At 38.2% G+C, this 72,089-nt stretch overlaps 1 pseudogene and 1 gene segment (V, D, J or C); one reads left to right on the top strand and one right to left on the bottom strand.

The window, feature by feature from the left end:
- Positions 1–58,295: 58,295 nt before the first annotated feature.
- Positions 58,296–58,909, bottom strand: LOC101838864. The segment is given in 2 exon segments: positions 58,296–58,621; positions 58,778–58,909. Coding segments are annotated over 2 exon segments (351 nt in total).
- A 9,920-nt stretch (positions 58,910–68,829) lies between these two features.
- LOC101833940 lies at positions 68,830–71,573 on the top strand (annotated as a pseudogene).
- Positions 71,574–72,089: the final 516 nt, after the last annotated feature.

Here is a 72,089-nt window from a genome sequence, read left to right as displayed (position 1 = left end):
TGGCAGGAGTAGATTTGCACTCTCAGGAGGCTCCTGGTTGCTTGGTCCTCTTGGGGTAAGTCAACCTGGCTGAAGTCCCCAGGCCAGGAAGTCCCTATTCTTTCATAATTTTTTTTTACCAGATTTCAAGTAATAGCCTACTTGATTTCTCTAACCCTTGTTTAATTTCCTGTTATCATCACCTGTTGCTGTACATAGGCTTTTGTGTTATGCAGCTTCAACAACAGAGTCAAGCTTAACAGACAATTCCATCTAGATAAATAAAATTAGATCCACTCCTTTAACATCCCTCATAAGTTGTCCAAGGGGCCTTCATTCCCCTGGGTCTTATTTGGAAAATGTCACTGAGGACTATGATAGTGGGTCAGCTGCTGCCATATCTCATCAGTTGGCTAGAAAAATTATAATTCCATTGTAATCAAAACCATGTTGTTCACTTTGAATTGCGTCATACTTAACAATTCTGTTTAATTCACTTGTCTTACAAGAATACTGAATAACCACCATTTTACCAGATGATACAAGAAACGGTATTTAACTGTGTAAGAATTACATAATTTAATCACAAGTTACAATACCTGAAACAAAGATAAGATAGAATATGTAATTTGAAGTGTTACTATTTGATACTATTTACATATCCATATGTTATTAAATAAATTTATAGTATACATCATGAGTTTCAAGCAGAGGATATAGATAAAAAGGAGAGTGAAAAGGTTTAAAATGGAGAATATCCTTTGTTCCCAGTAGTAGTATCTTGCCTTCTCAGTGAATTTGTGTTAGTGGCTGTAAGTAAGAGAACAGGTGGGCACACTCCCTCTTGTTTCCTGGAGTGCATCAAAAGGGCATTCCTAATCCAGAAAATGCTGGCTCTGCCCTTCTTATCCTCTCACAATTTGTCACATGTGAGGGTGCCCACCCATGTACTTCTCTACCTTCTGGCAGTCACATCCTAAGCTGAAGTCATGTCTAAAGGAGTTTGGCTAATAACACAAATTCACTGGTAAAACAAGATGCTAGCAGAGGGAAGGCATGGACGTAAGTTACTGGAACAGTTTGGGAAAGGGTAGTTTTCAAAGGCAGTAGATCAATGAGGGTGCTCTTTGTGGTTTCAAAAGCTCAATCTAATATCAGATAACTTTTGGCCTGCCAGTCACTACTACTTTCAGAAAAAAAGATTTAAACTCTAAGCTGCTGCTCTAGCAAGATGAATATCTGCATATTTCTAAGTTTCTCCAGAGTTTCATTGGTCCCCAAATAACTCATTGTAACTATAACCATCAAATTATATCCTTTCTTTTGAAAATTGCCTTGGTAATAATGTCTTATCAGAAAAATAGAAAATTTGGCCACTAAATAAATTATAAACACTTTATAATCTGTTTTACCAGAGAGGTCAGGCATACAGGAAGTGACTAGGGGAGTACTTGGGAGAGTAGAACAAAAGATTTTATGGGTGGACAGAACCTGTTAGTCAAGAATATAAGGATAGGGTTGAAAGGGGTTAAGAGTTGCTATGGATGGAAAGAATGAGGGGAGAAACCGCTGGAATTGGAGAGAATTTTGGGGGCTGTGTGGAACTCTTGTGCAGTGGAAACTTCCTATAACATACAATGGTGATCCTATTTAATTCTCAGTATAAGGAGGGAGACAGAATTCCTGCTGGCTATTAGTTGTCACCAACGAAGTACTGGGAATGGGTGTCAACTTGTGTTGCTGAGCAAATGGCTTACATTAAAATCCACAAACAATCTAGGCTGCTGACAAGACAAAAGGTTGCTGTCTAAAAATTAAGAGTAAGACCTCACTGAGGAAGACAACACTCACACAAGTAATTTAATATCAAGCTGATACCTACATAGAAAATTCAACTAAGTATTATAATGGCTATGACTTGGAAAGAATTTATGCAGGCCACCAAGTGAACACCAACCCAACCCTAAAGCATTTGATCTATACCATGTCCTGTCTGCAAAATATGCTAGGGTAATCGTGGCACACACTTTGTAGAGTAACCAACTGACTTAAGGCCCAGTCCATGACATGGAACCATCCCTGACACTATGTTGGTAACAAAGAACTAGAGTCTAGACAGCTGCGAGACCTAAGGTAAATCCAAATACTACTGCTTATTAGTCATATATTTTGCTAATAATGATAGTCTGCTCTTCTTATAGCTTGGTGTCTTAGTCAGTCCTTATCTGAGAAGCCACCTCCTGCAGCAGATAAGAATAAGTAGTAAGACTAATAGCTAGATTTTATTGAGAAAGAGCTAGAGAACTAAGAATACATAGCTCTATATGATTTTTCTACATCAAATATCTACATCCCATAGTGCAGGAAACACCATGCAAGACTAGCCAGAATGTGTAGGGGGAGACAGAATGGAAGGAGTACACCAGGAGAACAAGATCCTCTATAGCAAGTAAGAAAAATTGATATGAACCTATAGAGACTGAAGGAGGATGCATAGGACCTATGTGTGTTTGCATCAGGTTCTCTGTATATGTACTATAATTATCACTTTAATTCTTTTATGTGAATCCTGAAAGTGTAAACAAGGGGGACTCTGATTCTAGTTGGTTCTCTTGGAAATCTCTTGTTTTTCTGTTGGATAGTCTTTTCCAACTTGAATATTCCAGTTTTCATTTTATTTTATCATATTTTATTTTGCTGTTTTATTCTAGAAGTGTGTTCTTTTTAACAAAGATATTGAAATGAAGTAGATATATATGGGAGAGGGGGTGGAATGAGACAGATAGGAACAGAAGGAAGAGAAATTGCATTCAAATAAACAAAAAAGAAATCAAACTGAACAAACCACGATGAATACATCACCATTTCATGGTAACCACCTCAGCTCCTGCCTCTATGTTCCAGCCCTGCATAAATTCCTTCTGTGATGTACTATGATGTAAAAGTATAAGTCAAGAAAATATTCCTATATCAAAGAAGGAATGAAAGGAAGAAAAGAGAGAGAGAAGAAAGTAAATTAGCTAAAATATATGCCCTTTAAGCAAAGAGACAAATGAGCAATTAATGGCTTCTTCCCCTCTGTGCCTATGATACATGAAATGACACCCTGTCTGAGGACCATGTGGTCAGAAAGATTTAATTAGATTGTGAAAATAATGTCTTCCCAGTATCGGTTTTCTGCATACTACTCCCTTAGGACTTTTCAAAACTTTGATGCTTATTTTATGTGTCCTGGTATTTTGACTGCACCATATGAGTGCAATATCTCAGAGTCTAGAAAAAGAGAAGATCTCTGATACCCTGGGACTGGAGTTATAAAACATTGCGAGGGGTCATACATGTGCTGGGAATCAAAAATATCCTGTGTTAGAGCTGCCGGTGTTCTTAATAACTGAGCTACTTGCCAATGTGCTTGCTCAGCATTTCAATGCTATAATTGATAAAATGTTACTTTCCAAGTTAACTCCAACTTGGTGTGTATATGGTGACAGGTACTGACAAACCAGTCGTATGAATGTTGCCATAACTCTATTGCTCTGAAATGCTTATTTTTTATGTAAGTCATGATATGTATTTTTTAATGATAGGAATAGGGTAGAAGTCACGTTAAAAAAAGGATTCCCTAATCCCTATTTAAAATCTTCTAATTGGCCTTTAACTCCAGGCAAAGGGAAACACTGTCCGCAGATGGAGATAGCAGAACAAGCAATCATGGAAGCCTGGACTGTCACTTCTGTTCCCTAGGTGGTTTACGTTATGGGTTGAATCACTATGGGTGGAGTACTTGCAGCCTGTTGAAAGTAGTAAATTGCCACATCTTCAGACTGCAGGTCACTGTTCTTGAGAGAAAACTGTGTTCCAGATCTGCTGCCACTTAACCTTGATGGGATCCCGTCTGCCAAGACGTTTGCATAGATTGGGAGTTTAGGAGATTCCCCTGGTTTCTGATGATACCATGCTAAATTATTACCAATGTTCTGAATTGACAGGTATGTGATGGTGACATGTTCTCCCACAGATGAATATAACAAGGAAGGAGACAATTAATTCTGTTAAATGTGGAGGTTCACAGAGACAACACAACACTGACAAAGTTCAGATGAATAAATTTCCAATGCTGTCTTTCTTACATGTAAGCCAGCATAGCAGCAGCCCCAAGAGCTGAGTGGTGGTCCTCATGTCTGTGAGGGACCTCTGTGATGCTGACTGCGGCACAGGTTATGTTCTGACTATGAAGAATTCTTCAGTGTGGTGAGCTTGGCTCTGGGCACATACAAATTTGGAATGACTCATTGGTTTATCATTGATTTAAGAAGTCCCTGGTTCAGTATGGCCTGTATTTCACTTATGTGTCGGTTCTCAGACAGTGCAGACTTTTTTCTTTGTAGAGGATGTGCTCCTCTATCGAAAACAGAGGACAGAACCAATCTGTGATTTGTATCTTACTTTTATTTCTGTCATAAGCAATGTAGAATTTCCTTGTTATTTTTCCTCCTTTACAGAGAATGTCACATATAGTATATTCTACTGAGTACATAAAAGTTTTCAGGTGCTTTCATAGGTAGCTGTAGATATTATGGATGCCATGAAGTGTATTGAGTTTTACTATCTGTTTATTTGTGAGACTAACTTTTAATAAAACTTTCTACACTTTCTTTTCCTATCTCCTATACTCCTATATATCCCTCCCAATCTCTTTCACTTTCATGGTCACTTCTTTTATATTTATTTTGTGCATATATTTATAAGCACATTGGGTGGACCCAACTGAAGCACCACAGAGAAAAGTTACTACAAATAGCCCCCAGATTGGCACCCCAACGTGGGGCTACTAAATTTGGCACTATACCAGATAGCGCTACTTAAATTAATAAAAATTGTTAGTAATTTAGAGAAAGATAGCCAATAAGAAGCTCAAGAAACCGGCCAATATATATATATATATATAATTAATGTAGTGTCTGTGTGTTTATTTGGGGCTCTAGAGTGTTGGACCTAGGCCATGTCAGAAAACTTACATCAACAGACATGTGTGTATTAATTTCTTGAAGCAGCATTAATTTAGCATCAGTTTTAGCCGTTTCATCAAGGCATCCATGCTGCTAATAGTTGCATATAGTTTACCACATAGTACCTACTATACTAATCACAGAAGTGTCTTCAGGCCTCATTGCAATTACACCCAAAGTCATGGAAATGAGAGGGATATTCCTCCATTTTATGGACACCTGATAACTTTTTAGACATCTTTGATTTATTCTCTAATTGAAACCACTATAAATGGGCTTTTCTTTCAATAATCTTTTCCCTTTCATTGACATCTAATGTGGTGGGAAATCAGGAAACATGGATGATATTTTCATCTTTTTCAAGTTGATGGCATTTTGTTGTGGAAGGAGTGTCTCCACATCTCCATATCACTTAGGAAATTTTCATTGTATGAATATAAAGTACTTAGCAGTCCATTGATTTACCTACATAACAATAATTTTAATGTTTTTATTTGCTCTTCTGCATTACAATATTTTACAGCTTCTTTTCAGATTTCTTCTGCTGTTCTTTTAAAAATAAATGTGTACATCTTTCTGTCATATTACTGAGCTTTTTAGGGCTCCTTCTCTTTTGAGATGTAATTTAATCCCATTTTTATCAAAGATGAAAGATTGAGAAATTCATATCATACATTACTGGCTGTTCAACATGAAGAAGTGGATTGATCCTAAGACACATGTAAGAACTTTCCAGTCACAGTGGCAAATGATTATAATTCCAGCACTCAGAGAAGCAGAGACTGGCCAATCCAGGAGCTTCACTAGCTAGTCCATCTAGCTTACTCAGCAAGCTTCAGACAAAAGAAGTCCCTGTCTCAAAAAATGAAGACAAAAAAAGTAAATTGCTTCTGAGGAGCATCACAAAATGTTCATCTGTGACTTCTACATTTGCCATAGCAGCCACACATGTTCACAAGATCCCTCCAAACAAGATGCACATGAAAAGAAGACAATTTTAGTGTTTTCAGCATTCTAAATATTTGGATACCCTCTTTTTGTGAGTAATACACATCATATCTTAGTATCCCATGTGCTCTTGAGAAAAAGAGCTCTTGGAAGTGAAGCATTTGGTGACATTCATGTGAAGGAGAACCAATTTTCTTGTGGCAGGCATTAGACCCAAATGATAAGCACTGTTTAACAGCTATGGATGCACAACTTTTCATTACCTGAGATCAATCCTGTTTTCCTGGTCAGAGCCCTGCCTGGCATTTGCCAAGACTATGATTTAGGACATTGTCAGCAGCACTGCACTTGTGGAGAGGTTAGAAAATGCTAACCCTAAATATAATTATGGATGTCAAGTCACTATTCAATCTGAACAATAAAAGCAGTTAATAAAACTATATCGCTGTGAAGAAAAATGAATTTCCAGATGAGACAAAAAGGCTGGAAAAGACAGGGAAGTATCTGGGGAAGGACTTTTGTCCTTTGATCCTAAGGAACTCTGGATACACAGATAACAGCCACTTCTGAATGCTAGAAGTGCTCCAAATCTGGGCAGGCAGAGAGATATGGAGGCTGAAAAAAACCGTTATCCCCGTGTTTATGATTGCCAGATTGAGACTCGAGAAACATCAGCATTTATTGCTGGTGCCAAGATGAATTTACCAGAAGGAATTCAAAGAGACGTATACACAGAATGACTTCCCCCATCAGGGGAACACATTTTATCTGACAATAAAGACATCTAGTGAAATGGAGATCTAACTCTGTGATACTCACAAAAGTCTAAAGAATAAATATCAGGTAAGAGATAACCAAAATTGAGGAGTCCCTATCAAAGTTAGTCCTTAACACAATTAATCCTTCATTGACCTGTAACTATCATTTCCTTTGCAAAGTAGGCTGCTAACTTTTCCTAACTATGTCAAATCCTCCCCTTTGCTTGGCACTGGGGAACAAATCTTTATCCTCCCCTACCATGGTCTTCCCAGGGAAGGTCCAACTCCTTGGGATCCATTATTAAAGAGTGTGATTACACTAATGTCTTCCTTTTAAAGACTTTCCCTGCCAAAGATACTACACAAATCTTCTGAATATCCAGTAATTGACTTTGTAAAGGTTGCTTTAACCAGTTATGAAACCTCAAATTTGTTTACCCTCTGATTTCTTTCTTGCAGGTATTGAATCAATAATCTCCAAGTTGAAATTTTCTTTCAACATGATTCCTTCCTTATCATATAACGTTTCAAATTCAAATTCTCATTATTTACATACAACAAGTTAGTCTTTATTATTTTTTACTTAGATGCTCTTGATATTGTTTAATTATCACTTCTATTTCTTATTGTCACACATATTTCCATATTTTATTATCTCATCTATCTGTCTCCTCATAGGTGTGAAAAGTGTTTAGTTTTTTCATCTTGCTTTTTGAACTCCATTCTCTTGTTCATGGTAATTTGACCCTTTTATGTTGCCTGGGCAACTACAACTGTCCCATCTATCTATCTATCTATCTATCTATCTATCTATCTATCTATCTATCTATCTTTCTATCTATCTAGCTATCTAGTTACATCTGTTTACATATATTAATGCTATTTGGGAATGTGGTAAGAATCAGAGCTGGCTTCACTACACATTTCACATAAAATCAGACATAAAAGCTTCACTTTACATATCAGCTACAGAAGATCCAGACACACTCAGCATTTCTCACCTTTACATGGCTTATTTTTGGGATATCAATTTGCTCATTCTTTAAAGACTTATTTTTTAAACTATTTATTTTTATCTATGACTGTCTATAACCTTTTTTCTGTGTATCTTCAGAAATTTTCTCGATCTTAACTTGGTAAGAATACATTCTCTGTGAGTCAAAGACTAAAGGCCTAGACAGTTTCTAGCCTACCTACAGCATGAATCTGCTTAGCACATGTTGCTGGCAATTGGTGCAACCCCTTCAGGTTGGTAAGAGGTGGTTCTCAAGCACACAGTCAGTGGCCAGAAGGTGCTGTGCTTCTGAAAACTGTGAGCACAAGTCTGCCCGAGTAACTGCAAGACTGGGAAGCTATGTCGGACTCTGTTTGTCTGGTTGGAACTTTTTCTCAAGTTTCTCCATTCCTATATGGCTACATGTGCCTCCAAATTCCATGCTATATGTAACAGGACTTTCTTGTTAGAGTTTCTTTTGGGACCAACAGTTCCTTTAAAATGACATGCGGTCTTATTATTAATTATGAAAGTGTTGTCTTAGATTAAGCTTATTTCTAATTAGCTCTTATAACTTAAAATTACTCACTTATATTAATCTACATTCTTCCAAATTGCTTGCACCTCTCTTTCATTCTGTTTCTCAAACTCCCTCCACATCTGGCTGATAACTTCACCATACTTCTTAATGTTCCCTCTCCCTACAAATCCTGCTTATGTCCCCCTACCCTGCTTGTGGCCATCCAGCTCTTTAATAAACAAACAGGAATGCTAGGTAGGTCAGGCAAATTATAGACTCACTTTCAACATGTACAAAATATTATACATCAGCATTGCTTTTTCTCTTTCATCTCTAAAGTACAGGTTTGGATATAGTATTTTTTATTTACTTAATGCTTCCTTCAATAAAAATGTTATATGTTGATGTGTGTAGTCTGTGCTGACACGTGAAGCCATGCTAATGTCTATGGGCTGGAGAGATACCACTGTGGACCATATTGGTGTCTGATGTCTGTTTCCCAGAAGGCATGATGGTGTACATATCCTTTGCTGTGGCAATGCAACATGATGATGTTTGTGGTCTGTCCTTTCTCCAGAAACCAAGTTTTTGGCATATACTGAAGACTGACGCCATGTGAAGTTCCATGATCAATGCTGTTCCCAGAAAACTTTAGGAAGTCCATGATAAATGGTCACAATGACTGAAAAGAGCAAGGATGCTGCTTTTTCAGTGTAATTGAAGATTGAAGAATCACAGCTGGAAAAGAGAGCAGTAAAATATCCTGGGGAAAGTCCTAATCTACCCCAAAACACATGCCTCCCACACAGAAAATAAGAACGTAGACAGGAAACAAAAACTTTTCAATAGGGTGCTGAATTGGTGGTTTCTTGTGGCAGTGTGGTTGGGAAAATATTGTGTTTTCTTTAAGGGACAGGCCACTGGGTGTTTGACTGTTGTACTCCAGTGAATACACAGGCAGTAAAATTTGTGCTTGTGATTTATCATTGTTGTTTTTGCTTTGTTTTTTCTTTTATTTTTCTTCTTTTCTGAAGGAAGGGGACCAAAAACATTAGTAGAGGACTTGGGGGCCTGGGAAGTAATTGTGACCTGGGCACACTACATGAATTTCCAAAATAATAAAGGTATTATGTTCAAAAAGAGTTGCATAACTACTTTGTAGCTTGTAGTATTTGCTGAAAATGTACAGGGAGGCAAACTGAGGCACTCTTAAGGCTGCCTCAGTGATCTTCATCTTTATTTACATGAGGTTGATGACAGAAAATCTTGGGGCACACTTGGTCCATGTGAATACTGATGTGACCTCTTAATTTTTCCATATCTGTATATATTAATCAGTATCTATTTTGTAAAGCATGCTATGCCACTATCAAGTCTCCTCCCCTCCTCTAAGAGAAATCCATTATCACTGTCTTTAATTAGGGCCAGAACAAGGTAAAGAGTTCAGAATGTTACATGAAAATTGGGTGCTTTCCACAAGGAAACACAGCTACAGTGGGGTTCAGAGTATTTTCTCACATAGAAATATAAGCACTTTCAGGAGATTATGGTTAAGAGAGTAGGGCAAGAAGACTATTATGAGGTTAGGTGTCAGTTGTACAATAATCCTGATGAAAGTTTGTACAGTAATACATATATTTTGGTGTCCAGAAGAAATATCTAATATCATGTATAAGAGGTTTATATGTTTGAAATTTTTGCAAGTGAGATGTAGGGAATATTGACGACAGAATCTTAGTTTTCGTGGAGGGGTTAGTAAAACAAGCAACATCATGAATGAAAATAAAAGTCGTGATTTTCGCTGGTAGAAAACTGGAATACAGCTGAGTAGTAGTGGCACGTGCCTTCAGTCAAAACACTTGGGAGGCAGAGGGAATTGGATCTCTGCCTTGGAGAGTCGCCTAGATTACATAATGAGTTAAAAGACACTAAGAATGAACATAGAATCCCTGCCTTGAAAAACACCAAAAAAAAAAAAGGAAAAAAAGGATGATGTGATATTTTAATTAAATGGGGCACAGTAGGTTAATCTTATAACTTTTTAGTAGGTATAAAAATATAGGCTTCTTTGCATGAAGAGAGATATAATCAGTTTCTCTGGGTTCAAAAGGATTCTTCATACGACATTAAGTAATTTACAAGAAAAATATTTTGGAAATAGTATATATACAATAGGATAACTTTAAACTTGCATTCCATGTTCAGCTAAAATTTTCACTATTAGAAATGCAAAGAACTAATTGTACATTTATTCTCATTTGTGTATTTCTCCTAGGGTAGGGATATTTTATTCTTAATGATCAGTGTATTATGCTTCCTTAGTGAAGAGACTTTTTAAAATACTAATTGTTCAATGAATGTACATTTTCATTTTTAGTGAACAATTTGCTAACTGATTTCATTTTGTTGCTTCACATTCTTTACCAATTTTACAGCTAAAAATCATATTGTTGAACATAAAAACCAATAAGCAGTAATAGTATCATGGTTGCTCCCTCATATAAAATACAAAAGTTACATATTAAGGGGTGAGACACCAAATGTGATGGTTGGAGTCAAATTTGGGTCCTCTGGATGAGCTGGCTGAAGACCAAAGAAATTAATTAGTTAAGTACATGTGTTTATTCTGGATACTTACTTAGTGGATGAGACTTATGATACTATAATTTGCAGAAATATCTCACATTCTTATTACCAGAGTTCAATTATACAAAGTTGTGAGCTTATAAGTCACACAAATATTTTTGAAACAACAGAAACAGCAACAGGCTTAGATAGGCTTAGGGACAGAGCAATTAATGGAAACTAGTATGTTTTCACTGAATCAATCCTTTCTCTTTTGTGGAAATCTTAAATGTCCATAACATGATAACCCACTGCATGAAAGATTGCTTTGGTTTTCTGCTGTCAGTCATGAAGATTATTCACATGTTGGCTTGCCATGTGATGGGGTATTTCTGGCTAGAATTTAGAAAACTAATCACACTCCAGAACATCTATCTAGTCAGGAGAGATATATTATAAACCAGGATTTACTTATATCTCCTGTTATATATAAACTATGTTTATATTAAGCTTTTAAGGAGGATACTTGGTTCCTAAAAGTGGTTATTTTTTTCTGATGACAATATTTCCATCCTCAGTATAGAAAGCCAAGTAGCTGGGAACTAGATCAAGGCTTTATACGCTTTATATCTGTAATGTCATAATGATTCTATTTAACACATATGAATACATACATTTTATAATTTTCAAAAGAAGAGGTTTTAGTATAATATCTGTTTTCCTTGGATAAATAGTCTCTTGGAAAATTGATAATAGGATTTAAGTGTATGGGATTCTTCGGGCATCATCTATGAGTGGGAGCATGGAGAAGTCATTTATCACACTTTTATTCTCATGTAATGTGAAGATAAACAGAGAACACAGAGCTGAGATGGAGCTCTTCTGTTGCTTGTAAAGTTCTACTTCACTACAGGCAATCTGTAGGCTCTCTGGGGAGCCAACAGTAGTTAACTGTGAGATGTGTGGAATTCCCAGGAGGGCCCTATGCAAATCAGAATAAGTCAGAGGTGAAAGTATAGGGTTATTCAGAAGACAAGTTAATTTCCATTCTTCTTAATTTGCAACATTATTAGGTATGCTGAAATTCATTTTCCCTAGATCCCACGACGTAATTGTATATGAACTAAACCAGAAAGGCTGGTAGGGTTATTGCATCCTTACTCACCCTAGCTATTGAGAATAAAATGGGCCAATGGAATGTAGGATAATCATAGTGGAAAATAATTAGAGACACAAGAACAGAGTAATGACTAACATGTAAGAGGATATCAAATAAATAGAAAATATAAACAGAAACATTCTGAAATTATCCTGTAGAATAAATGAAGCAGAGAACAATGTGTGATTTTGTGTTTAATAGGCTTATTTGAGCACAAATACATCCATAATTTAAGTTCTGTGAGTTGTGTAGTGAAAGCTTGGAAGAGTTGTTGTATAATGCAAGGCATACAAAGCTTCCTTTAGAAATGTTTGCCGGCCCAAATAAGTTATGTATCAAAATGTATTTAAAGCCAGTTACAGTTATCTTTGAAATCCTGGTATTTTAAAAGTAGGATTAGGAGGATATCTTTGAGTCTGTGACATTCTTAGATTATTTCAGACCAGACTGAAATATACTGTGGGATACTTTGTCAACATTCCATCCCCTAAAACTTTACTCCCAACATGTCTTTTCCTTTTAGTTAAGTACTCAAGTGAAGTTTCTTTCTAAATCTATTTTATGGAAATCTTGCTCTTTCTTGATTTTCACAACACATTATATGTTCTCCACATTAGAAATGGGGTTTCTGATAAATATTATATACAAATAAATAAAGACTCATTCATACAGGCCTTTGAATCTCTAGACTCAACACTGTAATTTGATCATAGACTGTTGTGTACTTGTGTCTATAAGAAAGCCATTGTCAAAGTGTTTTTTACGTCAGAAACATCTGTCTCTTTTATTCAAAATAAAAACAAACTTATTTCACAAAGCAATCTCAGTCCCTCTCTCCCTCCCACACTCCCATTTCCCCCACTATCTCCCCTTCCCAGCCACATTTACTCTTTTCCTTTGGGAGATCACCAAAGTCTATCACATCATTTGGGGCAGAACATGGCCTCCCTATATTGGCTGAGAGAGTATCTCTCCAGATGGGCTCCAAAAAATCCATTCATGCCTTAGGGATACATGCTAGTTCTGCTGACAGTGACCCCATGAATGCCAATCTCCCAGTGACACCCACATTCATAGCTTCAGGTTCAGTCTTATGCAGATTCTCCAGCCTCTCCACTATTGTTTAGATTCTTAGTTGGTGTCACCCTTGTGGATTCTTGAGAAATTCCCTAGTGCCAGATTTCTCATCAAACCTATAAATTATTCCTCTGTCAAAGTATCTCTTTCCTTGCTCTCTTTCTCTGTTTCTCCCCAACTTGACCTTCTTTACCCCTCATGTTCTCTTTCCTTCTCCAATTTTCCTATTCACTTTCTCATTAGTCCCCCAACCCTATGCTCCTAAAGTATGCAGGAGACCTTGTCTCTTTACTCTTCCAGGTGGGGGGAGTGGTAAGTGTCTCTCTTAGGATGCTCCTTGTTTTATAGGTTCTCTTTTTTTGGATTTCAAAATGGTCATCCTTTCTGTATGAAAGAATATACCAGGTTTGTCCTTCTGTGTCTGTGTTAACTCACTCAGGATGGTTTCTTCTAGCTACATTCATTTGTCTGCAAATTTCAAGATGTCACTGAGTTTTTACCACATTTTCATTATTCATTCTTCAGTTGACAGACTTCTAGGTTGCTTTTAAATTCTCGCTATTATGAATAATGCTGCTATGAACATAGCTAAACAGATGTCCTTATGCTATGCATGTGCATCCTTTGTGTATATGACTAAGAGGAAAAAGGCCTATCTTAAGAGAAGAATTCTAGTTATACAGCTCTTATGGGGATATGGGGTCTTTCATAATGAATGGGATTATCCAATAGGACAGCAAAGAAAGTCTAAGTTATGTTTCTTGATTACACATGTGGATTCAGAAAGACTATCTGGATTTCCATGATTTGGGAAATTAACACACATAAAATTCAGTCATGAAAGGTTGGTGATGCACATCAGTCACGCTCACCCATCATTGTCAGTCTCTGTTTCTTTTGTTTTCATTTATAATCATGCCTATTCAATTATGAGTATTATCACTAGTGATTGTATACTCAGGATTACTGAAAAAGGACAAAGTCCTCCAAAGAAATGCAGGCTTTCAATTCAGTAGACAAAGTCCCCCAATTAATTTATTTCAGCACTTAAAATTTATGTAGGTATATGCCTAGCATTTGGGTAACTGCCTGCTAGACATCAGTCTGTGGTTGATAAAAACAGTAGCAAGACAGAAAAAACATGCCATATTTTTCTTTTAGGTTTTTGTGATATTAAAGTTTCCTTGTATTTAATTCATTTTTTGTTTTTGTTTTTGTTTTGTTTTGTTTTGTTTTTATGAGACAGGGTTTCTCTGTATTGTTATGGGGGCTGTCGGTCCAGCTTGGCCTTGAACTCACAGAGATCTGCCTGCCTCTGCCTCCCGAGTGCTGGGATTAAAGATGAAAGGCATGTGCAACCACCACCCGGCCACAAACCACTCTTAAAGCAAGATGCTACTACAGTTTTCCATAGGTTCACACATGTAAATGCATGCGCATAAGATTCTGTTTCAGAAGGAGTAGTTTATGGAGGCAGTGTATCAATGAGGATTGTCTTTGTGGTTTCAAAATCTCAATCCATTATCAGATATCTATTTTCTTCTCTGTCGCTACTACTTTCAGAAAAAGATTTAAGCTCTAAGATGCTGGTCTAGCAGGATGAATGTCTGCATGTTGCCATGCTTCCCCACAACTATACTGGTGTCTAAATAACTCTTTGGTACCACAACTCCAAATTATATCCTTTCTTTTAAAAATTACCTTGGCAAAAACGTCTTATCACAGCAATAGAAAATTAAGCCACTAAATAAATTATGAGTAAGCTATAATCTGTATCACCAGAGAGATGAGGCATAAAGGAAATTTCTGTGGGAGGACTTGAGAGGATAGAACACAAAATATTTTATTGGTGAACAGGAACTTTGATGTCAAGAATGTAAAGATTTGGTGGGAAGGGATTAAGAGATGCTGTGGAGAGAAAGAGTGTACAAAGGGCTAGAATTGGAGAGCATTATGGGGTTATATGAATTATTGTGCAGTGGCAACTTCCTATATTATACAATTGTGATCCTAATGAATTCTCAGAATAAGGAGGGAAACAGAACTCCCACTGGATATTACTTCTCACCAAACAAAGTCCTGGGATTGGGTGTTATCTCGTTGTGTTGTTGGCCAAATGACTTCCATGAAAATCCAAAAAAAAAATTCAGGCTGCTGACAAGATAATAAGTTGCTCTCTAGAAACTAACAGTAAGACCTCATTGATGAAGACAACACTCACACAAGTGAGAACATGTAGTGGTGGGACAATGGTGGCACAAACCTTTTTAGAGTAAACAAGTGATATCTGGTTTGACTTAAAGCCCAATCCATGACACGAGATCATACTTGACACTCCTTTGGTAAACAAGAACTAGAGTCTAGACAGCACAGAGACCTAAGGTAAATTCAAATACTACTGATTATTAGTCATATATATTACTGCTAGTGATAGTCTGCTCTAATTATAGATTGCTGTCTTATTCAGCCTTCATCAAAGAGGCCTCCTCCTGCAGCACATAAGAACAAGTAGTGTGACTAATAGCTAGATATTATTCAGAAAGAGATAGAGACCTAGTACCACATAGCTCTACATATGATTTTTCCACATAAAATATCTGCCTCCCATAGTTCAAGGAACACCAAGAAATAATTGGACCCCCTAGGAAAAGAAAAACAAGGCCAGGCTGTGGGGAGCCGCCCCCACATTCTCCGTTACAAGATGGCGCCGACATCCGTTGTCAGTTGGAGTAAACAACCTTGGTGCGCATGTGCCTGCTACTTTTCCATCCCTTACTCTCTGCCTCTCCCGTGGCGTCATATGGGCTGACGAGCAGGAGCCAGTCAGGAGATGACACGTCCGAGGCGGGGACTGCTGAGCTATATAAGGGTTGGGCTTTTCACTCCCCGGGTCTCTGCTCTGTAAGCTTATGCTCTCCCTCTCAAGACGCATTAAAGCTGTTCTGCAGAAGGATCCTAAGTGTGCCACGTCATTCTTGCTGGCAAGACAGTAGCGCGGGACACCAGGCCATTGTCTAATGAAAAAACCCAGACCAGGTGCCTTGCCCAGCTGGCAGGATGTCAAACAGGATCTGTGGTCACCAGAGCAGTCATATGACCCGAATAATAATTGCTGAAGCATGCCAGGGTCTTTCATGAGGTAATACCAGGAAACTTAGTCCGTGGAAACTACCCCTGCCCCCAAGATGAGCCAATGAAATGCCTGCTGGTATGCTGATACTTATGTAACCATTAAAACTCTATAAATATTGTGCTCCCTGCAAGCCCGGTATGCTCTGCACCCAAGTTGCAGTAGCATCCGCAGGCACCTGTGTACTCAATAAATCACCTCTTGCATTTGCATCCAGTGGTCTGGCCCCGGTTCTTAGGCAGAGGGTTTGGTTTAGTGCCCGGCAGTTTGATGCTGAGGTCTTTCAATGGTAGAGGAGGTGGAGGGAAACAGAGGAACAGAAGGAAGGGAATCCATATTCAAATGTATAAAAAACACAAAAAAGAAAGCAAACTGAACAAATCATGATGAATAAGCCTGGAAGCATCACCCTTCCATGGTGACTATTTCAGCTCCTGCTTCCAGTTTATAGCCCTGCATGAATTCCTGATCTGAATTACTTCTGTGATTGGCTGTGATGAAAAATTATAGGAAAAACACATTCCCTTGTCAAATAATGAAGAAAGAAAGAAAAAAGAAAGGAGGGGAGGAAGCAAGGAAGAAAGAAAGGAAGGAATGATATAAAACAAAAAAATAATTAATGCACTTGACCTTTAAGCAAAGAAACAAATGAACAAAAAATTAAGAGAAGAAATTTCTTCCTCTGTGTACATATGATACAAGATATGATTCCCTATTTGAGGACCACATGTGATTCCCTATCTGAGGACCATGTGGTCAACAAGAGTTAATTAGATTGTGAAAATAATCTCTTCATGCTATCAGTTTGTCTGTATACTAGTCCCTTAGGACATTTCCAATTTTTAATGCTTATTTTTTATATGTACTGATGTTTTGACTGCATATTTGTTCATTCACAATATGGGTGCAATGCTTCAGAGTCTAGAAGAAGGGAAGATATATGATACCCTAGGACTGAGTTATGAAATACTGCTAGCAGTCATATGAGTGCTGGAAATCCAATTTAGGTCCTGAGTTAGATCTGCTGGTGTTCTTAATAACTGAGCTATTTCACCAATCTTCTTGCTCATCATTTTAATGCTATAATTAGATAAAAGTTACTTTTCAAATTAACTACAACACTGTGTGTATATGTTGCATAAATGTTGACACAACTCTATTACTCTGGAAAATCATGGGAAGCATTATTTTGTTTTTAATGTTACGCATAGGGTAAAGGTAACATTTAGGAAAAAAAGTTTCTCCCATTCATATTTAAAAACTTCACATTGACCTGTAACTCCAGGCAACGATAAACACTTTCAACAGCTGAAAACCACATAACAAGCAACTGGGGCAGTCTGAAATCTCACTTCTGCTTCCCTGAATCATTTCTCTCATTGCTTGAATCAATATGGGTGGAAAATTATTACTCTTTTGACAGTAATAAGTTGCTGCATCTTCAGGCTGCAGGCCACTGTTCTTGAGAGAAAACTGTATGCCAGATCCACATACACTGAACCTTGATGGGACCCCCATCTGCCAAGCTGCTAGCATAATAGATCAGGAGTTTATGAGGTTCCCCTAGTTTCTGCTGATACCATGCTAACAAATCACTAATATCTTCACTTGCCAGGCATGTGATGGTGACACTTTCTCCCACAGATGTAGATAAAAAGGAGGAAGACTGTGTCATCTGGATATCACGTATGGCCCCTGAGACCGGAAAATTAAGGACAAATTTCTAAACAATTAATTCTGTCAAATGTGGAATTTCACAGAGCTCTTTCAGAACTGACCATAAATCAGAACAGCAGCAGCCCCAGGAGCTGATTGGGGGTCCTCTGGGACCCGTGTGATGCTGGCTCCAGCTCAGGGTATGACCTGACTATGTAGAAGTCCTCAGGGCAGTGGGCTGGCCTCTGTGCAAATGCAAATCAGGAATGAATCATTGGTTTATCACTGATTTATTAAGTCACTGATTCGATAAGGCCTGTGTCAGATCACAGGCATTACAGGTTTATTTGCAGAGAATATGCTCCTCTTCAGGAAATGAAGGACAGTACCTCCCTGAGTAGGTAGCTGTAGATGTTATGGATTCCATGAAGCTTATTCTGTTTTATAATCTGTTTATTTGTGAGACTGAATTTTAATTAAACATTTCACACTTCATTTTCCAATCACCAAATCCTCCCATATATCTCTCCCACTCTTTTTCAAATTCATGATCACAGCTGTTATTTTGTGCATATATATGTGCAAGTTGGCTGGATCTCATCCATCATGATCAAGTAGGCTTCATCCCAGGAATGCAGGGATGGTTCAACATTAGAAAATCTATCAATGTAATCCACCATATGAACAAACTGTGAAAGAAAAACCACATGATCATCTCACTAGTTGCTGAAAAAGCCTTTGACAAAATCCAGCACCCCTTCATGATAAAGGTCCTAGAGAGACCAGGGATAACAGGAACATACCTGAATATAATAAAAGCAATATACAGTAAACCAACAGCTAACATCAAACTAAATGGAGAGAAATTCAAAGAAATTCCTCTAAAATCAGGAATAAGACAAGGCTGTCCACTCTCTCCATATCTCTTCAATATTGTACTTGAAGTCATAGCTACAGCAATAAGACAACAAAAGGAGATAAAGATGTACTTTTCCTTTGATGAATATAAAGTGTCCTTCTTCATGTCTTTTGATTGATTTTAATTTGAAGTCCAGTTTGTTACATATTAAAATTGCTACACCGGCTTGTTTCTTGGGACCGTTTGATTGGAAGATATTTTCCCAACCCCTTACTCTGAGATAATGTCTGTCTTTGATGTTGAGATATGTTTCTTGTATGCAGCAGAAGGAAGGGTTCCATCTTCGTATCCATTCTGCTATTCTGTGTCTTTTTATAGGCAATTTGATGCCATTGACATTGAGTGATATTAATGACCATTGATTGATGATTCTTGTTTATGCTTGATTTATTGGTAGTGAAGTTATTTTGTGTAGTTTCTCATTCCTTTTTCTTTTGATGTTTTGTAAAGTGGGATTATATATTGCCTGTGTCTTTGTGAGTGTAGTTATCTTCCTTGTATCTAGGTTTTCCTTCTAGCACTTTCTGTAGAGCTGGATTCATGGATACGTATTGTTTAAATCTGGCTTTGTCATGGAATATTTTGTTTTCTCCATCTATGGTAATTGAGAGCTTTGCTGGATATAGTAGTCTGGGCTGGTATCCTTTTTCCCTTAGTGTTTGTAGGACATCTATCCAGGATCTTCTGGCTTTCATTGTTTCCATTGAGAAGTCAGGTGTAATTCAGATAGGTCTAACTTTCTATGTTACTTGGCCTTTTTCTTTAGCTGCTCTTAATATTTTCTATTTACTCTGTAGGTTTGATGTTTTGATTATTATATGGCGAGGTGACTTCTTTTTGTGGTCCAGCCTATTTGGTGCTGTAAGATTCTTGTATTTTCATAGGCATATCTTTCTTTAGGTTAAGGAAGTTTTCTTCTATGATTTTGTTGAATATGTTTTCTGTACCTTTGAGTTGTATTTCTTCGCCTTCTTTTATACCTATTATTCTCAGGTTTGGATATTTTGTGTTAAGGATTTGTTAGTTTTGAGATTTTCTTTGGTTGACGACTCTATATCCTCTAATTAGTCTTCAACACCTGAAATTCTCTCTTTATCTCTTGTATTCTATTGGTGATACCTGCATCTGTAATTCCTGATCGTTTACTCAGCTTTTCTATTTCCAGCATACTCTCGTTCTTTGTTTTCTTTATTGTTTCTATTTCAGCTTTCAATCCTTCAACTGTTTGAGTTGTTTCCTTCATTTTTTTTGGTAGTTTTTTTCTTGGTGCTCTTTAGATTCTTTGAGAGACTTGTTTATTTCTTGAATTTTTTCCCCATTTCATGGATTTTTTGTTTGTTTTTTTCTTCTATTTCTTTAAGGGATTTCCTTGTTTCTTCTTTGATGGTCTCTATCATCTTCATGATGTGGGGACACCAGACCTTGAGTAGAAACCCACTTTCCCTTTGGCCTGAGAGCAGGCATCTGTGTAATGTTTATTTGAAACAATTTAGTGTTTTAAAGCTTTATAGGGCTTAGATAAGGGCTTGCTCACTGAAATACCATGACTGTCACACCCCCTACGGCTAGATGTCTCTTTCTGTCCCTGTCCCCTGTGGTGTCTCCCCGATTCTGGGGCTGGAGATTAAACCACCAGCCAGGAGGGTGAGAAGTGGAAAGAATGGTATGTAAATGGATGGCAAAAGTCCTTAAAAAGGGAAGCTCTTTTTTGGGGGGGGACTTCTCCAGAGACTTTTCCTGAGACTTTTTCAGAGACTTTTTCTGAGACTTTTTTAGAGACTTTTTTTGAGACTTCTCCTGAGACTTCTCCTGAGAGCTCTCCTAAGTGGACTGGGGTCTCCTCCTAAGCTGACTTGGGAAGCATAAAGTTTTCTTAAAGTAACCGACCCGTCTCTGTGTCATCTATCCCGACTACCTCGCTACATTCTTGGATGTAGGCCGCACAGCAGGTGCGACAATTGGAGGATCCCACCGAGATCATGAAAGCGAGGTAAGTGAGCTGAGTCGTCTCTTTTTCTGGCCAGGGAAAGATTGGGGGGGAAAAAAAAGAAAAGAAACCATGGGGAATAGTTCTGGGAAGCTCGAATTACAGTATCAAGTTAAAAAGTTACTTGAAGGACATGGGACTACAGTAAAGTCTAAAACCTTGGAAGGCTTTTTAAAATGGATTGAACGTGCGAGTCCATGGTTCATTACTGGGGGAGACTTAAATGTCCCAGATTGGAAGGATGTTCACTATGATCTTTAGAGTTGGGTGTTGGTGGCATATGCCTTTAATCCCAACACTCGAGAGACAGAGGTAGGTAGGATGGAGGCCATCTTGTATATAGAGCAAGTTCCAGGACAGCCTCCAAAAGGATAGAGAGAAACCCAGTCAAAAAAAAAAAAAAGAGGGTAAAATAAGAAATCTCCAGTCTTTCACCTGATCCACTGAGGTCAGGAAAGTAAAAAAAAAACTGAGGGATTTAAAAGACTGGCCAACAAGTAAGGATATAAGGATGTATTAAAAAGGGGGTACCAAGCTAGGGGTACCAGATTAAATGTCTAGGCCTTTGCCTGACAAAGGTCAAAAAAGAAAAGCGAAACCTAAGAAGTTGCCCTCAGTTGGAGGGTAGATTGGAAAATCATCCTCAATGGGAGGATGGATTAAAGATAGATAAATTTAAAAAATTGGTAAAGTTAATAAATAAGGCCAGTCTTTCACCTGATCCACTGAGGTCAGGAAAGTAAAGGAAAATTCAGAGATCTAAAAGGATAGCCAACAAGTAAGGCTATAAGTATATATTAAAAAGGGGGTACCAAGCTAGGGGTACCAGATTAAATGTCTAGGTCCTTGCCTGACAAAGGTCAGGAAAGAAAGGGAACCTAAGAGATCACCCTCAGTTGAAGGGTGGATTGGATTAAATGTCTAGGCCCTCACCTAACAAAGGTCAAAAAAGGGAACCTGAGATAAGAAGTTGCCCTCAGTTGGAGGGTGGATTGGAGGATCATCCTCAATGGGAGGAAAGATTTAAGATGGGTAAATTTAAAAAATTGGTAACAGTTAATAAATGAGGTATTAGTATTCAGTAAAGAAAAAGACAAAGGTATATAAAACAAAAATGTTTGGTTACATTTATATAGGGTAGGTTATTGAATTTTGTGAGTCATCTCTAAAAACTTTTGGCAAAAGCCTGGCCTTTCCACTTTACATCTACAGAATTACAAGGAGTGGGTATGGCTGTAGCCCCTGAGTGTGGCTCAAAACTTCTCTAATAAAGAAATGACGAGGGACATACAGGACTTTTTCAACCTTTGTTTTAATTCAAAGATTGACTGGAGTTGTTCTGTTAAAGAAGTTTCAGTTCAACAAACTTAATCATAACCTAGGCAAGGAGAGATATGTATACATGGTCTGTGTGTATGGACGTGGCCACGTCAGTATGTATGAAGTGTGGAATGTAAATGCGTAAATGTTGACAAAAGCAACTGTTCTAACTGCCTTGGATATGATTAAAGGGATACTTAAATCCCTTCAAACAGTTAAAAACTACCTAAATCGATTTAGATATAGCCAAAAGAAACATCCAGTCAGTCGGTTAATATTTTAACAAAAAATTCAAGTTAAGCCCTCAGAGCCAGTCAGAGAGAGAGAGAGGTTTTTTCAGGAAACTGTCCTGCCGCTTTGGCAGGCCCCCACCCCCGTCTGTGTAGATACAAATTAGGCCTTGTCAGTTCAGATACAAACGAGGCCTTGTCAGCTAGTGAAAGCTACAGGTTAAAAAAAAAAGGGACTATTTGGGACATAGTATAGTTCACAATCCTTAAATGATTCTCTAAGGTACTTAATGGTTATGTCCCTTTTAAAGGACATCTACTAATTTAAATAGTGATCCCAATTCACCTAGATAGTTGACTAAGGAGGGTAGACAAATCCTTCTACTGTTGTGGTCCAACTTCAACAATTCATACAAAATTTAAAAATAAAAAAGAGGGAGTAATGTCCCCAGTTCCCACATGATTCATTAAATAATCCACTCCTCATTTAAAAATTTTTAAAATGTAAATGCCAGTGAGGAATCTGCTTCAGACAGATTCTGACATAATGAAAGTTAAATAACTATTACTCAGGCCAAATGGAAACATCCATACACTAGACAGTAGAGAAGACCCTAATTTGGGGTCGAGGGCATGTTTGTGTTTTCTTACAGGAAAAGAATAAAGCTTCAGTAGCGGTCACAACATCTGGTGAGATGCATGGAGCAGAGAAAACTGGACCTGAGACCGTGGGAGCCTGCTCAAGCCAGTTCGAGATCTCCTAAATCAGTGTTCCTGACCCTTGATGTCATCAAATCTACAGCCCGAGAAAGAAATAAAACAGTCAGTTCGAGATTTCCAGTGTCTCATCAGGCTTGCTACATCAACCTCCTGGACCCGTGAGTTTTCATCCCAAAGCCAACAAAACTGGAAGATTAGCAGCTAGTCTTTGATACACCTTAAAACAACAGAATTCATTTTGCCAGCTTTTCCCTTTGGGGGAAAAAAGACCCATTTAAAACATTTGGACATTGGTATGGACTGTGATGAGTGGCAAAAGCCTCTTTTCAGTATTTGAACAGGACATGGTCACTTGAAATATCAGACTCGGTAGTTCCTGTTTCTGGAATCACAATGTGTTTTTCTGGAGAAATATGGTTTGTCCTGGTGCGACAAAAAGACTTTGACTCGGGTTACATGTTCGGCTGATACTACTGACATTAAATCGACAGACTACATCACCACAGGAACAAATTGGTACTCTGTAAATAGTGCAACAAGCCTCTTGTTCATATTTTTTATAATGCTACATGCGTAACATCAATGATTGTACCTAATGTATCTGTGCAAGTGCACTCTCTAATGCTTTCCTAAATAGATCTTAAAATAATTGTAAACTTTATCACTGTTTTGACCGTCAAATTGTAACTATAAATCACCCTTGTAACAAAGAAAGGCTGGTGGTAAAATGCTATGGCCCAAATTGGGGGGGATGGACAGGTGACAGAGAGGCGCTATGTCAGTGGGGGTCCTAGGAATGGTAACAGTGGCAGTAGGCGTTCTGGCTTCATGCTGAGTTCAAAGTGCCTTAGCCCATGGCAATCCCGATAGCCATAAAGCCTTATTACAAATGATTTTAAAGTTGGGGCGCTCTTATGACGGGCAACTTGTGGGGAAGACCCACTCCCACCTAACAGGGGTTCAAGGTCCCCCAAAGACGGGCCAGGGAGGGTGACCCTACTTGACCTAAGACAGGAGTGCCTCATTTAAAAATAAAAAGGGGTGAATTGTGGGGACACCAGACCTTGAGCAGAAACCCACTTCCCCTTTGGCCTGGAAGCAGGCATCTGTGTAATGTTTACTGGAAACAATTCAGTGCTTTAAAGCTTCATAGGGCTCAGATAAGGGCTTGCTCACTGAAATACCATGACTGTCACACCCCCTACGGCTAGATGCCTCTTCCTGTCCCTGCCCCCTGTGGTGTCTCCCCGATTCTGGGGCCTGAGATTAAACCACCAGCCAGGATGGTGAGAAGTGGAAAGAATGGTATGTAAATGGATGGCAAAAGTCCTTAAAAAGGGAAGCTCTTTTTTCTTGGGGGGACTTCTCCAGAGACTTTTCCTGAGACTTCTCCAGAGACTTCTCCTGAGACTTCTCCTGAGACTTCTCCTGAGAGCTCTCCTAAGTGGACTGGGGTCTCCTCCTAAGCTGACTTGGGAAGCATAAAGTTTTCTTAAAGTAACCGACCCGTCTCTGTGTCATCTATCCCGACCACCTTGCTACATTCTCGGATGCAGGCCGCACAGCAGGTGCGACATCATGAAATATTTTTTAAGGTCTGTGTCCTCTGCTTCATCTATGCAGTACTTTTCGGGTCTTGCTGGTGTTGGTTCCCTAGATTCTGCTGGAGGCATGTTGGTCTTTCTATTGCTGAGTGAGCTCTTATTCTGTCTTCTTCCCATCTCTTCTTCTACTGGGTGCTGGTGGGGTCTTTCCGTCTCCACTGGTCTCCTTCCTTCCTGAAGCTGAACCTGGGGATGCTGACACTGAAGCTTAAGCTGAAGCTGGGGTTGCAGGAGGTTGGGGCCTAGAAGGGCTGATGTCTTTCCTGTAGCTGGGTTCGCTGGAGTTTGGGGCCTGGAATGGCTGATATCTTTACTGTGTGGGTGGGGCTTCTGAATGCCTGCAGTGGCCCTGGAAGATCGAGGGGATGGGTGTTGGGCAGGGGATCGGGGGTGACCCTGCCAAAGACCCAATCTTACCTGAAGCTGGGCTGGCCAGGGTTTCATACAATGTTTTTTTCTGTGTCTAGGTTGCCTCCCGCAGGATGGTTTCTGCTAGTTCCATCCATTTGCCTGCAAAATTCAAGATGTCCTTATTTTTAAAACACTGAGAAGTACCCAAAATACATATTTTTTATCCATTCTTTGGTTGAATAATGGCAGCCTACAGAATGGGAATAGAACTTTACCAGTCCCACATCTGACAGAGAGCTGAACTCCAAATTATACACAGAATTTAAGAAACTAATTATCAAAACACCAAACAATCCAACTAAAAATAGGGTACAGATCTAAATAGAGAATTCACAACAGACGAATTTCAAATATCCACATGTCCCTTAAGGACTGGGTCAACATCTTTAGTCATCAGGGAAATCCATATGAAAAAAACTTTGATATATCTTTTTAAACCTGTTGAATGGCTACAATTAAAAACACAATGACAACCAATGACTATTAGTAACTACAAGTTGACAGTTTTCTTCTGTAAATCTATTTTGTTGTCAAGTTTCTGTCTCTAACCACGAAATTCTCTTTCTCAAGTTCATTCTCTCATAATCAAATATGAGCCATCTGTGGTGTCTGATGAGTAGATATGCAAACACAGACTGTAGGATAGAAGGACTTTGTCTCATAAACTAGTGTCCTTTCACTTATTTATAGTATGTAATCTGGTAAAGACCCAAAGCTTTTGATTTACTTTTTTTTCCTCTACAGTCTTGCATGCTCCTAGTTAAAAGAATTCCACACATATTTCTTCATAGCTAGGCTTAATTAGACATCCACGGATGACAACTTCAAATTTACAGTGTGTGATATTTATTTTTCTGTGATGAAGCTCAGCTAAGCATGACTGTAATGTGCATCAGAAAACCTGAGACTCCAGATGGAGTCCTAATACATTCCAGTTTAATCAAATAACACTGAGCACATAAGCCCTAGAAAAACATGTAAATTACGACAATTTGTGATCTGCATATATTTCCTCAAATGCCACACACTGTTTAAACCCTCATTTTTGAAACAGAAGGACACGTATTTTGTCATTCTGGTTTTAATAGGACATTGAGCCCTGATATTCCTCTGCCAGTGTTATTGTTATAAACTGGAGTGAGCATTTGTGAGATTTTGCCCCTCTAATGCTTTAGATTTTCAGGATCATCATCTTTCAGAGGTCATGTTAAGGAAATGTGCTCCAATCAAGCTCACACATGTGACCAAAAGTCTGTAGACATTAGTAGAGGCTTATAATCCTTGAGAACTTCTTGCTTATAGTCCTAGTTTTTCAGTGTGACCTTGAAAAAGTAAGTACATATTAGTATTGCCCTGTGCTGGAGATATGTGTAAAAGACCATGTGCGAACCTACAGTGTAATTCCTAGTGTGCTTGAAAAAATATGAAAACAAGACTGTAGTGTACTCACTCTGTTTACTCAGAGAAAAAAATGAATGATTTCTCAATTACAGTCAGGGGCACAGTTACCAACATACAAACATTCACCTCACTACTTGCTATCAAGAAAAGGAATGACTAGTAAGAAAGCTAATTAAACATAGCTGCAAAAGTTTGCAAAGAGTATGAATTCCTAAGGGCACAATCTGTCCCTATTCATACATATTAAATCTTTCATTGAGTATACACCAATTACAAACATTTAAATCAGAAATATGAGGCAGACCACTGTAACTATTGTGATTTCATATTTCACATGAATATGTTACTCTTAAAAGAAAGCATTTACCTCAGGAAACAGAAATGCCACTCTTGGGCATATACCTAAAGGATGCACACACATACCACAAGGACATTTGTTCAAATATGTTCATTGCAGGATTGTTTGTAATCGCCAAACCTGAAAACTACCTAACTGCCACCCCATTGAATAGTAGATGAAGAAAATATGGTACATTTACACAATAGAGTACATTCAGAGGGAAAACAAAGACAAAAACTGCATCTTGAAATTTTCAGGCAAATGGATGGAACTATGGAACTAGAAGAAAAGTCACATCAAGGATGCCAGTAAAAAGGTACTTAGATATTTACTAAGATATATAGAAGTAACTTACATGAAGGAATCAAGAGGGCATGGTCAGCCTCATGCACATGATCTCTCCTTGCACATCCTGATTGAGGAAACCCAGAAAAGAACATACAAGCACGTGGTACGTACACAGTAATAAGTGGAAATTAGATATAAAGCAAAGGATAAACAGGCTAGAGTCTACAAACCCTAGAGAAGCCAGGATACAAGGAGGACTCTAAAAAAGACAGACATGGATTCCACCCAGGAAGGGGAAACAGACAACATGTAAGTAAATTGAGAGCTTGGGGTAAGTAGTAGGGAAGGTTAGAAAGTGAGGGGAGAGGAAATTGTGATAGATCTGGTAGGTCGAGGTTGCAGAAGGACAGAGAGAGAGTGAGAGCAAGGAAAGAGATACCTTGATAGAGGGGCCATTATGGGGCTAGTGACAAACCTGGTACTAGGGAAATTCCAAGGATGGCTCCAGCTACGAATATAAGCAATAGTGGAGAGGGTATCTTACTTGTCCTTCCCCTGTAATCAGATTGTTGACTACCTTAATTTTCATCATAGAACCTTCATTCAGTATGTGATGGAAGCAGATGTAGAACTATGCACTAGGTGGAACTCCTGGAGCCAAGCTGTAGAGAGGGAGAAGTCATAATATTAGCACAATTGTTAAGACCATGTTGGGAAAATCAACAGAAATAGCTGGCTCAAGCAAATGGAATCTCAGTGATTCTGGACTGCAAACTGCAGAACCTGCATAAGACAAAAATAGGCTCTCTGAAAGTGGGTGACAGTTAGTTGGCTTAGGCATTTTGTGGGCCCACTAGCAACAGAACCAGTATTTATCCCTAGTGTATGAACTGGCTTTTTGGAGCCTATTCCCCAGGTAAGGTCACCTTGCCCATCTTAGATACACGGGGAAAGCCTTGGTCCTCCCTCAAGTGATGTGACAAACTTTGTGACTTCCCCATGGGAAGCCTTACACTCTCTGAGGAGTGGATCAAAGTGGGGTGGAGAGATGGTGTTGGAAGCAGGAGGACTGGAGGGTGGGGGACTAGTATTGCTGTACAAAATAAGATTGTTTTAAAAATGCTTAAAAAAGCATTACATGCCTGACAGTGGTGACACACACCATTAATCTGAGCACTCTGGAAGCAGAAGCAGGTCAATCCCTGTGAGTTTGAAGCCAGCCTGGTCTTCAAAGCTTGAGCCAGGGCAGTTATAAAGAGAAACATTGTTTTGAAAAACAAAAGAATCTAAAAATAAAGCATTTCAAAAACTATCTACTTTTTGTCTGGCTCTTAAATATTTACTAATCATGTTCTTCAGATTTCCCATATCTTAGGGTGGGTGACATGGACTTTTGCTTATGGTTGAGTACTCTATAGTTACTTGTTCTAAGCACCACGACTATCCATCAGTTTCTGTATTAATAGATCCTCAATTCAGGAAACTGTATAAGAAATTGATTATCTCAAAAGTATACTTCAAATAGGTAGTGATGTGTAGAGAGGGATGACAGTAGATATAACTATCAACGTGTTACATATTCTATATTTACACACAGCAATTAAAACTTCCTCCTTTCCCTAACACACAGATATCTTCCCATTCACCTTTTCAGTGATGAAGTTGGCATTCTTTGAGATTCTTGCTAAATCTTTATGTTTTTCTTGCCATGTGTCTTATCTGTTAAAACTGCGGCTGTTTAAACTGCCGTTTTTCCAAGATGGTGGGCAAAAGCATTACTCCAGCTGCCGGCTTGGAGATGTGGTCACTGCCACTGCCAGCTGTTCTTACACACCTTTCAATTCTTAGCAGAGCCTCTTAAAAGAACCTTGCTGGGTTTTCTTGTTTGTTTGTTTCCTTTTTGTTTTTGTTTTTGCTTACTTATGCTGAGTCAGGAAGACTGCCTTAAGGGAATCACATGAGTCTCTGCTTGTCGCTGGCAAAACAGAGCCTACCTGAGACAATGCTGCTACCAAAAACCCATACTTTTCTCCGTTCTTTTGTTTCTGAAATTCCTTTAAAGCTTTTGTTATTTTACATGGAAATTCATGATCCCATTTCTGATCACCATTTTGTAAAGGGAAACCTTCCTGCCAGCCTGGTTCCAGAGCTGCATCAGTCCCAAATAAACACACAGGAAGCTATATTAATTATGAAGCTGTTGGCCTTACTTGTTTCTGCTTTTTTTTTTTTTTTGGTTTTTCAAACATGGTTTCTCTGTAGCTTTGGAGGCTGTCCTGGAACTCACTTTGTAGACCAGGCTGGCCTTGAACTCACAGAGATCCACCTGCCTCTGCCTCCCGAGTGCTGGGATTAAAGGCGTGTGCCACCAATGCCCGGCTACCTTGCTTGTTTCTTACTGGCTAGCTGTGACTTAAGTAATTACCCCATAATTGTTAATCTAAGTATTTCTCTTACCGGAGAGGTTTCTGGGCTTCCTACCCCATGGCATTACATCTTGACCACCTGTGTTTCTTCTTCCCAGTGTCCTCCTGGATTCCTACTCCCACCTGTCGTGGTTCCCTATTGGCCAACAGTGCTTTATTGACATATACACAGGACTTTCCCCCATCACCCTAACACACAGGTATCTTTCCATTCACCTTTTCAGTAATGAAGATGGCATTCTTTGATATTCTTGCTACACAGATGCTACTGTTGACTTCTATGCTAATGGTAAACAAGTGGCCTAAATCTTGTACTGTTTCCTAATAATATCCCTCAATTAGGGACACAGTCATAATATTTAGGGTTTAGAATAAGACAATGTAGTAGAATGTAATATTGGGCAATTACAGAGAGACTAATAAAAATTAGTAATGACTGCAGATTAGAAATTACTCTGTTGCAGGTATATAAGTGCATCAGCTCAGCAACTCACGACGATTGAGACATGTCTCAATAGAATATCTACAATGTCTTGTATCAATCTTTCTGACCAGGTGAAACCACCCTATATATAACTGTTAATGGTTGAAGTGCACATTCTAAGTTGCTATACTCTTTTTTTTACTTCTATTTTCTTCAAACAGAACCCAACTGATGATGAAAGCCAGAGGTCTCAGGTGTTAAAACCTCTGACCTTAGTTAAACAACATGACAATGAAATCAATTTTTTACTGCAAAGTCATAGATAAATTTTCACAAGCAATAAAATCTCATGGTTATTTCTTTTAAAATCTCAAAATGTTCTTGTAATGTCTATGAATTTAAAGGATACTATCAACAGATAAATGGACACAGACAGTGAATGGATACCCCAACAAGAAACTTTTGCTTTCTCCATGAAGCTTTCTTATGGTTGTATCATTGTGGGATGAAGCTGATAGTACTCATGACAGCAAAAGGTTGCAAAATCTGCAGGCTCCAGACTTATGATGGTAAGAGAGAAATATGTCTCAGACATACTACCACTGAACTTTCATATGCCTGCATATGATAAGCAGGCTGCATAATAGATAAGGTACATAGGAGTATTTCCTGTGTTTTTGCTGGTACTAGCTTAAATTATTGCCATCCCTTTATTAGCCAGACAGTTGATAAGTGGCACTGTCTCCAAGAGATGGAGGTAGAAATCATGGGGACTATTTCAGCTAGATTGCTCCTTGTGCACCTGAGGTTGGAAAAAATATAATCAATATATTCTGTAAACTATACAATGGGAGAAATTATATGAAAAATCAGCAGGCAGCACTGGTCATGGTTGGCTACATAATACAATAATACTTGTCTTCCTTACCTGGAACCAAGAGCAACAGAAGCCTCAGAAGGAGCCCTAGGAGATAAGCAGCAGAATTCATGTCAAAATTTTGTCGCCAGCCACATTGAAAGATGCACTGATTTTTAACAGAATATTAAGATGTCTTCAGACCAACAATTTATGCTCTGGCACATGCAGATAATCAGACATTTGGTTAAAATGAACAGAGCTTCCTCGAACATTCATCTCAGTAATTAAAAATGGCTTGTATCACCAGCTATCCTATGGTAGGTATAAAATGTGTGATAGTCTACAAAGAATGTTCTGTGCCAATGACCAATATCAATGCTAACCTTTGAAAAGATGCTATACTAATGTTATTCTTTTCAATTGTAATGCATGCTTTCTATGCTAGTCTTTCTTGTAGTGTACAGAATATAATCCCAGAAGGTAAATAACTCAAAATAATACATAGCAAAAACCTCACAGACTCCTTTGCTGGTGGCATAAATGTTGGTGGTGACAGGAATCTGGAGACTCTGCAGGGTGACAGTAAACACGGCTTCCATCAGTATACTTCCATGAAACCACTCTTAGAAAGACAAGGATTAGGGTGGGTCCATATGCCACTTTTATCTTAGCCATGCTGTTCAACAGATAAAAGACTCATAGTCAGAAAAAGAGATGTACAAAGTACATGAGTACATGAGTAAAAAGAAAAACCTTTAAATGTATTAAGGTGTGTTTAAAAACACAGGTAGGCAGAGGTAGGTGTTGGTGATGAATCCCAAAACTCGGGAGGCAGAGGGACCTCTGTGAATTCAAGGTCAGCCTGGTCTAGGAAGAGTGGTCCAGTACAGGCTTCAAAACAAAACAGATAAATAAAATCAATATATATGTGTGTGTGTGTGTGTGTGTGTGTGTGTGTGTGTGTGTGTGTGTGTGTTTGTAGGCTAGGCAGAGAAAAGAAAAGGAATAAAGTGGTTAAAAAATAAATAGTGTGGCTAGGCAAGTTTTTAGAGAGGCAAGCAAAACTCTGTGGCTTCAAGGTCAGCTTGGTGTACAAAGTGAATTTTATAACAGGCAAAATACACAGAGAAACTGTATCTCAAAAAATAAGTACATAAAAGTAAAGAAACAGAGTTAAAAAATCCATGTAGAGATAGAAAATATATAGAGAGTCTGTATATAGAATGTTACTGTGTTGTCTTTGAATTGTTGGATTGTTGAAGAAGGAGCAACTGCTGCTGAAAGACATTTTATTATTAGTGTTGCTGGATTAGTACAATCTATATATTTTCAAAGTGCCTTGACTTCAAAATTTAAGTCTAAGGACATGTTAATTTGGAAAAGAAGTTCTGTTTTTGTTTCTGCAGAAGATGAAAAGCTGTGGATTCCTTCCAGACCAAAACATATTTATTTAACAAGACCCACTGAAGCAGTGGTTCAGGTGATCCACCATCCAAAACAGCTGGGACAAGGCAGCCTTGCAGACTACTATAGCCAAGATGTTACCAGATTTCTGGGTTTTCTCAGGATCCCCAAGGTATTGTTAGTGCCCACAAACAGCAGGAAGCAATTTGTAGGGAATAACACTCAAATATTCAAATATTATTTATAAATGTTTATTTTCATTTAAACATGGTTTGTAATAAATGTTTAATGATCACAGTCAATCTTCTTCCAAAGAAAAATGGTAATGTGATATAGAAATGAATAGTTTGTATTGGTATGGATTTTTGATTTACTGATACAAACTTAAGGTCAATTTTGCTATAGGTATATAGTAGTCAAACTTATGTTAGCTTTTCTTGATATTGAGCGATATATTACATGTTGATAAATATTCTTGAAAACGTTTTCAAAGACCTTCAGAAAATCACATTTAAAATGGGTAATGATTTTTCAAGATAGTTTCAACTGCTCCTGGCAACACCAATAAAGCCAGAGAGGAAGATGAGCATCAAAGAAATATGTCATGGTATTTGCCTTCAACATGGCAGAAATAGGCATTTGGTAAAAAACTGTTTTTGTCTGTACTGTTTGAGTGTATGCTGTATAAACTGGACATTAAAGACCTCCGCAGCTAAGTGTCTGCTGAACTTGCCTAAACAAAAATGGGACAGTCCTGCAGGATTCCTGATTCATGGATGTGTCTGCCAGATATTCTTCAGGACACAGAGAAAAGGGACTGACAAACTGCTAATATAGGCAGACAGTTTAATATTTCTTGCTTCACTAAGAAGTGTGCCAGACACACTATGGCCTATGTCCTGAAGATGGATGCTCCAAATTACACAGGAATTTTAAGTGGCTGTCCAGGAAGTGAGATGTCTCTGTCAATTCTAATGTTTATATAATATCCTTCTGTTGTCTGATGGAATTGATGGAGACAGTTTTGGTGATATTTTGCATTAGTTATAATAAAGATAAGCTACATATAATACTTTAGACTCACAAAGAAAGGGTAAGGTATAGAGTATTTTTTTAAATTTTGTTGAATGTTAAAGAACTGAATATTTTAACTATAATTCTTGACTCATAAATTTTGTTATATATAATTTTACTGTGTTAAAGTTAAAACCTTTCTTTTTATTTAGACATAAAAGAGGACATGATGGGAGATGTTATTCTGTATAAAGGTTTCTATTATTTGTTGATGAATCAAACACTAAATGACCAATAGCTATGCAGAAGGAATAGTTAGAGCAACCAGATGAGGAGTACAGCAGATAGAGAAAAGTGAGAGAAGCAGCCAGGCAGAAGCCATGTACCTACAGAAAGAATACCATGCCAGATTATGGGTAACCCTTAGCATCATGACAATAGATGATTTAATAGAAATGGGTTAATAATTTAGAGACAGCTAGACAGAAAGGAGCCTAAGCTATTGGCCAATATATTATAATTAATATAAGTCTCAGTGTGTTTATTTGGGGCTAAAGTGGCTGTCGGACGACACTGGAAAGAAAATCCAGCTACAAATTAATATTGTTTCAGTATTCTAAAAATATGATTCTCAATGGTTCTGGATAGGCCTATGGAGCTTAGGCCTATCCAGAACTTACAGAGAGCTGCAGTCACAGTGGAGTTCAGAGTTATTACATCCATGGAAATTAGTGCTGGTACTATGGGTTCAGACTGTCAGAACAAGAGATGTGTGACAAGGAGACTGTTAAAATAGCCAGTTTCCTTCTGTATCTGAATTACTCTTAAACTATTTGAAGAATTCAAGGTCTGCATGTGTAGATGTGAAGATGTTTCCAAAGAGGCAAAGGTGATAAAAACAAATAGGATTTAAACATATAATTGAACGAATAAATAGATGAACCAATAAAAATAAAGGGACTTGAAAGAATGTAAGCTTAAAAATTATGCATTTTTGAGACATTAGAAATATTTAAATTTGAAATCAAATCGTTTGAGCTAGAACTATGAACACATATCATTGTATGAATGCCTGTTCACAGTTTGGCATGAATAGATAATTTTCCTGACCATAGAAGGATTGACTTGGGGTTCCAGTGCCTGAGGACTTCCTGGGGACCACCACTGAGTCTCCCCTCCTGGCAGGATCCTATGCACCCTAGTTTCCTGGTCTTCTCCACCAATGGGACCACTGCTTGGGTACCAGAATTGAACCTCCCCTTCAGTCAGGAGACTACACACCCCAGTTTCTTGTTTATCTCTACCCACAGGAGTACAAAATGGCAGAGAGACACTTAAGAAAGTGCTCAACATCCTTAGCCATTAGGGAAATGCAAATCCCTAATGGCTAAAATCGTAACACCAATGACAGTTTATGATGGAGAGGATATGGAGAAAGGGGAACATTTGTCCATTGCTGGTGAGAGTGCAAACTTCTATAGCCACTTTGGAAATCAGTAAGAACATTCCTCATGAAAATGGGACTCAGTCTACCACAAGACCCAGAAATTCCACTATTAGGTATATACCCAAAAGATGTCCATTCACATAACATTGTTTACTGAAAACATATCTACTGAAAACAATCCAGTGCCATAAGCTCCTGATAAGGGCTTGATAAGGGCTGGCTCACTGAAACACTCTGACTTTGATCTTCCCGATGGCTAGCCACTTCTTCCTGTCCCCCCTGCTGTTCCTGATTCTGGTGTCAGAGATTTAACCACCAGCCAGGAGGAAAGAGAGATGTGTTGGAGATTTGTGCGTGTATGTAAGGCAGTAGTTTTTCTGAAGGGAAGCGTTTTTCTTGCTAAATTCTCCTAAGCCAATTTGGGGAGCATAAAGTTTTCTTAACACAAAAAAAGAACACATCAGAAAAATCATCCACCATGATCAAGTAGGCTTCATCACAGGAGTGCAGGGATGGTTCAACATTAGAAAATCTATCAATGTAATCCACCATATAAACAAACTGAAAAGAAATACCACATGATCATCTCACTAGATTCTGGAAAAGCCTTTGACAAAACCCAGCACCCCTTCATGATAAAGGTCCTAGAGAGATCAGGGATAACAGGAACATACCTGAACATAATAAAAGCAATATACAGTAAACCAACAGCTAGCATCATACTAAATGGAGAGAAACTCAACATAATCCCTCTAAAACCAGGAACAAGACAAGGCTGTCCAGTCTCTCCACATATCTTCAATATTGTACTTGAAGTTCTAGCTAGAGCAATAAGACAACAAAAGGAGATCAAGGGGATAAAAATGGGAAAAGAAAAAGTCAAAATTTCACTATTTGCAGATGATATCATAGTTTACGTAAGTGACCTGAAAAACTCCGCAAGGGATAAACACCTTCAGTGAATTGGCAGGATAAAAGGTTAACTCAAAAAATCAGTGGCCCTATTATATACAGATGATGAAGCGGCTGAGAAAGAAATCAGAGAAAGATAACCCTTTACAATAGCCATAAAAAGCATAAATATCTGGGGATAATGTTAACCAAAGAAGAGTAAGACCTGTATATAAAGAATTTTGAGTCTCTAAAGAAAGAAATCAAAGAGGATACCAGAAAATGGAATGATCTTGGATAGGATCAATATAATAAAAATGGCAATTTTGACAAAAGTATTCTACAGATTTAATACAATCCCTACCAAAATTCAGGAACAATTCTTCACAGACCTTGAAAGAACAATAATCAACTTTATATGGAAAAACTAAAGGCCCAGGATAGCCAAAACAACCCTACAAGGAGACATCACAATATCTGACTTCAAGCTCTATTATTGAGCTATAGTCCAGAAAGCAGCTTGGTATGGGCACAAAAATAGAGAGGTAGAACAATGTAGCTGAACTGAAAACCCTGATTTTAACCCACACAAATATGAACACTTGAATTTTGACAAAGAAGCTAAAACTATACAATGGAAAAAAGAAAGCATCTTCAACAAATGGTGCTGGCATAACTGGGTATTTACATGCAGAAGACTGCATATAGATCCATGTCTATTGTCTTGCAAAAAATTTAAGTCTAAATGGATCAAAGACCTCAACATAAATCTCACCACACTGAAATACTTAAAAGTGAAAAGTGGGAGATACTCTTCAGCAATTTGGTACAGGAGACTGCTTCCTGAACCTAACACCAGTAGCAGAGACACTGAGATCAAAAATTAACAAATGGGACATCCTGAAACTAAGAAGCTTCTGTAAGGCAAAGGACACAGTCATCAAGGCAAAAAGGCAGTCCAAAGAATGGGAAAAGATATTAACTAACCCCACATCTGACAGAGAGCTGATCTCCAAAATTTCAAAGATCTCAAGAAGCAAGTCTCCAAAACACAAAAGGATGCAATTAAAAAGTGGGCTACAGAACTAAATAGAGAATTCTCAGTAGAGGAGGATAAAATGCCCAAGATACAGTTAAGAAAGAGCTCAACATACTTAGCCATCAGGGAAATGCAAACCAAAACAACTGTGAGATACCATCTTACTCCAGTCAGAATGGCTAAAATCAAAAAAATCGAAAACTATTTATGCTGGAAAGGATGTGAAGAGAGGGGAACACTTCTCCATTGCTGGTGGGAGTCCCAACTTGTACACTCACTTTGGAAATCAGTATGTTGATTCCTCAGGAAAATGGGAACCAATTTACCACAAGACCCAGCAATTCCACTATTAGGCATATATCCAAAAGATGCACATTCATACAACAAGGACAGAGGCTCCACTATGTTCATAGCAGCATTATTTGTAATCTCTAGAACCTGTAAGCAACCTAGATGCCCCTCAACTGAAGAGTGGATACAGAAAATGTGGTACATTTACACAGTGGAGTACTACTCAGGAGAAAAAAAACAATGGAATCTTTAAGTTTGCACTAGAAGAACCATCCTTCTAGTAACCAAGGTAACCAAGGTAACCAAGTCACAAAAAGACAAACATGGTATGTACTCACTCATATATGGATTTTAGACATGGATCTGGATAGTGCCCGTCTGCACTTCCACTGACAGTCTGGGAAACAGGAGAAAACCTAAGAGAGATATGCATGGTAACCAAGAGAAGAGAAATGAGGCAAGATCTTCTGAACAGATTGGGAACATGGTGAGGGGTTGGGGGGAGTGGGAGCTGGGAAGAAAAGAGGGGGAGAAAAGAAAGAGAGAGTCATGGGTGAACAGGAAGGTTCGGTGTGGGGTAGAATAGGGGGAAGATGGAGTCATAGGTTTGAAGACAGATCTGGCACCAGTGAGACCTTCATTCAGTGACTGATGGAAGCAGAGGAAAACACCCACAATTAAACACAGAACTGAACCCATGAAACCAGTGACAGAGAAAGAGGAGAGATGAGCAAATTAGCAAAGATTGGGCTGGCAAAACCAGCATTGACCGCTGATCTGAACAAGGGGGGAGCTCCTGGACCCCAAACCGACAGCTGGGAGGCCAGAATGGGCTGATTCAGACCGCCTGAGTGTAAGAGTCAGTGAGTAGGCCTGGGCAACCTATGGGGCCCTGGGCAGTAGATCAGTGTTTATCCCTGGCATACAGACTTCATATGTCCCTGGCACAAGAAGGGATGCTCTCTAAGCCTGGACTACTGGGGGAGTGCCTGGACCCTGCTCTGAGTGAAACTACAGACTATGGATATCCCCTGTGTGGAGGGAAGTGGGCATGGGGTGGGAGGCTGGGAAGGATGGTGGGGGTGTGCGGGAGGAGGGGAGGGAGAGGGAAATTGGATTGACATGTGGAGTGAGCTATTTAAAATGAAATTAATAATAAAAAGTATATAGAGTTGTCTCATAGGTTAAGAACACTGACTGCTCTTCCAGAGGTCCTCAGTTCAATTCGCAGGAACCACATGGTGGCTAACAATCACCTTTGGTGAGATTTGATACCCTCTTCTGGCATAAAGACATGCAAGTAGATAGAGCACTCATACATGAATAAATAAAACCTTATAAAAAAGACTGTGTCAGCAAACACACAATAGTGTAATTGTAAACCACTTATTATGAATGAAGGAGAAAGAAAAAAATTTCTTCCTCATAAACAGCTTAGAGTTTTTTTTATAGTCAACCACACAAACCTAAGGATAATACAAGACGCATGATTTCAACCTGAGGAGAATGAGTACTGCAGGGAGATTATTGAAAGAAATACAAAGTCATGATTATTAAAACAAAAACACCGCTGGGCTGTGGTGACACAGGCATTTAATCCCAGCACTCGGGAGGCAGAGGCAGGCTCTTCTCTGTGAGTTCAAGGCTAGGCTGGCCCGACAGCTTCCAAAATAATACAGAGAAACCCTGTCTCATAAAACCAAAAAAAAAAAAAAAAAGAGAGAAAAGAAAAAAAAACACCACTGGAAACACAAACAATATCCCAAATAACTAAAATGAACACTAGAATACATAGTATATTCATATTCAATAGTATATGAATATTCAATTAATATTCAATGGTTTCAATTTTCAACCAAAAGACAGACTGCCTGAAAGAACAACAAGTAATCTCAATTTAACTTTGGGCTACAGGAAACCAATCTTAATTTTAAATTGGGACAGTCCTTTATAATAAACATATTAGAATAAACAAGTAGACCAAAATAGGGTCACAGAAAGCAAGCAGATACCATTCATATAATGTTTTATAAAACATTATAATCTAAAACTAGTCAGAAGAGATAAAGGGGAATGTTTTTTTCTGATTTATTATCTTTATTAAAAATTTAAATTAGAGGAGTCCAGGGAAGCAGCGGTTCCTCTGGCAGCATCAGGTAAACAGGCCTGCTTCCCAGCGGGTGTTCCAGTAACTTCAGATCGCCTGGGAATTGCACAGAGCTCCTAATCCCGGCAGGAGCCAAGCACCCCAGACTCCAGGTCTTCTCTCCCACCAACGAGACCAGGAAACCAGAGGAGGCTGGGAGTCCAGGGAAGCAGAGGTTCCTTGGCAGCATCAGGTAAACAGGCCGGCTTCCCTGCCTGTGTTCCAGTACCGGCAGATCGCCTGGGAACTGCACAGAGCTCCCAATCCCTGTGGGAGCCAAGCAACCCTGACTCCCGGTCTTCTCTCCCGCCAACGAGACCAGGAAACCAGAGGAGCCTGGGAGACCAGGGGAGTAGCTGTTCCAGATCAGGTACAACAGGACCCAGCATATGGTCCAGGGGACCAAGTAGGAGGCTAAGCGCCCCAGATTCCTGTTCTTCTTCCCCAACAACGGGACCAGCATTTGGACAAGGAATAGAAGAACCACCAGATTATTGGACTTGCTATCACCCACCAAAAGGAAACTCTGGTCCACAGACCATTAATGGGCTCTTTCTGCACCCACTAGAAGAAGAGATGGGAAAGAGACAATACAAAAACACACTCAGCAACAGAAAAACAAATATGTCACCGCCAGATTCTAAAGACTACACACCAGTAAGACACCAACATTCCAATGCGAACGAAGCAGAAGAGAATGACCTTGAAAGCACTTTCATGAAAATGATAGAGGCCCTAAAAGAGGATAAAGTAAAATCCCTCAAAGAAATGGAAGAAAAAAACAAACCAAAAAATGCAAGAAATGGAAGAAAAAACAAACCAAATAATGCAAGAATTGGAAGAAAAAACAAACCAAAAAAGGCAGGAAATGGAAGAAGAAATGAAGCAAAAAATACAAGAAATGGAAGAAAAAACAAAGCAAAAAATGCAAGATTTGGAAGAAGAAACATACGAAAAAAAAAGGGCAGGAAATGAAAGAAGAAACAAAGCAAAAAATGCAAGAAATGGTAGAAAAAACAAAGCAAAAAATGAAAGAAATGGAAGAAGAAACAAACCAAAAAAGGCAGGAAATGGAAGAAGAAACAAAGCACAAAATGCAAGAAATGGAACAAAAAGCAAACCAAAAAATGTAAGAAATGGAAGAAAGAACAAACCAAAAAATTCATGAAAGGCAACAAATGGATGAAAAGATAAACAGAAAATTGCATGAAGCAATGCAAACACTGCAAGGGTTGAAAACTGAAATAGAGACATTAAAAAAACACAATCTGAAGAAAGGCAGAAAATAGAAAAGCTGGACAAACAGTCAGGCACTACTGATACAAGCATTACCAACAGAATAGCAGAGATGGAAGAGAGAATCTCAAATGTTGAAGATACACTAGGAGGAATGGATTTATCAACCAAAGAAAACTTTAAATCCAACCAATCCTTAACACAAAACATCCAGAAAATTTGGGACACCATGAAAAGACCAAACCTAAGAATAATAGGTATAGAAGAAGGAGAAGAAATCCACCTCAAAGGGGCAGAAGGCATATTCAACAAAATCATAGAAGAAAACTTTCCCAACCTTAAGAAAGACATGCCAATGAAGGTACAAGAAGCCTACAGAACACCAAATAGAGTGGACCACAAAAAAATCCCCTCGCCACATAATAATCAAGACCCCAAACATACAGAATTAAGAAAGAATATTAAGAGCAGCAAAGGAAAAAGCTCAAGTAACATATAAAGGCAGACCTATCAGAATTACACCTGATTTCTCCATGGAAACTCTGAAAGCCAGAAGGTCGTGGATAGATATTCTACCTACACTAAGAGACCATAGATGCCAGCCCAGATTACTATACCCAGCAAAGTTCTCAATCACTATAGATGGAGAAAACAAGATATTCCATGACAAAACTAGATTCAAGCAATATGTGTCCACTAATCCAGCCCTACAGAAAATTTTGGAAGGAAAACTCCAACCCAAGGAAGCTAACTACAACCAGAAAAACATAGGCATTAGAGAATCCCTCTCTACCAATAGCCAAAAGAACAAAGGGGTGAAATTCCACACATAATTTCACCAACAACAACCATTGCAAATCAAAGAAGGATGAGCAACCAATGGTCATTAATATCCCTTAATATTAATGGCCTTAACTCACCCATAAAATACAAAGACTAGCAGAATGGATTTGAAGACAGAACCCTTCCTTCTGCTGCATACAAGAAACACACCTCACCCTCAAAGACAGACATTACCTGAGAGTTAATGGTTGGGAAAATTTTTTTCAATCAAATGGACCCAAGAAAAAAGTAGGGGTAGCAATCCTAATATCTAACAAACTGGACTTTACAATAAAATCAATCAAAAGAGATGAAGGAGGTCATTACATACTCATCAAAGGTGAAACCCACCAAGATGAAGTGTCTATCCTGAACATCTATGCCCCAAAGACAAAGGCATCCACATTCGTAAAAGAAACATTATTAGAATTTAAATCTCCTCTGAAGCCCCACACAGTTATAGTGGGAGATTTCAACATACCACTCCCACCACTAGACAGGAATACCAGACAGAAACTCAACAAAGAAGCAAAGGGTCTAATAGAAGAAATGACCCAACTGGGATTAACAGATATCTATAGAACATTTCATCCACATAAAAAAGAATATACCTTCTTCTCACCACCGCATGGAACCTCCTCAAAAATAGACCACATACTTGGCAACATATCCAACCTCAATAGCTACAAAAAAAATTGGAATAACTCCATGCATCTTATCAGACCACCATGCTTTAAAATTGGAATTCACAAACAACACAAATTGCAGAAAACCTACAAACTCATGGAAATTGAATAATGCTCAACTGCACCATCCCTGGGTCAAAGAGGAAATAACGAAAGAAATTAAAGACTTCCTCGAATTCAATGAGAATGAAGAAACAACATACCCAAACCTATGGGACACTTTGAAAGCAGTGTTACGGGGGAAGTTCATAGCACTAAGGGCTCACATGAAGAAACAGGAGAACAGTTATACCAGAGAATTAACATCACACCTGAAAGCTCTAGAACACAAAGATGCAAACTCCCCCCAGGAGGAGTAGACACCAGGAAATAATCAAATTGAGGGCTGAAATGAATAAAGTAGAAACCAGGAAAGCAATACAAAGAATCAATGCATGAAGAGTTGGTTCTTTGAGAAAATCAACAAGATAGACAAACCTTCGTCCAAACTTATCCAACAGCAGATAGTGAACACGCAAATTAACAAAATCAGAAATGAAAAGGGGGACATAACAACAGACTCTGAGGAAATCCAGAGAAACAATAGGTCATACTTTGAAAACATATACTCCACAAAATTAGAAAATTCATAGGAAATGGATGACTTCCTGGATAGCTATCACTTGCCAAAACTAAATCAAGAGCAGATAAGCAATTTAAATAGACCTATAACCCCTATGGAAATAGAAGCAGTCATCAAAAGTCTCCCAAACAAAAAAAGTCCAGGTCCAGATGGCCTCAGTGCAGAATTCTACCAGAAATTCAAAGAACAGCTTACACCAATTCTTTTCAAATTGTTCCACAAAATAGAAGCAGAAGGGTCTTTGCCAAACTCTTTCTATGAGGCTTCAATAACCTTGATCCCCAAGCCACACAAAGATACAACTAAGAAAGAGAACTTCAGACCAATATCCCTCATGAACATTGATGCAAAAATACTCAATCAAATACTGGGAAATCGGATCAAAGAACACATCAAAACAATCATTCACCACGATCAAGTAGGATTCATCCCAGGGATGCAGGGATGGTTCAACATACGAAAATCCATCAATGTAATCCACCATATAAACAAGCTGAAAAAAAAAATCACATGATCATCTCACTAGATGCTGAAAAAGCCTTTGACAAAATCCAACACCCCTTCATGATAAAGGTCTTGGAGAGATCTGGGATAACAGGGACATACTTAAACATAATAAAAGCTATATACAGTAAACCAACAGCCAACATCAAACTAAATGGACAGAAACTCCTCTAAAATCAGGAACAAAACAAGGCTGTCCACTCTCTCCATACCTTTTCAACATGGCACGTGAAGTTCTAGCTATTGTCATATGACAACAAAGGAGGATCAAGGGGATACAAATTAGGAAGGAAGAGGTAAAACTTTCACTGTTTGCAGATGATAAGATAGTTTACATCAATGACCCAAAGAACTCTGCCGGGGAACTCTTACAGCTGATTAACACCTTCAGCAAAGTGGCAGGCTACAAGATCAACTCAAGAAAATCAGTAGCCCTACTATATACAGATGATAAAAGGGCTGAAAAAGAAATCAGAGAAACATCACCCTTTACAATTGCCACAAACAACATAAAATACCTTGGGGTAACGCTAACCAAACAAGTGAAAGACCTGTATCGTAAGAACTTTGAATCTTTAAGAAAGAAATTAAAGAAGCCCTCAGAAAATGGAAAGATCTCCCATGCTCTTGGATAGGTAGGATCAATGTAGTAAAAATGGCAATCCTGCCAAAAGCAATCTACAGATTCAATGCAATCCCCATTAAAATCCCAGCACAATTCTTCACAGACCTTAAAAGAACAATAATCAATTTTGTATGGAAAAACAAAAGACCCAGGATAGCCAAAACAACCCTGTTCAACAAGGCAGCGTCCGGAGGCATCACCATCCCTGACCTCAAGCTCTATTATAGAGCTATAGTCCTGAAAACAGCTTGGTATTGGCACAAAAATAGACAGGTAGACCAATGGAATCGAATTGAAAACTCGGGTATTAACCCACACACATACGAACATCTGATCTTTGACAAAGAAGCTAAAAATATACAATGGAATAAAGAAAGCATCTTCAACAAATGGTGCTGGCATAACTGGAGACTGGCATGTAGAAGAATGCGGATCGATCCATGTTTATCGCCATGCACAAAACTTAAGTCCAAATGGATCAAAGACCTCAACATAAATCCAGCCACACTGAACTTCTTAGAAGAGAAAGTGGGTGGTACCCTTGAACGAATTGGTACAGGAGACAGCTTCCTGAACATAACACCAGTAGCACAGACAGTGAGATCAACAATTAATAAATGGGACCTCCTGAAACTGAGAAGCTTCTGTAAGGCAAAGAACACATTCAGCAAGACAAAAAGGCAGCCCACAGAATGGGAAAAATATTCACTAATCCCACATCTGACGGTTGATCTCCAAAATTTACAAAGAACTCAAGAAGCAAGTCTCCAAAACATCAAAGGACCCAATTAAAAAGTGGGCTGCAGAACTAAATAGAGAGTTTTCAATAGAGGAGTCTAAAATGGCTGACAGGCACTTGAGAAAGTGCTCAACATCCTTAGCCATCCAGGAAATGCAAATCAAAACAACTCTGAGATACCATCTCACTCCTGTCAGAATGGCTAAAATCAAAAACACCAATGACAATTTATGCTGGAGAGAATGTGGTGAAAGGGGGACACTCCTCCATTGCTGGTGGGAGTGCCAACTGCTTCAGCCACTTTGGAAATCAGTATGGAGATTCCTCAGAAAAATGGGAATAAACCCACCACAAGACCCAGCAACTCCACTCTTAGGCATATATCCAAAAGATGCCCATTCATACAACAAAGATGTCTGTTCCACTATGTTCATAGCAGCTTTATAAGTAATAGCCAGTATTTGGAAGCAACCTAGATGTCCCTCACCCGTAGAGTGGATAGAGAAAATGTGGTACATCTACACAATGGAGTACTATTCAGCAGAAAAAAGTAATGGAATCATGAGATTTGCATGCAAATGGATGACACTAGAAGAAACCAACCTGAGTGAGGTAACCCAGTCACAAAAAGAGAAACATGGCATGTACTCTCTCATGTATGGATTTTAGAAATAGATCTGGGGAGTGCCAGCCTACAATCCTATGGCCAGAGAGTCTGGGAAACAGAAACTTCATTTAGTGGCTGATCGAAGAAGAGGCAGACTCCCTTGGTTACGTACTGAGCTGAACTCAAGAAAGCCAGTAACAGAGAGGGAGGTCTGATGATCAAAGTGATTAAGACTGGGCTGGTTTAACCCCCAGAATCAGCTGACCAGACAAAGTTTAACTCTTGAATCCCAGGCATCAGCCTGGGAATCCAGCATGGGTCTGATCAAGACCCCCTGAATCTGGGTGTCAGTGAGGAGGCCTAGGTAATCTATTGAGCCTTGGGCAGCAGTTCAGTACCCATCCCAAGTATACACATGGACTTTGGACTCCCATAGAACAATGTGAGGTGCACTCTCACCCTGAACTCTTGGGGAAGGGTCTAGGCCCTACCCTGGATGAAATGACAGACTATGGACACCCCCATGGCGGGCCTTACCCTCCCTGGGAGAATGAGGGGATAACGGGGAGGGCTGTGTCAGGAGGAGGGCACGGGAGGAGGGGAGGGAAAGGGAGAGGAACCTGGAACTGACTTTGAAGCAACCTTGTTTCTTATCTAAATTTCATCTGGAAAATAAAATAAAAAATATAAAAAAATTAAAAAAAACATTAAGTCACTAAGTCTCATCAGTGCTACCTATATGCACATAGGTGTGGTGTTATCTATTGGTGCATGAGGAACATGACATTGGCCACCCATCAGATAAAAGTGGCCCACCCCCTGTAGCAGTCCTCAACCGTGCTTCAGTTGGGGTGGGGCCTTAGCACTACTCCTGTGGTTCTCAACCTTCCTACCGCTGTATCCCTTCTACAGTTCCTCATATTCTGGGTGACCTGCAACCACAAAATTATTTCATTGCTATTTCATAACTGTAATTTTGCTAATGTTATGAATCATAATGTATATATCTGATATGTGACCCCTGTGAAAGCTTATTCAATCCACAAAGGGGCCACAACCCATAGGATGAGAACCGCTGCCTTACTGTAATACAGTTTTTAACATGATCTTATTCAAGGAGCCACAGTTTCTGTGAGTTCATGAGTGTGACAGCCATGCCACGTCCAGAGGACAGAATCTCACAGCTCCCTTCTCCATCTTCCAGCCCTTACATTTCTTATTCCTCTTCTTCTGTGATATTCCCTGAGCCTTGGTGGGGGTGTGGAGTGGGGCCCAATGCCAATGCCCACTACAGCTGAGCACTCACAGTCGTGTAATTCATGGCGCTTTGAACTCTGCATTAACTATAAAAGCTTTAGACAATTTGGTGTGCCAATAGCCTCAGAACTATTTGCTGGATTTTTTGTGTTTCTAATGTATATATGCATTTGGTTGGAAAGAACTGGCCTCTTGAAAATTCCTGTCTCCCTGCCCCTGATATTTTCTCATTTGAATTTATTCATCGGGGTTTTCATTATTTTACTCATCAAAATTTTGCAGTTTACCTCATGTAGTTTTGTACATATATTGTAGGTTTTTAAAAAATCATATCTCATTTTTGAGTGAATGTGAATACTTTTTAAATTTTACATTTAATGTGCTCATTGATTACATATGGACAAACAATTGTTACTTTGTACTCCCTCTAATTGGTTATTAATTCTAACAGTTTTGATATTGACAATTTTTCTATACAGGTGAGATATATATCTAGTGTCTTGGAACTTTTTAAACATTGTCTTTGGTATAAAGTAACTGCATTTTAATGGTTCTAAGTACAAATTACTTTATCTTGCTTTGTAAAAAAATTTAAATTAGAAACAAGCTTGCTTAACATGTCAATCCCAGCTCATTCTCCCTCCCTTCCTCCCCCACCTCTTTTGAACCCCCCTATCCCTACTACACTCTACAAGGAGGGTGAGTCCCTTCATGGGGGAATGTTCAAAGTCTTTCCTATAATCCAGGGAAGGGCTTACGCCCTCCCCCATGTGTCCTGGCTGAGACAGCATCCCTCCACATGAAATGGGCCCTCAAAGTCCATCTGGATGCCAAGGATAGATGCCCATATATTGCCTGAGGCTCCAAAGAATGCCAAGGCCTCCTCACTGACACCCACATTCAGGGGGTCTTGATTAGTCCCATGCTGGATTCCCAGGCATCAGCCTGGGATTCAAGAGTTAACCCGTGTCTGGTCATCTGTTTCTGGGTGTTCAACCAGCCCAGTCTTTTTTTAAATTTTTATTTATTTATTTATTTATTTTGGTAACCACCCAAGTCTTAATCCCTTTGGTCATCAGTCCTCTCTCTCTGTCACTGAATTTCTTGAGTTCAGCTCAGTGCTTGGCCTCTGCTTCCATCAGCCACTGAATGAAGGTTGTGTTTCCCAGACTCTCTGGCCATGGGATTGTAGGCTGGCACTCCCCAGATCTATGTCTAAAATCCATATATGAGAGAGTACATGCCATGTTTCTCTTTTTCTGACTGGGTTACCTCACTCAGGATGGTTTCTTCTAGTGCCATCCATTTGCCTGCAAATTTCAGGATTCCATTTTTTTTTCTGCTAAATAGTACTTCATTGTGTAAATGTGTCACATTTTCTCTATCCACGTTTTGGTTGAGTGGCATCTAGGTTCTTCCAAGTTCTGGCCATTACAAATAATGCTGCTATGACCATAGTGGAACAGACATCCTTGTTGTATGAATGGGAATCTTTTAAATATATGCCTAAGAGTGGAGTTGCTAGGTGTTGTGTTAGGTTTATTCCCATTTTTCTGAGGAATCTCCATACTGATTTCCAAAGTGGCTGTACAAGTTAGCACTCCCACCAGTTGTGGAGGAGTGTTCAAAGGGGAATGTTTTGTTCTAATAAAGAAAACAGTTATCTAAGTGGACACCAAATACCAGAGCTCCAATTTTCATATATCCTATCTAATACTGAAAACAAAGTCACAGACTAACATCAATCTATTAAGAGTAGATTATTTTAAGACATCCTCTGTCCCATAGACACATTATTTTTAACTAAATGAACAAATAAATAAAACAGAATCAGAATTAGTTGTGATCATAACTCAAATGGATAGAACTTATATCTACAGAATTTTCAAATTTAATAAAAAAGAATACATAATCTACACAGCAGCACACATATGTTTTTCTAAAATATACTACATCCTATGACATTCAACAAATATTTAAAAATTATAAATGTTGAAAGCACTACTTGCATTTTAGCTAACAACCATGCACAAAAATCCTAAACATTTACAGAAAAAACTGTCCCTTAGTAAGTATTAAATGCCTCAAATAAATGGAGATTAAACAAAGCACTATTAAATGTTAAATTGATCTAAAAGAAAATCTAATCAAAAATCTTTCCAATGGCTAAATGAAAATGAAGAGACAATACAAAAAAACTTCTACAGTCTTTAGCAGCCTGCAAGCAGATTAGAAAGCTATGAAGAGGGTACACCACCCTCTCTGCCAGTCATTGGATTCAGTTCCCACAAGGTACCCTGAGAAACACAACCCCACCCACCTCATATTCTACCCCATGGCCAACCACCTTCCCCCTAACATATGAACAGAGCATACAGGCAGAAGCACAACCAACCATCATGGAAGAGCAGGAAAAGTTGGAAGGACACTCTCTATAGGCACAGGCATAAGACACAGAACTTGGAAAAACATACTCCATAAGCACAAGTGAAACCCAAACCAGTCAAAAGAAGTAGAGGTTATGCTGGATTTATACTGGCAAATCCCGCAAAATTACATCTGATACAACTGTACTGGACCTGATCAGTAGCCAGTCATTAAAATACTTTGGCATTTAGGCCAAAGGTCAATAAAAGGAAGACTTAATAAAGGAACAATAGATGCATCCAACCAAGATATCACAGGAATCACCACCTGTACCTATAATTATCCCAAACCCAGATAGATGAATTCGCCTATAAGAATATTACTCAATAACATAAAGAAAAATATAAGACCATCAGAACCTATTGGTCCTACAACAGCAAGACTTGAACTTCAAAACACAGATGAAGCAGAAAAAATGACCTGAAAATATAAATTCATGAAGAAAACATACAGCCTTAAGGAGGACATTTAAAATTCCCTTAAAGAAATGAAAGAAAAGACAAACAAAAATTGAATGAAATTTAAAAATCCTTTAAGAAGGTCAAGAAAGTCAATAAAAAGTCAAACAAATTAACAGAGAAACAGAAATCAAGTAAAGTCTGGAAGATTAAAGTCTGATTAATCAATGGTTTATGTGGGAAGTCCTGTGATTAAGTCAATAAAGCACTGTTGGCCAATAGGAATCTAGATATGTGGGACTAGGAGTCCAGGAGTACTCTGGGAAGGAGAAACACAGAGAGTCAAGATGTAACGCCATGAGGTAGGAAGCACAGAACTATTCTCCAGTTAGAGAAACACTTAGATTAACAATTATGGGGTAATTACTTAAGTCAGAACTAGCCAGTAGGAAACAAGCAAGGCCAACAGCTTCATAATTAATATAGCCTCCTGTGTGTTTATTTGGGACTGATGCGGCTCTAGAACAAGGCTGGCAGGAAGGCTTCTCTCAAAGAAAAAGCTTCCCTTTACATAATGGTGACGAGGAGTGGGATGATGAATTTCCATGTAGAATGACAAAAGCTTTAAAGGAATTTTAGAAACAGAAGAACGGAGAGAAGCACAGATTTTTGGTAGCAGCATTTTCTCAGGTGGGCTCTGTTTTGCTAGCGGCAAGCAGAGACTCACGGCTTGCTGAAGGCAGTCATCCTGACTCAGCATAAAAAAAAAAAACCAGCAAGGTTATTTTAAGGGGCTTTGCTAATTATTTAAAAGTTGTACGTACAGCTGGAAGTGGCAATGGCCACATCTCCAAGCCGGCAGCTAGAGTCACACTTATGCCCACCATATTGAAAAAAAAAAAAACAGCAGTTTAAAACAGCCGCAGTTTTACAGATAAGACACCTGGCCAGAAAAACATAAAGATTTACAGTAAGGTCAGACTTAGATGAACAATACCTCTAATGGTTTACATTGTGTTTAAAAATATACGTAAGCTTGAGAGACAAAAACAAACGGCAAAGTGTTAAATAAGTAGAGAAGCCGGCTGTGGTGGCACACACTGATAGGAATTGCTCCAGAGGCATAGGCAGGCGTGTTTCTAAAGGAAACCCTGTCTCAGCGAAAAAGAAATTAAAGTAAAAGAAATAGAATAATAGTAGATAAATAAATAAGCCATGTAAAGATGGAAAATACACAGAAAGTCTGGATACTGTACGCTATTATGTTTTTCAGTTTTTTGATTGCTCAGGAAGGAACAACTGCTAAGTACATTTGATTATAAATGCAACTGAATTAATTCAACTTATATCTTTTGAAAATGCCTTGACTTCAAAATTTAAGTATAAGGATATGTTACTTAGAAAAGGAGTTTTCATTTGTGTTTCTACAGAAAATGAAAGCTGAGGATTCCTTCCAGGCTTCTGTGGTTTGATGAAACAAGACCCCCGGAAGCAGTGGACCAAGTGTTCCAACAACTGAAACAGCTAAGATGATGCAGTCTTACAGACCCTGAAGGACTTATACAGTTTTCTGAGTTTTGTCATGATCCCGATGGTATGAAAAGTGCCCCCTTCCAGCATGAAACAGTTTGGAATGAGCGATGTCCTAATTCCCATCTTGTTTATAAATCTTTGTTTTCATTTAAATGGGATTGTTTATAATTAGCTAGTGATCACAACCAATCTCTTTTTAATGGTAAAAAGGGGAATTATGGTATAGGTATTGTTTTTCATTTATTGATACAAATTCAAGGTCAATTGTGTGATGTGTATATTTCTCCTCTTGATTAAGTATTGTGCTTATACTGATCTTTTAAAACATAATGCATAATTGAATACAGACTATAGATAGTTACTTATAATAGAATTTATAGTTAGGTTTTCTAGATATACAGAAATATATTTGAGATAGATAAACAGTCTTCAAACCTCTCAAAGACCTTCAGAAAATGCCATTTAAATGGTTTAGGGTTTTTCTTGACAATGAGAAATGTCTGCTCCTGGCAGTACAAATTACGTCTGAGAGGAAGATGGTCATCGAAGAAACTTGTTATGGAGTTTGCTTTCAACATGGAAAGAATAGCCATTTGGGCAAGAAACTGCTCTTGCCTGTACTGCCTGACTGTTGTTGTTTAATCTGGACATGCAGGACCCACAGGAAAGTGACTGCTGAACTCAGTCTTACAGGGTTCCTGTTTCATGGAAAAGTCTATGATACTTTCTGCAGGACACAGAGAAATGAGTGACAGACTGTCAATGCAGATGGACAGTTTTGAAATTTCCTGCTTTGCTGAGAAATCTTCTGGACACACTGTGGCCTATGGGCTGAAGTTGGATGCCCCAAAGTTACAGAGAAACTTCGAGTGACTGTCCAGGCAGTAAGATGTCTCTGTCAATCCTAGTGTTTATATATTTTCCTTCTGTGGTCTTTGATGGAGTTGAAGACAGATAGTTATAATTATAGTTTTCCTTAGTTATAAGAGATAAGCTACATGTAGGACTTTGGACACAATAGGATGAGATAGATGATATTTTATTCAAATATTGCTAAATGTTGATAGACAAAATATTGTAACTATGTCCTTACTTGATAACTGTTCTTTTATATATAATCTGACATGTTAAAGTTAAGACCTTTCTTTTTGTTTAGACAGAAAAGAGGAAATGATGTGGGAAGTCCTGTGATTATGTCAAAAAATCAATGTTGGCCAATAGGAATCTAGATATGTGGGACTAGGAGTCCAGGAGGACTCTGGGAAGGAGAAACACAGAGAGTCAAGATGTAACGCCATGGGGTAGTAAGCCTAGAACTATTCTCCTGTAAGAGAAATACTTAGATTAACAATTATGGGGTAATTACTTAAGTCAGGGCTAGCCCATAAGAAACAAGCAAGGCCAACAGCTTCATAATTAATATAGCCTCCTGTGTGTTTATTTGGGACTGATGCAGCTCTAGAACCAGGCTGGCAGGAAGGCTTCTCTCAAAGAAAAAGCTTCCCTTTACAAATGGTAACTACAGATTCAAGCAAAGCCAACAGAATACAAGAGATAGAAGAAAGAATCTCATGAGTTAAAGATGTGAGAGAGAAAAATCTTAATTCATCATGGAAAATGTTAAATCCAACAAATTATTAACACAAAATATTCAGGAAATCTTTGGCACTGTGACAAGACCAAAACTAACAATATTATAGAGAGAAGAGGGAGAAGAATACTAGCTCAAAGGCAAATGAAATATATCCATGGAAAACATTCTCACTAAAAGAAGGACATGCCTATATATAGGTAAAGGAAGTTTACAGAAGACCTAATGAACTGGGCCAAAAAATGTCCCCTCACCACATACTAATCAAAATATAAAACATAAAGAATAAAGAACAAATATGTAGGGCCACAAAGAAATGAGGCCAAATAACATATAACGGCAGACATTTCAGAATTACATGTGAATTCACAATGGAGTCTCTGAAAGCTACAAGGTCCTGGACATGTGATCTGCAGACATTAAGAGACCACAGTTGTCAGCCCAAACTACCGCATACAACAAAACCTTCAATCAACATGGATGGAGAAAGCAAGATATTCCATAACAAAATCAGTTTTAAAAAAATTATATCCAAAATCCTACATTAAAGAAAGTATCAGAAGGAAAAGTCCAACCAAGAAACTAGCTACATGCAGGATAAACATACAACAGCAAATTCCAAGAAAGAGAAACACAAATATACTATCATCACCAAATACACAACCAAACAATAGTATTAATTCACAATCCCTGGTCATTATAACCTTTGTTTATTATTATTTATTTATTTAATTAAAATGAGAAACATGTTTGCTTCACATGTCAATCACCGCTCCCTCCCCTCCTCCAACCAAACCCCACTGCCCTTCCCATCCTCCCTCTGCTCCACAGGTAGTGTGAGTCTTACATGGGGAATCTTCACAGCATGTCATATCATCCTGGGAAGTGCCTGGTCCATCTCCCACGTGTGCAGGCTGAGAGAGCATCCCTCCATTTGCAATTTGGCTTCCAGAGTCAATTTGTACAACAGGGATAAATACTGAGATGCTACCAGAGGCCCCATAGATTACCGAGGCTTCCCCACTGAAACCCACATTCAGGGGATCGGGATCATTGCATGCTGGCCTCTCAGCTACCAGTCTGGAGTCCATGGGCTTTCCCTTGCTCAGGTCAGCTATTTCTGTGGTTTCCACAGTCTGTTCTCTACCCATTTACTTATCACTCCATCCTCTCTGCAGCTTGGTTACAGGAATTCATTTCAGTGTTTTGCTGTGGGTGTCTGCTTCCGCTTCCATGAGCCACTGGATGAAGGCTTTACAATGGCATATAAGGTATCAAAAATCTCATTATTGGGGAAGGGCATTTAAGGTAGCCTCGCCATTGTTGCTTTTGTTGCCAGATGGTGTCAACATTGTAGATCTCTGTAAATCTCACTAGTTCCTGATCCTATGCCTGGCACACTAAACTTTCTATTTAGATAATATGCTCTTTCCCATGGTTTAATAAGAACTGTCTCAAAGCTCTGAAGGAGACTAAAACAAGAAAGCTTGAATGCTAATGTCTTATAGGTCAGAATAGTCTCCAGATTGAAAACTTGTCTCTTGTGGGCTCCCACAATGTGTGGAACACACACAACTAAGGAGCACTGTTACACAGTGGTTTCTTTGTATTAAAATAGCAAAGATGGAATCCATTGTTTTAATATATCACTGCAATGGTTCTTTGTGATTTCTTGATTCTTGATCTTAGTTAAAATAGGTGCTATTTATGGCATCGGAACAGTTGTATGGGGCCAAATTCAGATTAGTAATTGTTTGACACTGGAAACTATAAACTTTCACAAAGGAGTATGAGAATAATCACTCTCTATCTCATGGTGGAAAACAGAGGGGGCCCTACAATATCTCTCTAATTTTGACCATGGTAAAGAGTGAATAAGGCGTCAGACAGGTAAACTCCACTACAACTTCTCTGTGTTTCCAGATGCTGTTTATTTGGGGACTATCAATCTGGCAGCCTGCTGTAATTCATGTGACTTAGATACTTGGTTTAGATGTATATATCCTAAAAGAAATGTTATTGACAGTGAGGTTGAAAGCACACTAGGATGACATGTTCTGCAGACTATGGAGGCCTGAGAAATAACTCTGAGGTTTATTCATGCCCAAGAGTCTGGTTCATGCTGTTAGTTAAGGAAATGGATTTCATGATTATAAGAATTCAATTCAATTATTCTCCAATTTCAGAAATATTGGAGAAGGCTCCAAAAGTAAACAGCATATAGAGCAAAAGCAGAATGCTTTATTCCAAAAAACTCCCTGGAGTGAAGGCCTTTATCCTGTAATTAGAGGATAAATAAAATCCTATTTTTTGCCTACACAGTTTCTCAAATTTCTATGATACTTTAATATATTTTTTATACTCTGGTGACCACAGCAATAAAAAACTTTTTGTTACTACTTCATAATTGTAATTTTTCTGCTATTTATTGTAATGCAAGTATCTAACAAGCAGATGACCACAGCAGACCCCAGTGAAAGTGTCATTCTATCATCAAAGGGGTTGGTCCTAACACATTTAGAAGCCTTGTGTTAGAATATACCATGAGAATGTAATCTAGATTTTGATTGAAAGCCTTTGAGAGATATCCTTGATTTGTTCCATGGGTGACATCTCTTATCTTCAAATATCATTGACCTCGGAGAACTTATTTTGTACAGATTACAACAACAAATCCACCTGAATAAATGATAAGAGTATTCATCTACCACTCAGAGTCTGTGTTCTGTCTCCATCCCAGTTTTATTTTAATCTGCATGTGTATAGTACTATGCATGGATTCTCTCCTCTGGAGTGATACTCATATCCTAATAGAAAGTGTTTGAATATGAAAATAGTTCCACTGTTGTGCAAGTGGGCACACCTTCTTGTCATTTTAGGTTAGTATATGTAGAATTCCTGCAAATGTAAGATCATTAGTGATTTTTTCCCAGGAAATATCAAACTATTGTCCAGCAAGGAAAAGCATCTAGATCATGTCCACTTTAATTCCTCTATTGTGTATCTGAAGTACATTGTGTCCTAAGAAATATGATCACATCATCCTGTTCTATTGGGCAAATAAGAGAAATAAGAGGATGCCCTAATGGTTGCACAGTCTCTGGATTATCCATGACCAATAACTAATGATAAATTCCTGCCTGTTACTGGGCATCTGCTTAATGATGCAGTTCTGAAAATAACTTTTTTTAGCCATATGGTGTACAGTTTTATTTTGTTTTTGTTTCATTATAATATAGCAGGTTTCTATGAGATTTCTTGATATCTATCAATCTTTATTGGCTTATTTGTTTACATTTTGGAGTTCCTTATGATTTCTAAATTCTAATCTTCTGTCAGATGTGTTGGTAAGGACTGTTCCATTCTGTAGACTTATCCTTCAATCAATTGATTGTTTTTGTTTTTTTATTGAACAGAAGCTTTTTAACTTCAGGAAGTCCTTCTTGCCAATTTTTTATCTTATGTGTTGAATAAATAATTTCTTTGTCACTGGTCTATTTCTGTGAAATAATACCATCCTAAGACAATGCTTATAAAGAAACCATCTAATTTGGGGTTGGCTTTTAGATTCAGATGGTTATTATATTATCCTCATTGCAGGGAGCATGCTAGCAACTGTGTCACTAACATCTTTAAATCCTGATCCAGTGGCAGCATGAAGAAATTACTTGGCCATGAATGGCGTTTTGGACAATCAAACCCTATCCCTAATCACTAACCCACTGTATCAAAGTCATACCAATTTAGCAAAGTCTCTTGATGGCCAAAGTGTTTCTGACTAAATCTTTCTCTTATCCATTGATGAATAAAACTCTGATTGGCAGATTGGCGAGGCAGGCAGTATAGGCAAGTCTAGGAGATGAGGAAAATGCTGGGAAACATAGGCAAATGGAGTCATCATGTAGAACCCAGGAAGAGAGGACAAGAGAGCTGTATTCTGGTAAGCCAAGATAATGTGGAAATATATAGATTAATAGAAATGGGTTAATAATTAAGACAGAGTTAGCCAATAGGAAGTCCAAGAAACTGGTAAACAATTTTAAAACTAATATACCATTTATGTGTTTCTTTGGGGTTGAGGTGGCTATAGGACCAGGCTAGTAGGAAAGAAAACAAAAGCAACAGTCTCTCATACTGCATATACCACAGCTTCAAAAATTTTGCATTTTCAGGTTTTATATTGAAATATTTAAACAATTAGGTGGTAATGGGTGATATATAATTGTCTGGTTGCATTTTCTATATGCACATCCACATTTTCTGGAGAAGTTTGTTAATGATGCTGTCTTTTCTTCTGTAACCACCAGTTTAGGGGTTTGCATATTTATATGTTTGGCACATGGTTCACTCTGCTTGTTTGTCAAAATCTGAGTATTCAGGTCTACTTAAGTAATCTGAAACTTTGTCTGTGCTAATAAAATACTGTTTATTATTCTACTTCTATAGTATAACAAGGTTAGTTATTGTAGTTCCCCCTGTTTTAATCTTTCTAATCAGTTTCCATTTGAAATCTAAGACTTTTATTCTGTCTGAAAAGATGTTGATCTGGTTTACATTGTATCTATCCATAGGTTTTGGTAGGATAATCATTTTCTCAATATCAAATCTACAAAGCTAATTGTATATACACATTTTATCAAGTACTATCTTTGATTTATTTCTTCAGAATTTAAAAGAAATTTTAAAGGTGAGATAGATGGCTTGGCCTGCAAACATGCTTGCCAAATCTGACAATCTGTGTCAATTAGTATGACCCTGATGGTTAAATAGGAGAGGTGATTCTAGAATGTTGTCCTCAGATTCCAACATGTGTGTTCATTCACCTACACACAAATATATGAACAAAAATTAAATGTGCATTTATTAGTCCTCTATTGCCTTATTGATTTCTTTCTTTTTATTTTTATTTAAATTAGAGACATGCTTGCTTCACATCTGAATCCCAGCTCTCTCTCCCTCCTTTCCTCCCCTGCCACACCAACCCAATCCCCACTCTGTTACCCAGGGAGTATGAGGAAGTCCTGGGGGATCTCCAGAGTCTGTCATATCCTTCCTTCAGGGCAGTGACTATGCCCTCCCACAAGAGTCCACGATGAAAGAACATCTCTCACTGTGGGTTTCATTATTAGTAGTTTGATTCAATGATTTGTAATAAAAATAGACAGATAATTCTATTTATCTCTCATGAAATATTTTTAGAGAGTAAAACATTTCAAGTATAAATCACCAGGACAATTTCAGAGAAAATAAGGTCTTTTGTGGAACAAAAATCAGAAAACAGAGGAGGATGTATAATCTTTTCACTAGGAAGACAGAGGCAGTTATTTCTAGTAAGTGACAAATTTGAAGGAGAGTAATCAACCAGAGAAGATCCTGACATGAATGAAGTTGGTAGAGACTACATGAAAAAATTTCTGGAGACTTCCAGTGAAGTGAATAAATGGTTGTGGTTAGCAACACTTTTCTTCAACAAACAACAAAAATAGAGAATTAAAAAAAAACATGTTTTACTAGAGGATAGCACTGCGGTGCAGTTGGAAACTTAAGACATTGAGTCACCCTAAGAGGAAAATGGCATTGTAAAGAATAAATACGGCAACCTCTATGGAATTCTGCATGCTATTATTTGAAACAAACCGGTAAATAAGATGACTTGCGGCAGCCTGACATAGTCTCCACTCTAACACTGCATCTATTAGTTCTCTACAAAAGTAGCTTATTTACATGGTTTTTCTGACTGACTTGTAATGTCATCCCCCTCCCAAGACACTGGAAAATTCCAATTTCTCCATAGGCATGAGAAAACATTAAAGTAACCAAATCACACTGTTGAATACACATCAATGCACCTGTTCCAAAATAGACTTACACATGAAAACAGTAAAATCTACCAGGCTGGAAAGTCAACACCCCAGTAGGTGAATAAGCCTCACATGACCATAAGCCAAAGCTAATGGGACACTTATAAGTACATTATTTTCCAAACTCAATCAATGCAGCAATATAACATATAAGCAATATTTCCAGAAGCAATTTTTCATCACTAAATAAACCAATGAAATTGATAGAGGTAAAAGAATATACCAGATTTGCATTAAAAGTTTTAATATAAGAAATATTAAAAGTAAGAAGCATACACACACACATATATATATATATGCATATATATAGTATATATTACATAAAGCCTCCACTGAAGAAACTCTGAGAGATCCTGCCAATTATCACTAAAACTTTGGCCTTATTTAATCTCTAGGAGGAAGTAGCTGGGCTGTAGGTATGTTAGGGGATTTTGTTCCAGTCTATTGCACTGTGGTCATGGGTAATTATATGTCTGCTGACAGAAGTAAGTGGCAGCATCTTCAGCCTGGACACTGCTGATTGTGAGAGAATAAGAAGTCCCGGACCCACTGCCACTGAAGTGAGTTGGGACTCCAGAAGCCAGGTTGGATGTTTGGTAAATCAGAAGTTTAGGGGAACTTCCAGGCTTCTGTTGGTACCAGTTGAAATAGCTGGTGCTTACACTTGAGCTTGCACTACAGCTGATAGTGACCTTCTCCCCATGAGATGCAGCCCTGGATGCTGGAGACTGGGTAAGAACAACTTCTCCTCTGGACCCTATGATCAGGATAAAAAAGGAAAGAGAGCATGGTTAGTATACATAGAGACACACAAATTATTTGACATAATACAATATTTAGAAGACACAAAATGAAAGGCAATTTATCTTACATACAAAATAATATTGGTTTCTGAACTCAGAGTCTATCTTACCTGTGACACTGATGAGCATGAAACTGAAGATCTGCACCCAAAAATCCATTGCGTTTTCTAGTCTCAATCTCAGATTAATTGCTACTCTTCTGAAAAGTCCATAACTTTTAAACAACTGTGAGATGTGTTGTGGTTTCTGAGGATGAAATATGCAAATAACAAGATATGTCATAGACAGCTCTTGGCTTATACACCCTTGTAAACCTATATTTAGGGCAAACCTGGGTAACTCAAAGCAGTGTCTACATATTTAGAGGTATTACACTGACAATGAAGGACATTCCTTTGTTTTTCTTTTTCTCTCTTCTGGTGAATAATTCTGACCCAGAGTATTGCCAATGCATTTCTGTGAAGCCTGGTTTAATTTGATCTTCTAAGTAGTTTGATGATTATTTTTCTCATGATAAAGATGTGTTGAGCTTGATTGTTTATAATGTAACTCAAGAATATTTGGACACATTATATGCTTCCTTGATTTCCTGGAAGTTACTCAGGTGACACCTTCTTTGATCATCGAATCTTAACTTGAATGTTAACTCATTTTCCACCAATTAGATATGGGACTTGCATGCAACAATTGACAGAAGGAAAGGATCTTTTGAATCAGGGAAGACTGTTTCTAGATGACAGTTCATGAAGAGGCTTTTTCCCCTGCTATGATGACCCTGGACTTGCTGGATCTCCAGGTTTAGTGTTTTAATTTTAGGTACGGTCAATGCCATGACAACTATAGACAAAGGGAACAAAACCATAAGGGATCTTATTGGGGGCAAAGTGGATTAAGAACCTATGGACTTGCTGTTTTTTAGTGTGACAGTGGTTTTAATTCTATGACTGGTACTATGAACTAGAAAGAAAATGTGTTAGTGTTGCCCTCTTCTGGTAATATAGTCAAAATAAAAAGAATGTTTGGCATTGTCCATTTTGTAATATAAAGGAAAAGATGCATTCATGAACTTCAATATACCATTGTTTTTTTCACTGGATAGTACTCTATTGTGTAAATATATGACATTTTCTCTGTCCCCTCTTTGATTGAGGGGCATCTACATAGCTTGCAGGTTGTGGCTATTATAAATAATACTGCTATGAAATTAGTTGAACAGATCTCCTTGTGGCATGAATGCGCATCCTTTGGGTATATGCTTAAGAAATGCTGGATCTTGAGCTAGGCTGATTCCCATCTTTCTGAGAAGTCACCAAACTGATTTCCAAAGTGGCTGCACCAGTTTTCACTCCCACCATCAGTGGAGGAGCATTTCCCTTTCTCCACATCATCTCTAGCATAAACTGTCAATGGTATTTTTTTTATTTTACCATTCCTCCACGTGTAATATGGTATATCAGAGTTCTTTTGAGTTGCTTTTCCCTGATGGCTACGGATATTGACCAATTTCTCAAGTGTCTTTTAGCCATTTTAAATTCCTCTATTGGGAATTCATTGTTTATTTTTGCATCCCACTTTTTAATTGAAGTATTTTGTGCTTTGGTGACTAGCTTTTTGAGTTCTTTGTATATTTTAGAGATCAACCCTCTGTCAGGTGTGGTTGGTGAAGAACTTTTCCCCTTGTCTGGGCTGTCATTTTGTCTTGTTGAAAGTGTCCTCTGCCTTACAGAAGCTTTTCAGTTTCAGGAGGTACCATTTATTTATTGTCAATCTCAGTGTCTGCACTACTAGTGTTATGTTCAGGAAGGTACCCATTTAAGGCTACCTTCCACTTTCTCTTCTAAGTCGTTCAGTGTGTCTGGATTTATGTTGAAGTCTTTGAAACATTTGGACTTAAGTTAGGGAAGGGTGATAGATATGGATCTCCCTGAAGTCTTCTACTTTTAAAATAATGGTACACACTATTGATGTTGGTGTGTCTTGTTTTGATCAAGAGACTACATGTGAGTTTAAGATGCTGCTGCTCAATAGCAAGGAAAATACTGATGCACCACACCACAATGTAGTAAAAGACAAATACATACAATTTGGATGTAAGTTTATATTGAAAAATAAATATTTTGGTCAACTTATGAAGGATAAAGTTACTAATATTAACCACTTAATATAGAATCATACTATGTGGAGACCATGAAATTACACTGAGAACAGATAGGTACAGACTGTTGCAGGATAAATGTTGACTTTTATGGAAAATGATATTAGAATTGTAGGAGCTTTTATAAGATATTCAAGGGTGGAAATATAGATGAGTGTGTAGTAATTTTAAGATGTACAGTCCTATGGATCATCTTGTTAAACATTATGACTTCCTGTCTTTCAGGAGTGATCAATTCTAAGTAGTTAGGATAAGGAAGGATATATACATCCTCTTGAATTTACTGTTATGCTTCACAGCTTTTTAGGCAATGTATTGTCAAAGGAAGATGAATGGATATAGGTCTATGCTGAATGGCTCTATCACTTCAACTGCAACTGGCCTTATTTTTTATGATCCTGCCATAGATGCACCACCTCCAAGAGTTGCTATATTAGGATTCTTAGATGGGAAACACATTGTCAAGAGACTATTATTCTGCAATCAGTATTACTTTTCCATATTGACATATGGATTTCTTTTACTCTTTTATGGGTAAAGTTTTTCATTCATTTGATTTTGAATCAGATATAAAAGTTAGTTTGGTCTCCTTTATAGACAATATTTTTTTAACTTTTAAAAATTATATCTTAATTACATAATTTTCCCACTTCCTTTATTTCCTTCTAAATACTGCCATTCACCCAACAGGCTCTTTCTTAGATACACTGCACTTCTTTAATTGTTATATTTTCAAGTACATGAATGCAACTTGATCACTCCATATTGCATATCCTATAAAATATGCAACTTATATTTGAAATAGACAGAGACCATCATGGAAATAACTAATCAAAATACAGAAATCAGTGTATCATATAATGCTCAGTCACAAATGGCATATCTACATTACAAATAGCTCAGGGATAATTGAAGTAGAGGGAGTGGGAAAGTTGTAAAAGCCAGAGACGTATGTGTGTAACTTTGAGATAGTGTTTCCTAGAAACTTTTGGGAGGCTACATCCATGAGGTGTAATTGCTGTTGCCAGACAAGACTTGAAAAATGATGTCATCAATGTGCTTGCAAACATAAATGTGGGAAAGTTTGAAAAAATCCACCACAGATGAAGACTTGTAAATAATAGGAGAATGGGTGAAATGTCTTACTTTAAGTTGACCCAACAAGGATTTATACAATATCAAGTTAATTGTTGGGGCCTAGACCGCACAGGGTCTCTGAGTTGTTTGTCAGCTGATAGCCACAGGTGCATTCTGTTTTCTAGTCCTGGCTTACTGCCCCTGCACTTCCCCACTGAAATCAACATCTAGCATGAGGAAACCACACTCTCTTCCACCTGGGGTTTTTCTACTGTGTTTTAAGACTATATATAATACTGCTCCCTCCTACAAGAGAGAGACCTCTTAGCACTTGCAAAATAAAGACAATTCATAGTACAAACAGCTGGACATCTGGTCTTTCTTTTTCTGATAACTCGGAGTAGCTTGTGGCAAGGGCACTGCAATTGGAGGTCCCACCGAGATCCAGAGAGACTTGGAAAGACTGGGAAAGATCGTCCAGAAAGAAGACTCAGAAGAGGAGAGACTCGAGAAAGAAAAATAATTGAAAAAAGGTAGCTCAACTTCTAACAGTAAAACTGAATAGTCAAATCTCCAGGCTTTTGCTTGAGAGATCACCTTCCAAGGAGAAGGTGTATTATATTAATCTGCAGCATTTCTCCCAGTCCATTGAGGTCAAGAAAGTAAAGGGGAACTGAGAGACTGCCCTCAAAGGCTGGCCAGAAAGTAAGGCTATGAGGGTTATTGGAAAGGGGTTCCAAGTTAGTGGTACCAGGTAAAATCTGCAGACCTTTGCCTGCAAGGTCGGGAAAGAAAGGGGAACCTGAGAGATCGCCCTCAGTTGGAGGGTGGATTGAGTAAATCTTTAGGCTTTTGCCTGAGGGATCATCCTGGGTTGGAGGATGGACAGAAAATAGGTGAATTGAACATTGGTAACAGTTTGTAAACGAGGTACTTATATTAAGTGTAAGGAAAGAAAAAGTTAAAAGTATATGGAATGGAAAATGCATGGAGGGTCTGGATACTGTGTGCTGTTGTGTTGTCTTTAAACTGCTTAGTTTCTAAGAAAGAAACAAAAACTACTAAATGGCATTTGATTATTAATGCTGATGAAATAATCCAACTTACATATTTTGAAAATGCTTTGACTTCTAAATTTAAATATAAGGTCAGGTTACTCGGGAAAAAATTTCTGCTTTTGTTTCCACAGAAAATAAAAAGCTGTGGGTTCCTTCCAGACTAATATGGTTTAATGAAGCAAGACCACTGGAAGCACTGGCCCAAGTGATTCAACATCTAAAACAGGTAAGATGATGCATCCTTACAGACCCCCAAAATAAGGATTTATACAGGTTTCTGAGTTTTGTCATGATCCCCTTGGTATGAACAGCGCCCCTTAACAGCAGGAAGTATTTTGGAAAGAGCAATACCCACATTCCCAAATATTGTTTTTAAATGGTTGTTTGCATTTATATATGGTTGGTTAGGGCTACAAATGCAATTCAATTTTGTGAGTCATAACTAAAACCTTTTTACAAGGAGTGGGTATGGCTGTATCCCCTGAAAAAATAACAAAAGCCTATGACATGGCCTAAGAGCCAAATAAATCTATATGAAAGATGCTATACAGTAGCTAACACTTCAAACAAAATTTCAAAAAAAAGGGGGAGATGTTGGAGCCTAGCCCCCACAGGGTCTCTGAGTTTTTTGTCAGCTGATAGCCACAGGTGCATCCTCTTTTGTAGCTCTGGCTTTCTGCCCCCCACATTGCCCCACTGACATCAACATCTAGCAGGAGGAAAGCATGCTTTCTTTCACCTGGGGTTTTTCCACTGTGTTGTAAGACTATATATAAGTCTGCTCCCTCCTACAAGAGAGAGGCCTCTTAGCACTTGCAAAAAAATAAATACACTTCATAGTACAAACAATTGGACATCTGGTCTTTCTTTTCTTGATACCTCAGAGTTGCTTTTGGCACAGATGCCGCAGTTAATGGCAATATGAGATTACATTCTGAGTTCTGAGTATTCTGTTTGTCATTGCCCCAGTGAATACTAATAGCAGGGTAAGGGATTACCTGATTTGCATTACATGGAAAGTGCCAGAAGGGACCCAGAGCTTCTCATCATGATATGTGTGGTCATGACAGAATCTGTCTTCTACGTAAAAATTGTCTAAACATGGGGACAGACAAAACAACACAAGAGATTGCTATTAGATTCCAAACAGAAGTTGACGGTAAGATCTTACTGATGAATAAAACATAATATTTGACACAGAACATGAAAAATTAAGAAATTAATTGGTGTGGTCCTTCTAATGGCATATTGAAGTTAACCATAACACACTTTTGATGGTATTATGGCATTTTATAAAACATGTATGCTCCCTGATGAGGGCAAGAACTATATACAAGTAAATTTGCAACTCTACAGGTATCTGTTCTTGTCTGTTTTGTGTCATTTTTGTCAGGGAAACTCTTTTGTTTTTGGAAAGAAATGAAAGAAAAACTTCATGACTAGTCAGAATTATGATAAGAAAAAAACTGTGTGCTTAGTCAAAAATGAGACACCCAAATTAACCTTCCACAACTAAGGTAAAGACAATATGATAGAAATGGGACAGAAGAAATTGAAAAGCCAGAAAGTGAGAAGGTGTGCTATGAAATGCTTTTACCTGGCATTAATGGACCTATTGCCATCATGAAATCATTGTTGTACTGGTTATCTGCCTAAGACTACACAAGAATATGGTGTCCTATATCCTGGCATAAATGGGGAAGGCCATCTCCAGGACTTAAGCTATACTGAGCAGTTATTTGTGTTAGTAGTTGCTACACAGATATGAGGATTCTTTTTAAAGGATTTAGCTACTGGTAGGAAACCATAATCGAGAAAGTGGACAAGTTATTATGTTCGTGTTTTATATCTCTCTGTTTATACATTTGATCAATGCTTCTTCCTTAGTACAGGCCCTAGGAAAACATTGTGCTAATGCAATCTCCAGGGATGTTTCAAAAAGCAGAATATCACTAACTATAGATATATTAATAATATGTTTTATGATATCAGACAGTTCAACCAGTAAAAATAAAAGCAAGGGCAGGTAGCAGATCTATTAGACTTCTTCAGGGGCCTCTGGGGACCTTGGTTGTTTTTTCTTTCTTTAGTTTTTATTTCTTTTTTGATGCAGTATTTCTCTGAGAGATTTTACTTTCACAGTCAGCAGGACCCATTATGAAGATATGGCACAATTTTATTGTAAGAACTCTAAGGTAGAAGATATGGTTGTAAAATACACAATCACCTACATGGATGAAGTTGGGACTAAATAACTAGCAAAGTAAAACTGCACAAAGTTGGGAGCATCATTTCCATATCACTGGACTATCAAAAAAGTTCTTGGGAGTGTATATTAGACAAAAAATTCTTTATAGCCAGCTGAGACCTGGTTTCTAAATGAACAGCAAGCAATTCTCTATCTTAACAGAATGAGAGATACCATAAAAGATTGAGTCATTATAGGCTTGAGGAGACAGCTAACTCTCTCCTCTACAAGGATAACACCAAAAGGGCAAATTAAGAAATAGTGGAGAGACTACATTAAATGCCCCTCCTTGACAATAAGGTTGATGTCTACCTTATATACCATCCTAGAATCTTTATCCAGTGACTGATGGAAGCAGAGACAGATACCCACAGATTCACACTGAACTGAACTCTTGGAACCTAGTGACAGAGATGGAAGAGTGATGAGCAAAGTGGTCAAGACTATGATGGTGAAACCCACAAAGACAGCTGACTGGATAAGTAGGAGCTCTTGAATCACAGACTGATACCTCACCCTCCCTGGGGAATGATGTGGAGATTGGGTGGGGGGCTGGGTTGCTAGTGGACAATGGAGGAGGTGTGGGACAGGGAGGTGGGATTGACATGTAAAGCGTTCATGTTTCTAATTTAAATAAAAGCATTACAAAAAAGGAATCAAACTTCCTATTCCCACCTTTCCAAAACCAATCAATAGCTCTACTGTAGACTCCAATTACCCTTTGTTGACAAACCTGTGTTTGCAACATCACAATGACACATTTTTGCTATATGAATAGAACTGAGGCTATCACTAAGATGGCCCAGGTACAATGATCTCTATAGTTTATGAAATCTAGAGTGCCTCAATAAGGTCTGTGCTGCTGAGGCATATGAGAAGAATCTATGTTACCAAGCAGTCTCCTGGGCTTCTTCTGCCAAAATGTTTCAAATCTTTCACAGTCTAGATACATGAGAGACATGCTGTCAGCAGTTGTGGGAACCACTTTTGAATAATAGCTATGGGAATAAAATAATTTCACACTTATGAATCTTGGGATGGTTTATGGAATTACTTGTAACATTGTGGAACCAGTTGTTACACTGTTGACAGTGATAAATGGAAACATATTCAGGCTACAAGTTGCTAATGTAAGAATAAAATATTTTTCAGATCTACAGCTCCTGAAAAATCAGATCCTGGATGAAGTCTTCAGGACGGCATATAAGTTCGTCATCAGTCTCTTTATAGGGGCTGACATTTAAGATAGACGCTTCAATACTGCTTAGAATCTTAGTAGGCATCATCCTTGTATTTCTCTGGACATTTCCCTACTGCTAGTTTTCTCTTTAAATCTTCCTTCTATTGAGTTATCTCTTTTCTTGCTCACCTCTTTTCTTCCCCTGACTCAAACTTCCTGCTCCCTCATGTACTCCTCTCCCCTCCTCTTTATCCTAAATCCCTCCCCCCTCCCACCTCCCCCATGTGCTCAATTAGCTTGGGAGGTCAAATCCCTTTCCACTTCTCTGGGGGATCCTATATACTTTTTTAGGGTCCTCCTTGTTTCCTAGTTTCTCTCGCAGTATGGATTGTTGTCTGGTAATCTTTACTCTATATCTAATATCCATACATTAGTGAGTATATACCTCAATTGTATATGATTAAGTGGTTTGTCTCACTCATGATGATTTCATCTAGTTCCACCCATTTGCCTCAGAGTTTTGACCTCAAGGGAGTTGGTATTTGTAACTACAGCTGTTATGCTTAAATGAGTGCAAAATATATTTATTGTCCAGAATAAATAATTTCATAGTTCTCCAAATTTTGTCATTGATCTTCCATAGGACTTAAGGTTAGAGACTGTCTTTTGGACAGGAGCTTAGGAATATTCCCTTATTTCTGCAGTTTAGTTTTCCAGGCTAATAAAATTACTAAATCCATGACTTACCTGGTAACTTAATCTTACTGTTTCTGACAAAGATACTGAAAAAGGGATGGAGATGTGGTCAACTTGTTGTCACAAACTACAACTGAGTTGGGAAACATACAACAAATATGCATTGTATAATTGTATATTCTTTTTGAAGATCAATGGCTGTTAATCTTGCTCACATTTCATTCCCTATATCAGTAGCCTCAAGACCACAGATGTATTGTACTACTGTCGTTTGTGTGGTTCATCCTCCCACAATAATGAATGTCATATCATAAGTAAACTATCATGGAAGCTAAAATTTGTGTGTGAGTTGAGCAATCTGCTGTTGTTGGTAAGTATAACTGTGATAGTCATTAGAGATGAATTTGATTCTGAATGTCAGAGGAAGGTTGTGTTAGAAAAAGTCAGGCAGCCTGAGCTGCATTCTAACCCTCTTTCTGTTACATCAATCCCAGAAGTTGTAGGAAATGGCATAAGGAATAGTGTTTCCTAAAATCTCCAGATGGAAGTCAGTGCAGAAAACATGATTAGAGAGTTCCAGGATCCAGTTTTATGAGAGATCATACTCATTGTTATTGAAATATGTTACTACAGACCTTGGAAGTAACACAATTACGAAAATTGTTTGTTTAATTGTGAGACTGAATTTTAATTTAAACAATTCACAGTTCCTTTTCATTCTCTAAATCCTCTCATATATCCCTCCCACTGTCTTTCAAATTCATGGTCATTTTGTTTACTGTTTTTTGTATATATATATGAACAAGTTGACTTGATCCAACTGAAGCAACACAAGGATGTGTTATTAAAGATAGCCCCAGAATGGCACTACAAAGTGGAGTTATTAAAGATGAAACTAAACCAGATGGTGCTACATAGATTAACATAAATGGTTAATAATTTAGAGAGAGCTAGCCAATAAGAAGCCCAAGCTACCAGCCAAGAATTTTACAGTTAATATAGAGGTTATTTGTTTACTTGGGGTTCCAGGGCAACAGGAATCTGGCTGGGTCAGAAAACTTACATCAACATTCATGTGTGATTTAACTTTTTGAAGCAACTTTGATTTATAGTCTGTATTTAGTGGCTTCATCAAGACATCCATGCTGCTAATTGTTACATATAGTATACTTCATAGTAACTACTATAGTAATAAGCAGAGGTAGTTTCAGGCTCCATTGCAATTTGATACAATGTCATTGAAATGAGAGGAATACTGCTCCATTATTTGGACACTTGATCCGTTTTCAAAACTCCTTGACTTGTTCTTTAATTGCATCACTATAAATGGTCTGTCCTGTCAGTGGCCTTTTCCCATACAATGTCCTCTAATGTGTTGGGGAGTCTTGTAACAAGGATGATATTTCGGGTTTTAAAAAGTTGAGGGTCTTTTGCTCTGGAAGGAAGTCTCCAAATCTCAATGTCACTTAGGAAATTTGCATTGCATTTATGTAAACTTTATACTAGCTCTTTGGTTTATCTACATCCCATTAATTATAATGCTTTGTGTTTGCACTTTCTTCTTTGTACTTATTCCAATGGTGTAACTTCCTTAATGATTTTTTTCTGCCATTTAAATAACTTTTTCATCTGTCTTTTATATTTATGAGCTTTTAATGCCTCCTTCTGTTTTGATTTGTAATTACATCCCATTTATATCAAAGATGGAAGTTTGAGAATCTCAAGTCATAAATTACTAGCTGTTCAACATGAACAAGTGAGTTTGATCCCAAGACACATGTAAGAACTTTCCAAGCACAGTGACAAGGACTATATCCCCAGGACACAGAGAGGCATAGACATACCAATCCACGGGCCTCATTAATCACGCCATCGAGCTTACACAGAAATCTCCAGGCAGATGAAGTCCCTGTCTCACAGTGTTGATCTGTGATCCCTATATTTGCAGTCGTAGCCACATATGTTCACACACATATTCACAAGATCCCTCCAAATGACATGCACTCGTAAAAAAGACAATTTTAGTGTTTTCAGCAATCTAAAAGTTGTTACTCTCTTTTATTGAGTGATACATAATGTTTGTTAGAGAGCATTCCATGTGCTCTTGAGAATAAGTGTGTATTGATGGTATTTATTAGAAGGAGAATAAAATCTCTTATGGTAGGTGTTAGACCTTAATGATCTGCACTCTTTAAGAACTATTGATGAAAATTTACCTGAGATAAATGCTCCTGTTTACCTGGTCAGAACCCTGCCTGGCATTTCCCTAGAACATCATTTAGGACATTGCCAGCAGTACTGCTATTGGGTGAAGATCACATTTTATCTGACAATAAAGGAGTCTAGTGAGAGAAAGATGTTACTCTAGGATACACACAAAACAGACAAAAAATACATAACAGGAAAGAGATAAGCAAAATAGAGGCATCCTAACGAAGGTTAGTCCTTAAACAGTTAATGCTTTATTGACCCATGACTATCATGTCCTGTGAAAAATGGCCTGATACTTTGACCTAACTATGACAAAACTTTCCTCCCTCTTGATGGCACTAGGGACTCAGTTCCCTCCCCCAGGATGCTCTTCCCAGGGATTCCTTGGAATTCAGTATTAGCATTTGATTACACCAATATCTTCTTTTAAAAGACTTTTCCTACCATTGGTACTACACAGAATCTGAGGAATCTCAAGTAACTTACTTTGTAAAATGTACTGTCACCAGTTATAAAATCTCAGGATTTGTTTTTCCTCTGATTTATTTCTTGAGGTTATCTAATCTATACTCTCTATATTGAAGTTTATCTTCAACTTGATTCCTCTTTTATCATATAAGGCTTCTAGTTCAAATTCCCATTATTTTCATTCAAGAAGTGTGCCTTCTTTATTCTTTGATTTAGATGCCTTGATATTGATTACATACCCCTTCTAGTTCCTATTGTCACTCAGATTTCCATAGTATAGATTCTCAACTTTTTGTCCCTTCCTAGGTGTGAAATTTGTTGAATTTCTACTTTGCTTTGTCAACTCCATTCTCTTTGTCCTGGTAATTTGATCCTTTTATGTTGTTTGGCTAGCTCCAAATGCTATCTGTCTGTCTTCTAACTATGTATGTATATATGTATGTATGTATGTATGTATCTATCTATCTATCTATCATTTCTGTATTTAAGTATCTATCTGTCTATCCATCCCTCTAGCTAGCTAGATATTGTTTCTTTTAATCCATTGTGGGAGTATGGTAAGAAACAGAGTTGACCCCCAATATATATTTTACATAAAATCAAACATAAAACATTTAGTTTAGGGCCAGCCCATCTCTTCTCGAATGAAAGGAAACAACCCCCTGGCAGGTGAGCTCTGCTCTTCGTCATTGCCAGAGAACTGATGCCTGCCTTCCTCTTTTCCCCTTCATGGGCACTGTCCTCCGGTCGCTCGCCCGTGGGCCACGCTGCATTTCTTGAGGCTTAAAGTGGCATCCTATAAGGAGTTTCAAAATCACATCAAGCTCAGTTGAGCAGAAAAAAGGATCTACAAGACCGCGCAAATGTGGTTTTTGTAAGTCAAACAGAGACAAGGAGTATGGACAGTTACTAATATCTGAAAACCAGAAGATGGCAACACACAATAAGTGCATGCTTTTTTCATCTGTTTTGGTGTCATCACAATGCGATAATGAGAGTCTAGGTGGATTTTCTGTTGAAGATGTCCAAAAGGAAATTAAAAGGGGCACAAAGCCGATGTGTTCTTTGTGCCATTTTCCTGGAGATCTGAGAGAAACCTTTGCAAGACATTTACATGGGTTATTGTCGAAAACACAAGAAAACTGCACATAATTCTGAAGCTGATTTAGAAGAAACTTTTAATGAGCATGAACTGGAGACCTCATCTCCAAAAACTAAGAACAAAAGTTGCAAAGGAAGACCAAGAAAACTAATTTTAACGGGCTGGCAGAAGATACCAGGTCTACATCCTCCCATGGAACAGACGAAATGGAAAGTAGTTCCTACCGAGATAGGTCTCCACACAGAAGTAGTCCTAATAACACCAGACCTTAATGTGGATTTTCCCATATAGGGGAGGAAGAAACTGAAGCGAGAGGGAAGTTGCATATATTTAATGCCAAGAAGGCAGCAGCACATTATAAGCGCATGATATTTTCTTCTGGTACTGTCCAGCTCACAACAACATCAAGAGCAGAATTTGGAGATTTTGATATTAAATCTTCAGGAGACTAAGTGAGGAAAAAGGATGAAATGTACACTTTGCAGTCAGCCTGGTGCTATTGGATGTGAAATAAAAGCCTGTGTTAAAACCTACCATTACCACAAAGCAAAGTACATTGAAAATATGTCAAGAGGAATTTACAAACTCTATTGTAAAAATCAAAGTGGAAATGATGAGTGAGATGAAGAAGATGAGGAACGAGAAAGTAAAAGCTGGGAAAGAGGCAAGATTGATCAGCAACTAACCCAGAAGCAGCTTAATGGAAACTAGGTTTGTGGAACAGAGATAGTTAGAAAACTGAGAATAAGACATCTGTAACTCCTATGATATTTTCACTCTTTTCTAAAATATTAAAGGGTTTGTAACTTTTTACTGCCCGACTCATAGATTCTTCATTGAACTGCCTAAAAACACCTTGATTATTTTCTGAACCTTCACTAGACAGCAGAATCTGACATATTGATATTACATAGCTGTAGTGCATCTGCCCATATTCTCTTGAAAGTACAACTTTCTGTGCTGCCCAGCGAGCTCCTGGCAAAATAATGGAATCTTATCAAGATCAAAATAATGTCTGACAGCAGAAAATTGAACCTCTTTGAGGTTAAAGAGGTTACCAATGTGCTAAGAATTAGAATACCATGTCTCAAGCCAGTTCCTCTCAAGTGCCCTAGTGTGTGGAATGCTTCACGAATTGGCACAAAGTATATCAGGAGATATTATGTGCTAACAGAGTAAAAAAAGAAAGAGAGAAAAGAAAAAAACAACATCTTGGAGTAGAACAGT

This window comes from Mesocricetus auratus, unplaced genomic scaffold (assembly GCF_017639785.1).
Source record: "Mesocricetus auratus isolate SY011 unplaced genomic scaffold, BCM_Maur_2.0 Super-Scaffold_100676, whole genome shotgun sequence".
NCBI classification, from domain to species: Eukaryota; Metazoa; Chordata; class Mammalia; order Rodentia; family Cricetidae; genus Mesocricetus; species Mesocricetus auratus.
The sequence above is the reverse complement of the archived record's forward strand: the minus strand, read 5'-3'. Positions and strand labels throughout refer to the sequence as shown.